The sequence below is a fragment of the Puma concolor genome, chromosome F2 (genome assembly GCF_028749965.1).
Source record: "Puma concolor isolate L17-30 chromosome F2, mPumCon1.1.hap2, whole genome shotgun sequence".
NCBI lineage: Eukaryota > Metazoa > Chordata > Mammalia > Carnivora > Felidae > Puma > Puma concolor.
The window spans coordinates 50,576,002-50,636,949 of record NC_141684.1 but is presented as its reverse complement, the minus strand read 5'-3'; the positions used below and the strand labels follow the sequence as shown (position 1 = coordinate 50,636,949).

Genomic DNA, 60,948 nt, shown 5'->3' with positions numbered 1-60,948 from the left:
GTGCAACCAGGCTGGGTAAGGGAGGGGTCAGGGGTCCTTTTTTAGTTAGAACTCTAGGCCACTTTTGGCTGTGTGACCTGGGAGGGTTACTCAGCTTGTCTTAAGACTCTAGGGCAATTACAGGATCTAGTGGCAAAATGTGGGTAAAAGTCTTAGTTCAGACACTGGCCCATGGTAAGCCTTTAGTAAATAGCAGCTAAATTATTTTTGTAGCTATTACCATTGTCACTATTATTTTGTACTTTAATACCACCACCACCAACGACTTGACTTCATGTCTCCACCAGCAGCCCCTCCCAGCCCGGCAGCTTCAGGCCCAGGTGACTCATTTATTCCCAGGACAGACCTTCAAGCAATACTTTCGGGGGTGACTACTTCTCAGGAGGCAGAAAATCTCCTCTGGAAACTCTTCTCTCGTTCTTCCCTCTTTCCTCCCTTCCTCCCCGCCTCTCTATCAAACCCACTCTCCTTTTCTGGAGTTCAAGCTGTTAGTGCGAGGGACTCTCGCCCCAGGACCTAGCTCAGCTCCGCCGCCCGAGGTCGCCCAGACATGTGCGGGCGCCTTCCTGCACGCCACTGCCCCCTGGCGGACGAAGCCGAGAGCGACCTGGCCCCGGGGTTGTAGCGCACCCCTGCTGCCAGGCGGCGCGGGGCGGACCCCGTCCAGGCTGGACGCCGCCTTTGCCAACTCGCGCGTCCGCCCGGCTCCGTCCCTCCTCTCGCTGTCCTGCCACATCTTCCTCTGCTTCCCACTCGGGGGACCATGTCGCGGCTCAGCTGGGGATACGGCGAACACAACGGTGAGCGAGGGAGGGCTTTGCTCCAGGGGGCGGCCGTGGGGGACAGACCACACACTGCTGATCTCGCACTTGCGAGAAACTTTTTGGTTCGTCTTTAAATTGAGCAGCTTTCCCCTGAGCCGAATGCAGGAAGTAAAGAGAGGGCTCAGTCTTGTGAAGACAGGAAAAGCGTCTTTTGGAGGGTGTTGGTAGTGAGGGTGAGAGTTGGTGTGTGTTAGCCCTGTGAAGATTCCCCCAGACCACGAAATCTTCGTGTATGTCCATTCACTTTCACTTGAAAAGCCGAGCACTTTCCCTAGTAATAACTACTTATCAATAAAGGCACGGAGATTAGAAGTCTGATGACATACTTTAATGAATCGAGGGCAAGTTCGCTTTCAGTTTTTTGAGTTCATTCGTAGGAAACAAATCATGGAAAACATTTGAAGCTATACTTAAGAAATTTTAATAATTGAATCACAATCCTGAAGATTGAAGTTGCCTTCTTGGCAAATGAAATACTGCATATATCTTAATAGCTGTTACTATAAAATATTGCCATGGTAATTTGCAGTTGGTTGACTGGTACTGTTAGCTTTAAGGAGGTCTCAGGTTCTTTCTAAAAAAATAAAGTTATGCTTTGGACCACTTCACTCTTTCTCCCTCTCCCACAATCATCCTTGCATAGATAGAGGATTAGCAAAGGATTATTCAAATTTTAACATGTTGGCAAAAATGGATTTATTGATGGGAGCAGCAGTAATAATATGTATACTTGTCTTCTTCTATATACTAAATCACCAAAATAACCATAATTTGAAATAACTGCACAGTGAACCAAGAAGCCTTACAGTGAATCAGTGTCAAAATTAGATCTGTGAATAATAATAATAATAATAATAATAATACTTTCCTTGGATTAATGTGCATATTATTGAATAGTACCATATAGTCAAATTTTAGAGTAAGTTTACTTTCACCAAGAAACTTTCACAAAGAAAGCTTTTCAGCTTCATTTCTAATTGCAGCCTTCTTGAGGTTATGATTAACTTGCCAGTTTAAAATGGCAGCAGGTGAAATTTAGAACTTTAATAATAAAACATATAATTTAGATGAATTTCTTTTTGACTGAGACTGTAATTATAATCTCACACTTTGCTAATTTCTAATTTATGTTTGGGAAAAAAACCCACAAAAAATTTCTTTTAATTTCCCTCTGTGCTGGAATAATTTTAATTTCTGTCATTTCATAGTTACTGGGTGTCAACCGTGCCCTCGCAATAGTTAGGAAGAAGAAGGGTCTTTTCAATCAATGAGTACTGATTACTCTTTAATACATTTATTTGTTAGAAAATGTTGGCCCCAGTGAAACTCATCTTCAGAAATGTAAAAAATCTATCTTTGAAAAGCCATTACTAAGGAGTGATTTTGTATTTCTGCTAAGAATTGTAGGGCCATTTCCTGGTTTTTGATGCAATAGCTTTCTGAGGACTATGCCTGTAAGTAAATCAACTGTGGCAAAATGCTACTGGAGATGTGTTGTATCCTGACTGGGCAAGTTTAGTTGCTTGTTTTCTGTTTAGGCTGGCAAAAGCAGTGAATGAGCAGATAAAAGGAAATTTAAACAAGGTGTAGTAGCAACAATAAAATGGAACACCAAGAGTTGAGCCATTGGAAGGGGGTACCACCTTCACCAAATACTTAAAAGTTCTTCCACTAACCTGTGGTAGTTTTATTGGTTTAGTTTAGGGAATGTAGCAGTTACTGAAAACTGCATATCTGTAGATATTTAAAAGTTCTTCAGTCAATGGAAGAATCACCATTTATTTCTACTTAAGAACTGTGTTCAAATGGGTTTAAAGTTGAATGTTTTGGAAACATTCATTAAAAAGGAGCTTGTTTAAGAGGCAGGAAAATGAACCGACTATAGCGGTTAATAAATAATATTGAGTAATTTATGCAAAACGTTATTATTATTATTATTTTTAAAATATTTATTTATTTTTGAGAGAGAGAGAGAGGGACAGAGCGTGAGTGGAGGAGGAACAGAGAGAGGGAGACACAGAATCTGAAGCAGGCTTCAGGCTCTGAGCTGTCAGCACAGAGCCTGATGCGGGGCTCGAACTCACAAACGGTGAGATCATGACCTGATGCTGAAGTCAGATGCTTAACCAACTGAGCCACCCAGGCACCCCAAAGCGTTATTATTTTTGTTTTATTTTGGTTTGCCTCTGCTTTTCAAAATTATTCTTGTTATAAAGGACTGGAAATAGGAGAGAAGGAATTAGGAGGAGACAGAAACTCTTTCCTAGTTGGAAAAAAGTCAACAACAACATTTCATGATACATGCATTACATATTTGAAATTTAATTCTGGTTAGGTTGACTCATACTTGATGGCAGTGAAATAGAAAACTTTTTTTCACTTAAAGAAAGGACTAGATTGTACACAGAAAGAGTACTAGAAAGGTAAATGAGAGTACTCAATAAACCAGGAAATGTAATGCCTTCTCTGTAATAAGTAGGCAAAGACTTTTGATGTTCAAGTTGTTTTGAAGTCCAAAATGTCAGATTCCCTAGAGAAGAGCTTTTAAGTTATGTGAATGGTTGTATATTCATGCTTTGAGTTTTTGTAACTGATGCATATGTGAAGGAAAGAGCGTAAGCTTTCTCCTTTGCAAAATTTAAGAGTACTAAGGAGCGTTAGATTTAGAGATTGAAGCTGTTGATAATTGCGATGTGTTTGTATTTCTTGAAGTTTCATTCTAAATCTTTAAAAATATTTGTTGTCAGTAACAAATGTTTAATTGTCATGCTGTCTCAGTAACATTTGTTTTAATGTTTATTTATTTATTTTGAGAGAGTGAGAGCGTGCATGCAAGGGGTGGGCCACAGAGAGAGAGAGACAGAGAGAGAATCCCAAGCAGACTCCACCTTGTCAGAGCATGAAGCTCCATCTCGCAAACTGTGAGATCATGGCCCGAGCAGAAATCGAGAGTTGGATGCTCAACCAGTTGAGCCACCCAGGCACCCCCAGGCTGTGCCATTTTAATAAGTACTTGAATATTAGAGAAATCAAGTTAGTGAAGTAGGGAAAAGCTTAGTCAGTAGCCCTGTGCTCTGCTGACTTGGTGGTAGCTGTATAAATTGCAGGCATAGTAGACAATAAGAACCTCTAACCTGTAAAGTGACTACGCACACCTGTAAATGACTTAGAGATTTACCTGAAGCTGCAGTCTTGCTGTTGATTTGGGGAGGCAGAACTTGAATCAAGTCTCCCAGAGAAATGAACAGTCTAGACAAGGGAATTGCCTGCTTATTGGTTCATATCAGTTTACCAGACGTGTGTCTGACTTGGGGACTTGTTGCAATTTTGACTTTTTTGAATAGAGGATCAGGATGACCATTTTCCCTTGTGTTGGAATTCAAATATAACATTGGCAAAATAGCCACAGAAAGAACTTCAGAAATGTTCAGAGAAAGAAAGAAATTGTTACCTGACTCCGCTGAAGATAATCAACAATATTACATTTCCTGACATGGTGCCGCCATTTTATTTGGATTATACTATGTGAAAAATTTACATATTTCCTTAGTATGCCTGTTGGACATTGGAGGTAGCTGAGTTGAGGCCTGGGTGACACCTGAACATACCAGTGAGTGATAGAAGAAAGAAGTAGGGATAGCATTTTTTTTTTTTAAGTTTATTTATTTATTTTGAGACAGCAGGGGAGGGGCAGAGAGAGAGAATCCCAAGCAGGCTTCACATTGCCAACATGGAGCCCGATGCAGGGCTCGAACCTATGAACCGTGGAATCATGACCTGAGCTAAAATCAAGAGTCAGATGCTTAATCAACTGAGCCACCCAGACACCTCAGGGATAGCATTTTTAAGAACTGCACCCTTTTTTCACTACACAGCTTTCTCAGTTTCATTCGTTCTTTCATCTTAAGAACTTGGAGACCTCTGGAGCTACCACAGATCTTTCTTGGAGCTGAGACTAAATCTCATTGTTTTCAATGATCAATTATGCTATTGTTTTTAGTTTGGTGGAAAGGCACCTTTGGAAAGTACTTTTTAACCCTTAAACGGTTTTTTTTTTTTTTTTTTAAATTTTTTTTTTTCAACGTTTATTTATTTTTGGGACAGAGAGAGACAGAGCATGAACGGGGGAGGGGCAGAGAGAGAGGGAGACACAGAATCGGAAACAGGCTCCAGGCTCTGAGCCATCAGCCCAGAGCCTGACGCGGGGCTCGAACTCACGGACCGCGAGATCATGACCTGGCTGAAGTCAGACGCTTAACCGACTGCGCCACCCAGGCGCCCCATAAAACGGTTTTTGTTGCAAGGGTTAGTTTAATGCTGCAAATGAGTTAAGCAAACCAGGAGGTTTTCATCCTATAATAAAAGCACCCAGCCTTGTAAAAAAAAAAAAAAAAAAATTAGATGCAAAGATCGTGAGGATGAAGATCTTATTTTATTAATCCTTTTTATTCCTTCAGCTCAAGCACAGTGCATTGTACTCAACAAATGTTTGGGGAATGAAGTAACTTACTTAATCCTTTTCTTTTGGTCCTATATATTTAAGGTCCTATTCATTGGAATAAATTTTTCCCGATTGCTGATGGGGATCAGCAATCTCCAATTGAGATTAAAACCAAAGAAGTGAAATATGACTCTTCCCTGCGACCTCTGAGTATCAAGTATGATGCAAACTCAGCCAAAATCATCAGTAATAGTGGCCATTCCTTCAGCGTTGACTTCGATGACACAGAAGACAAATCAGGTTGGTTCTTTTTTTTTGGTTGGGGGTGTGTGTGAGGTGACTGCACTGTGATTTCTTATCTTTCATATATAAAATACCTATGTATTGTGTGTTCCTTATTAATACTTTGCTAGAACTTGTAATAAAAGCTTTGTTTGACTGTTTCATGGGATAATGTCTTTCACACTGTGAATAAGTCATGGACCAACCAAATAAAACTTTAGTTTATGTGTTAATTTGATAACCAAATGAGGTAGAAAAAGAGAATTTCCTTAAAATGGACATTGAATCCTTCTTAAAGCATATCAACTGCCCAAAAAATGGATGATATCCAATTTAAAGTTAAGATGAGAGAGAAGATTAGAGAGAATTGAATTTTGGAATAATTCTTAAGGCTTCTGACAAATTATTTTCATTTTTAGTCTAATATTAGGATGATGTTGTATTTGCTCTGTTAATAAAAATATAGTTAAATTATAATTTTTTTTACATTTATTTATTTTTGAGAGACAGAGAGAGAGAGCATGAACAGGGGAGGGACAGGGAGGGAGGGAGACACAGAATCAGAAGCAGGCTCCAGGTTCCGAGCTGTCATCATGAAGCCCAATGTAGGGCTCGAACCCACGACCCGTGAGATCATGACCTGAGCCGAAGTCAGACACCCAACTGACTGAGCCACCCAGGTGCCCCAAAAATATAGTTAAGTTATGCAAATCCTAAATTGGAAAAAGATTTTCACTTATTCATTAATCTCAGAATAGGTTCATAATAATATCCTGTATTTATGTGATACTGTATTGTTAGCAAAAATTACAAGCTCATAAAATTTCTTTCTCATATTTGTCAAATTCATAAAAGATACATTTTCATCAGAGCACTGTAAAAAATATACAGAAAAGGATTAACATGCTATTTTTAACTTTCATGGGGAGGAAGGACCTCACTTTAAAAAAAAAATTATTTATTTTGAGAGAGAAAGAAAGAGAGAGAGTGGGGGAGGGGAGAGAGAGGGAGAGAGAATCCCATACAGGCTCTGCACTGTTAGTGCAGAGTTCTAACAGTGGGCTCAAACCCACGAACTATGAGATCATGACTGAGCTGAAATCAAGAGTTGGACGCTTAACCGACTGAGCCACCCAGGAGCCCCCAGACTTCACTTTTTATATACTATATTCAATTGTCTTTCCTTTAAGCCCTCAGTTTAATGCTTCTGTATTAATAGATATGGTTGATGCAATGGGTAAATTATAAATAGTCCATGGCTTCTGAGTATAAAGGCTTTACCACCCATAATTGTAGTTTGATACTGTTTGTGTCTTAAACATAAAAATTTGAGGCTAACCACTCCTGCTGTTACAATAAGAAATGATTAAATTTACATCACCTAAAACTTTAAGTTTTTAATTTATAAATAAATGTAGGCAGCCTTAGTCATAGAAAATTCCTACTCTAATTTGCTTGATGATGATCTAGGTTTCCTGTCTCTCCCTCGCCCTTTTTTCTCCCTCTTCCTTCTGTCTTCCTCTCTCTGCCTCTTTCTCTCTTCCTCTCATTTTCCTTCTACTTTGAGTTAATCTGGGGGAATCAGTTTATGTTTCCAGATTTGACACTTTGTCTGTGATTGGTAGTGTGTCCCTTCTCCCATATGTGAAGGTCTAGTTCCTATCTAGATCACAATGAAATTACCAGAGTTAATTGGAAATGTCTGTAAAGTACTTTGTACCCCTCTGAGACAGAAACTACATAAATATGGGTCATGATTCTCATTCTTTTTTCTCAAGATAAATAAAAAGAGAATGTTTTGTGGTGATTCTGGGTATTTAATCAGTTAAAAAGTAGAAACCAGGGGCGCCTGGGTGGCGCAGTCGGTTAAGCCTCCGACTTCAGCCAGGTCACGATCTCACGGTCCGTGAGTTTGAGCCCCGCGTCGGGCTCTGGGCTGATGGCTCAGAGCCTGGAGCCTGTTTCCGATTCTGTGTCTCCCTCTCTCTCTGCCCCTCCCCCGTTCATGCTCTGTCTCTCTCTGTCCCAAAAATAAATAAACGTTGAAAAAAAAATTAAAAAAAAAAATAATAAAAAGTAGAAACCACTATAGTTAAATTGTTGTTGATTTTTCTTTTTCTTTGGTAAACTATAAGAAACACAAACTTTCTACAGCAAACCACTTTAATTTGAATAAAACAGTTTCTATTTTGTAAAGAAGCCATTCTTGGCCAAAATTAACTCTGAATCCCACCAGTAAGAGGGCAGAGGCACCTGGGTGCCTCCGTTGGTTAAGCCTCTGACTCTTGATTTCAGCTCAGGTCATGATCTCACAGTTCATGGGTTTGAGCCCTGCGTACAGCCCAGCACTGACAGTGTGGAGCTTGCTTGGGATTCTCTCTCTCCCTCTCTCTCTGCCCTCCCCTGTTCAAAATAAATAAATGAACTTAAAAAAAAAAAAGGAGAGAGAGAAACCACAGGCATGAAACTATCCTCACGGTCCTTGTAGGACTTCTTTGGCTGGGCAGTTGCATTCCCCGTGGTTAACGTCTGGTGAGCCACCCTTTAGAATTTAATAGTCCTTTACAGAGGGGGTAGGAAGTGATGATATTTTGGGGGAAGAATTCCTCTTGGCCATAGCAGAGGGTAAATAGTAATCTGGTAAAGAAAGACAAGGGCATTCTCACCCTAGCTACTGGTCTGTGTACTCAGACAGGATCTCACCTCTCTGGGAATCTCACCTGACTGGCCCCACAACTCCTCCTGTAACATCCCCGCTTGTCCCATCCAGAGCTCCCCACACTGCATTGTAACTGCTAGCTGGTTCTTTTCCCATTCAGCTGAATGCTCCCTGTGGACAACAGCTCTGTCTGACTCCTGTGTCTAGCATAGTGCCTTGCACACAGTAGGTACTCAATAAATGTGTGTTTAAGTTAAAAACATTTTTTTGGTGTAATGTTTCTTGGAGGATAGAAAATTGATATGGCGGAGTGTGTAGGTGGCCCTGTAGGTAAGTGAAATCAAGAGATTCAGCTCAGGTCATGATCTCACAGTCCTGGTATCGAACCTCGCGTCAGGCTCCGCACTGAACGTGGAGCCTGCTTGAGATTCTCTCTCTCTGCCCCTTCCCAGTGCTTGTACTCTCTCAATAAAAAATAAGTAAATAAAATAAAATAAAATAAAAAAGAAAATTGATACAACATTCCATTTGACACCTAAGTAGTTTAAATTATAATTATTTTTAAGTTTATTTATTTATTTTGAGAGAGACAGAGACAGCGCGAGTCAAAGAGGGACAGAGAGAGAGGGAGGCAGAGAGAGAATCCCAAGCAGGCACCACGCTGCTGGCACAGAGCCTGATGCGGGGCTCAAACCCACAAACCGTGAGATCATGACCTGAACCAAAAGCAAAAGCCTGACCCTTAACCAACTGAGCCACCCCGGTGCCCCTGACATCTAACTAGTTTAAACATTAGTGGATTATTCATTGCTTGAATGTTTAATTATTATTATTATTATTAAAGTTTTTTTATTTTTGAGAGAGAGAGAGAGACAGACAGAACGTGAGCAGGAGAGGGGCAGAGAGAGAGGGAAACACAGAATCTGAAGCAGATTCCAGCCTCCAAGCTGTTAGCTCAGATCCTGACCAGGCTCGAACTCATGAACCGTGGGGTCATGACCTGAGCTGGTCAGAGACTTCACTGACTGAGCCATGCCATTCAGGCGCCCCTGAATGTTTAATCATTAAAGGCTGTTGTAGTGATTGTTACATGTTAATAAATGAAAATTCTTGGAATATAGTAAGTACTTAATAACTATTAATAACAAACTGATAATAATAAGACATAGTAAATAACAGGCCTGTATCCTTTCCATGTGTAAGATATGTTGTGCTGAAATCTTTTAAAGATGTCAAAAGGAAGGAAGCTAGTTTCTTACTGAGAAAGGCCTTGTAGGAAAACCAGTGACATGATGGACTCAATGCTTATTCTTTAATTTTCACCTCTAGAAATTGTCAATTTCTTAGTTACGCTCTAGTTATTTAGTTCTAGTTATCTGGTTGTAGGTAACTGCCTGAAATCAACCAAATTCACAAGATCTGAAATTATACATTAGAAAAGAGAAAAAACATAAAAAGATATGGGAGAAGGATGCCTTAGTTTTGTGATTCCTCCAAGAACCAAGATCTCCAGGAAACTGAATTGGTAATTTGTGACAATGTATACATTACAAAACTATCATAATGATGTTTCCTTCATTAGGCCTAAGTCCCTTGAGGATAAGGATGACCTTACTCATCATCCCATACTTAGTATTGAGCATAGTTGCTAGCCCATAGCAAGGTATTCAGAATTGTTGAATGAATAAGCAGAGAGTAACCTGGTGTGCATATGCTCAGAGCAAAAGAGGCCAGACTTAATGAAGACTTTCCTGGCTCCATAAAGAATTCAGGCCCCACTGACTGGAAGCATTTATGGCTTTGGTCTCTCTCTCTCTCTCTCACAGTATAATCCTGGCAGATTTGTGCCCTTTGGTTCCTCTTTTCCTAGGGTCCAAGCAAAATACATGTGCTATTCATTTAGCTTTGTTTCGGAGAACTGTTTACCACACAGTGATTAGTCTATGACTTTCATTAGATTCATAAGAACATGTTCTCTAGTGGTTCCCAGGTCACTTACTCAGTAGCCATCTTATAAGCTGAAGTTTACAGAGACGTGCTTCTACAGGTGAGGTCTCTTGTTTTATGTTCTTAATATTTGTTGGTGCAGACACTGTCTTAAGCACTAGAGATACAAGAGAACAAGACAGATTCTGCCTTAGAAGAGTTTGTATCCTGGTGGGATAGACAGTAAATGCATGCATAGACAAGTGTGTTAATTTTTAAATTATTTTCTTTCTGATTTTGTTGCAAGCCTTGGTTACCATTTAAGGCCATTGGCTACAGTGTGGTTTCAGAAAAGAAGCAGTTACCAACAATTTAAAAAAGTCAAACTCAATGGAGTAACATATACATTCTAGTTTCACAACATTGTTGGTCTTTGCAGCATATAACAAATGACAAGGATTCTTTTATTAAGATAATAAAAAGTTCCCAAATTTTAATGGCACTTAACTCTGATTGCTTACTCTCTGTGGACCTCTTATATGAGTGTTTTATTTGGAATAGATTTTTAAAAAATTCTGAATGAAAGGATAAGTGGACTATATATGTATACCAAGTATGATTTGGGAGAAACAATTACTGTTTTCGGATATAAGATGGAGACAATAATATTTAGTTACTCATCTGGATTACAGAGGAAGGTGAATGATTTGATGCTTGAAAACACTAACTCATTCCCCCTAAAAATAATTTTTGTTGCCATTGTTCATTTTATACTATAGTTATGTTATTTTATTATAGAGTATCTTAAAGCCAGTGATAAATTAACCTTGATATTTTGACTTACTTTTCCCCATCCTGTGGGAAGCTTTCTTCAGAAGAGCTCTGTTCTAAGAGAATGTTTTCTTCACACGTAGACAGTTGCTGATCATGGTCCCAGTTTGGATATTTTATTTTATTATTTTATTTTATTTTATTTTATTTTATTTTATTTTATTTTATTTTATTTTTAACATTTATTCATTATTTATTGAGAGATAAAGGGAGAGAGAGAATCCCAAGCAGGCTCCATGCTGTCAGCTCAGAGTTGAACATGGAGCTCAAACTCATGAACCATGAGATCATGACCTGAGCCGAAATTAAGAGTTGGACACATAACCAGCTGAGTCACCCAGGAGCCCCCAGTTTGGATACTTTAATTGAAACACTCACGTGTGGAGTCCAAATATGTAGAGTGTAAGGCAATCTTTGTTGCTTAACTAGCAGAGCTATGCTAATCTGGCTTTAAACCCTGGATTCTGAGCAGGCTTTCCAGAGATCAGCCATTATTCTTGGATGTTTCCCTAACAATGTGTGTTTTTTGGTATCATTTTCTTTCTCCTGAGCCAGCTTATTTGCATCTTCTCCCAAAGTTAATTCCACATTGATTACTCAAGCTCTGTAATGTGCCTTTTATCTGTGAAGGAATGACTTTATGTTTCAGCTCAGGTTTTATGCTACTGCTGCAAAAAAAGAAAGGACAATAGAATTGTTGATTTCTTTTCATTTGGAATGCCACTGTATCCATGCTGTATGGAGTCACTTAGGGAAATTTGCCTTTTAAATTAATTTATCTGTGAATGATCTTTGAAAATGTTTGTTTAAAGACAAATCAAATGTTTTATTCATTCATTCATCGAATATTTATCATACATCTCCTCTGTGATAGGTTCCATGCTAGATGATGGGTACAGCAGTGATCCAGTTGGACAGAGCCTCTGCCCTCATGAACACTGTCCAGTGGGAGACTCAAAACCCTAACATTACTCTGCTTATAATGGTGTAACAGAAGAGCAAGACTTAGAGTCTGATGTAAATGGTTCTTCTCTTTAACTTTTCAGAGGATTTTGGAAATAGCCATCTTTGGTTATTTAAAAAAAAAAAAAACTGGATCCAAATAAATCTAAGGGAAGTTCCTACCATTCAATCTTCCAAAAAAAAAAAAAAAAAAACCCACAAAATGAATTGCATATGCTCAATTTTTTCCCTTGGCAATTTTGATAATTGTATAAGTCAAAAAGCATCCAGTCCTATCTCCTAATTAAAAATAGACAGACAGATGGACAGATGAACACAAGTATGCATGAGAAAACTAAAGCCCACAGAGACTTAAGTGAATCTTGAAAGATCACATAATTCAGTTGCTGAGCTGGGACCATTCCCAGGTTTGCTGATTCCAACCACGGTAACTCTTAATCATTGATGTTCAACTTCACTGAGTCAAATTGAGTAAGGAAGAAATGAGTTCAATTGTACTGGTTAATAGAGGCAGCCATCTGGATCATTTTTCTCCCACAAAAGAGCTCAAAGAGGCGTGTGCCTTAGGCATCCTTACTGCATGTGAAACCTCTTAACATCTTTTGCTTCTTTTTTTTTTTTAATTTTTTAACGTTTATTCATTTTTGAGAGACAGAGAGCAAGCAGGAGTGGGGCAGAGAGAGAGGGAGACACAGGATCTGAAGCAGGCTCCAGGCTCTGACCTGTCAGCACAGAGCCCAATGCAGGGCTTGAACTCACAGAATATGAGATTAGACCTGAGCCGAAGTCAGATGCTCAACCAAATGAGCCATCCAGGCGCCCCTTGCTTCTTTTTTAAGTAGACTCCATGTCCAATGTGGAACTTAAACTCATGACCCTGAGATCAAGAGTCACATGCTCTGCTGACTGAGCCAGCCAGGAACCCCATTAACATCTTTTGATTCATATATAAGATGGATCATTCCTGACAAATTTTGAGATTTCTCTCTCTCTCTTTATCTGTCTACCCATCTGAAATCTCTGAAGAGGAAGGTCATTTAAATCAAACTGTTATTAAGACTGAACCTCATAATCTAACACTTAAGTCTGCTGGATGTTGGTGGGAGATTAGTAATGTGTATGGTATATTCAATATCCAATGCTGTCTTATCCCCCCATAAACATGCCCAATAAAGATTAATTAGGAGGAGACAGGTTAGAGCTATGTTTTATATTAAGAAGATTTTCTATATACTTAAGATATGATTCTGTTGTCAGAAAAGAGTTAATTTTGCACTGTATTCCAGGTTTCCCTGGGAAGATAGAATTTAAGTACAGAAAATATGCTTACTTGGCCAGTTTTTGTAGTAATCCTAACACAATAAAATAGTAATAATAGCTAACATGTCCAGCATGCTCACTGTGTGCCAGGCAGTGTTAAGTCCTTTGTATTCAACTTTTCTTCTAGTTTCAAAACAGCATTAGGAGGAGGGAGCATTACTCTCTTGAGGTTACAGACATGAAAGCTGGTGCTTTGAAGTTAGAGTTCATGCAAGATCACCAGCAAGAGCATGAGCCCAGGTCTTCTCAGTGCAGGGCACTATTCTTTAATCATAATGCTGGACTGCTCTACCAAGTTCAAGGTGGCCCTTTTTACATAATCACATCCTTATTCAGAGAGGCTGACATTCTCCAATAAACAGACCAATTCCTTACCTTTAAGAACTCCTAATTTCTTCTACTTTCCAACCACTGTCTGCTTTGATTTCCCAGATATTCCATAAAAATCTGTTTTGTAGGCTCTCCAACCTTTTAAAATGTTTGTACGCACTCCTCATATACCTAAAAGTTGTGTTCCTGTCCACAAACTGAATGACACATTTGTAAACACTTCCTTGGAGGACCTGCGTGTGTTCAGGGAGATGATGTGGGTTGTAGCAGCATGTGTAAAGATTGTTTTCTTGCTCACAATTGAAAATGCATCGCCATTTTAGTTCTGCGTGGGGGTCCTCTCACTGGAAACTACAGGCTGCGGCAGTTTCACCTGCATTGGGGGTCTGCTGATGATCACGGCTCTGAACACGTGGTGGATGGAGTGAGATACGCTGCAGAGGTAATCCAACAGACATAGATGCATGATTTGGTGTTTTCCTAGGTGATGGGATTTAAGGAACGCAGAGGGCAACTCTCTTGACTCCAAATTGATCCTGAGTCAGGTTTCTCGGTGTCTGAAATTGCTTTATTCAATCAACATGAGAGTTTATCAATATGAGAGCGATCAGTGTGGCTCTTCTGAGTCTTATACCAATTCTGAGAGCTTAGGGTTATTGTGCTCATTCTAGAAATGAGTAAACTGCAGATTTGGAGAGATTAAGTAACTTATCCAATTAGGGGGTGGGTAAGATGGGTTTAAATTCAAGTTTGTCTGATACCAAATTACAAATCTTTCTATACTATCTATTGTGCTTCCCAAAAGTCCACTGAGAAGGCAGAGAAAGAGACATTTGATTTGGACCCAAATGTGTACGTATTTGGTCCAGAGAGAGATACATACTAATATCATATTTTGTAGAGGTAATAGTGAATGGCGGAGTTTCTTGTAGGGAAGAAAAAACAAAGACACAGATTCTCCTAAACTCTACATTACCTCTATAATTACAGGTATAGAATGGAATCTGTTAATTATTAAGGTCATTGGTAAAGCATAACACAATAAAGCATTCATTGACTCTTTAAAAAATTTTTAATGTTTATTCACTTTTTGAGAGATAGAGACAGAGCGTGAGTGGGGGACAGGCAGAAAGAGAGGGAGACACAGAATCTGAAGCAGGCTCCAGCCTCTGAGCTGTTAGCACAGAACCTGACGCAGGGCTTGAACTCACGGACCGCGAGATCATGACCTGAGCCGAAGTTGGCCACTTAACTGACTGAGCTGCCCAGGCACCCATCATTGATTTTTTTTTTAAATTGGAAAGTCACTTCTTTATAATTATATTTGTTAATAATACTCTACTTTTTCTAATCCTCTGTTCAATGACAAAGCATAATATACTTCAAGTTTTCATACTGTTAAATATTGCTAACACCCAACTTTTTCATGAAGCGAAAGTGAATTATTGTATGACTCAACCAAAGCTGTTTATGTGAAAATAATTTGGCTTGTGAGCCATCTAGGTGAGACAGAGCAGTGTTACCAGGCCAGTAAAGTTCTTCTTCATTTTCTCATGGTTACTGAGCTGTGGAGTATGGATACTCCTTTATAATTCTGCTGTTCAGAGAAATCCAGCCAACAGAACTTTTTTCCAGTTTTGCTCTTCCATTCACAGGTACATCTATTCTTTGAGTCTATCAACCAAAGTATCCATTTTGTCAACTTAAAACACTTTTGTCTGAGGCCAAGTGCTTAAGGTGTGGGACCTGCTCTGTTTTTAGGATGGAGAAATAAAATGTATATCCAAAGTGTTCCGTGCCAGTGGAGAAAAGAAGCCAAGAATGTAGGAAGTGGGACTTCTGAATCTGTGTGGTGCCTCAGTTTATATCATCTGCTGAACAGTTTTTATGTTGCTTTCTCACATTTTGTGTTCTAAATCACACATTTTGTTCTGAATCTTAAAGGCTTTGTGGGGATTGAGCTGGTTTTGGATTACTGCTTTGTAATATTCCTAAACAACTAAGAAAAATTAGTCACATTGCTTTATGGTTTTACTTTCTAGTTTCATAAACTTGAATGCATACTCTCAGAGAGATCTTATCTGAGCTGGCAAGTTGTTTCTTGAAAAGGGCACCCATATCCTGAAATTTTCCAGAAGCTCGGAGTCCTGACTTGCAGAGCAAGAAACATCTTTGTAGACTTTCCTTCTTGAAGGAGATAAAGCTTTGACTGGAATTTCATATATTCTTTAATATATGTTTAAGACTATTTCTTATTTTGTTCATTTGTTCATGAATTCATTCACTCTTTAAGAATTCATTGTGACCCTACTATGTCCCCCATGTTTGCCTAGCTGACTTGTGCTCATCCTGAAGGGAATGCTGGAAGGAAGTAGGGATAGAACAGGGAACACTTCCCTGCAAACAGCCCTTCAGCCCCAACCAAAGGATGAGCAGCAGTGAGCCGGGCAAAGGAGAGAGACAGCAGTGGTCCTGCACGGGATCTTGTATGAGGACTTGGGGTGGGAAGTGCATCCCGTATTTGAAGAACAAAGTGGCTAGTTGGATTGGTGCATGAACAAGGAGGAGAGCTGCCCCAGGTAGGGTTGGAAGGGCTGGAGGGCCTGCACTTAGTAAGGTAAGTCATGGTAAGGATTGTGAACTTCATTCTCTGTGCAGTGGGAAGCCACTGACTAGCTTTGAACTGGAAAGTGATCATATTTGCATTTAAAAAACATTCTAGGTACCACTTGAAAATAAATTGGGTTGAAGCAGGGATGGATAAGAGGAGTCAGTGAGAAGATTTTTTGGGGGAGTTCCAGGTAAATCGATGATAGTATAGTTAATTGGAGTGCTGGCTAGAAGTATAGACTGGAAGTATCCCCCTTCAGTGGGATTTGTTGATTAACTTGGTTTGAAGGGGAGAGGAGGAGGGGGTCATGTTTTCTGGTTTGAGACAGGAATGCTGATGGAGAATGAGGAAGTCTGGGTCAGACCTCAGAGTTGGGGGGATGTTAGAGGTAGATGATAAACATTAATAAATGGTACATGATAAGTTCTTTGATAGGAACATACCATGGGAGCTGGTAGTGTTACTGAATAGTTAGGAAACGTTTCTTTGTGATTTATGTGAATTGAAACTGAATGTCTAAGAGTCACTATGAGAAAATCTAAAGAGCTTCTCAGCAAGTGGGCACAGCAAAGACAGATGACCCCAGGCAGGAGTAAGGTTGGCATGTTTAAGAAGCAAAAGCCTTTGGCTTCTGGGATTGGAATTAGGGAGAAGTTATAGGCCATGTCCTGGAGAAGCAGGCAAGGACCATGCCTTGTCAGGCTTTGTGGGGCATGGTAAGAAATTTGGGATTTATCCTTAATGTATCGAGACAAAGATGATGGAAGGTCTTGAGCAGGGGAATGTCATGTTCTACTTTATATTTTATAAAATAGAACCAGCTGCTATGTGGAGAAGAGGTTGGGCTAAGGTTGAAACAGGGAGACAAATTTGAAGCTTATGGATGTAGTGCAAATGAGCAATGATGGTTTGGGGTATGGGTGTGGTGGAGATGAAGAGAGCTAGATGAGTCCATGATGTGTTTGCGAAGTGAAGTCAGTGGGACTTGGCAATGAAAAGGATGACAAGATTGAAGGGAGAAAAAAAGAGGGGTCTAGAAACACTCCTAAGATTTTGGCTTGAACAAGCAGGATGGTTCTGCCATTTACTAAGATGGGCAAGTCCAGGGAGAAGCAGATTGCAGAGAGAAGTTAACTTTCTGTTTTGCACATGTTAAGTTTGAGGTGTCTATTAGATAGATATCCTTGGTTCACATTCAAGAGGGCTGTTGGGTGCAAGTGTGGACTTTAGGGAAGAGGTCCAGGCTGGTGCTGGAGGCATTTGGGAGTCACTTACTTTTAGTTTCAGGTTCAAAAGAGTCCCTTTGTGCTGAGCTGTAGATAGGAGTCTAAAGTGTTAATTAGTTTTTCCAGCTACATTTGTACCTAATTTCATGATTGCCATTGAGTTGTACTCTTACAAAATAAAAAGAAGAAAAGAAAGGAAAGGAAAACCATTTAAAATGTACCATATAAAAACTTAACTTGAGGTCTACTCTGATGATTTGTAACTGTTATAGAGAGATTAAAGTGATCTAAATCATGAAAAACCATATCCCAAGGGTTAGGCATCTATACAAAGTAGACTAATAATCCACTCCATATTTAAAAATTTTTAAATATTTATTTATTTTTGATACACACAGAGAGAGACAGAGCATGAGTGGGGGGATGGGCAGAGAGAGAGGGAGACACAGAATCTGAAACAGGCTCTGGACTCTGAGCTGTCAACACAGAGCCTGATGCGGGGCTCGAACCCACAGACTGTGAGATCATGACCTGAGCCGAAGTCGGACGCTCAACCGACTGAGCCACCCAAGCGCCCCTAATCCACTCCATATTTAGAACTTCATCTGATTCCAGTTTGTGCAGATTATATAGTAAGCATATTAAATATGTAGATGATAGTAAAACTATGATTTTAACATTAATGGCAATCTTGGGCATGCTAAGCGTAATTGACATATCAGTAGTATGCAGTTAAAAATGCTAAAGTTGAATAATACTATTATTTAGGAATTATCTTCCAACAGGGAAGAATCTTCTCATTTCCATTTTTGTCATGGCTATGACTTCAATCACGGTGGCTGTTGTTGTTAGTCAGGAAATGTGAGTTTGCTATTTGTTTGAGTTTTAATTCAAATACAAATGCTAATACAAGTGATAACAGTTTCTCTGAAGGTATTGCTGCCAGTTAGGCAAGGTGTGTGGGAGAAAGACTTGTTTAAAAAGAGTTTTGTTGCTCTAGTTTCCCAGAATATTCTAAACATTTGCTGTTTTTTAACCAGCAGCAGGATATATAGATTCATTTCTCTTTAGTTACATGTTCATTTTTTAGTCAATTGTGGTTGTGAACCTAAAGAAGTCATTTCACATCTTTCTATCTCTTTGTTGTCATCTCTTACTAAGTGAGCTGATGGATTGGCACAGAGCCATTTTAAACAACCTTAATGTTCTTTTCAGCCCCTCCCTTCCAGTGGAATGTCATCTATCTCATGTGAGCCAAATGAATTTTGTTTCATCATTTAGTGTTTTCAGGTTTTGTTCCTCCTCCAGCTATCTCACACCAACTTGGAACATGGCGCCACTGGAATCCACTTTTTTTTTTTAATGTTTATTTATTTTGAGAGAGAGAGAGAGACAGAGACAGAGACAGAGAGAGAGCAAGGGCGGGGCAGACAGAGGATTCAAAGCGGGCTCTGCGCTGACAGCAGGGAGCCCAATGTGAGGCTCAAACTCATGAACCGTGAGATCATGACCTGAGCTGAAGTCGGATGCTTAACTGATTGAGCCAACCAGGCGCCCCTCCACTTTTTTTTTCATTTAAATTTTATTTAGTTAACATACAGTGCAATACCGGTTTCAGGAGTAATATTCAGTGATTCATCACTTACATACGATACCCAGTGCTCATCACAAGTGTCCTCCTTAATGCCCATCACCCATCTAGCCCATCCCCCACCCACCTCCCTCTCTGAACCCTCAGTTTGTTCTGTCTTTAAGAGTCTCTTGTGGTTTGTTTCTCTCTTCTATTCCCTGACCACCCCCCACCTTTCCATATGTTCATCTGTTTTGTTTCTTAGACTCCACATATGAGTGAAATCATATGGTATTTGTCTTTTTCTGTTTGACTTATCCTGTTTAGTGTAATACATTTTGGCTCCATCCATGTCCTTGCAAATGGCAAGATCTCATTCTTTTTTGATGGCTGAGTAATATTCCATTGTATATGTGTACCACATCTTCTTTATCTATTCATCAGTCGATGGACATTTGGGGTCTCTCCATAGTTTGGCTATTGTTGATAATGCTGCTCTAAACATTGGGGTGCACGTACCCCCTTTGAATCTGTATTTCTTTTTATCCTTTGTGCAATTACTGGGTCATAGGGTGGGACCCACTTTTGTATTTTCTATCTGGATATCCCACAATCATCCTTAATTATTTGTGGATGGTGTACTATTTTATAGTTTTGTGGCTCACTATTTATGATAATTCTTATTTATTCAGAAATCCCCCATATTAGTTGCCTATAAGATGTGAAGTTATAGTTAAAGCATGGGATTAAAAACATGTCTTTGAACATACTAAATCCTCTCTGTAAGAGTTAGCTAGAAAGGTTATTTGTGCATGAAACCCTTTATATGTGTTTCCTTCCTGAGTTGCCAAAAGGATTTATTTAAAGGAGATTTTATCTGAAGTCAGTCCCTCATATAGGGGTTCTTGGACCACATGGTCTACTCATGATCTTGGCTGAATCATGTGAGTGTGGCACATTGCCCTTTAGCATCTATCTTAGTTTAGATTGTTCTTCCCCTTAATCAGGAATGAAGATCTTCCCAGAGTGGTTTTCTGCCGTATTGTTATTCTACAGTCTTCCACAGTTGTTTGTGTGATAGGGATACTGCACTGTTTACAATGGCTGAACATTTAGAACACCTTTGGATTTTGCATGAGGTCCGAGTTGTGAAGTAGGTGTAACCTATTTTCTAGAGTTCCAAGTCTTCCAACTCCTTCCCTCTCCCCATCTTTCCTTTCCCCCACCTCAGTAGCACCACCTGCCTCTCATTTTCATCCTCAGACACCTCTGGTTCCTAGTTCCTGTTCCTAGACAAAGCCTCTTTGTCCCCATTAAAAGTTGCTGTCAGCAAAGGATCTGAACATATTTATAGATGGTAATAAATGTGTGAATATTGCTTAAAATAGTTGTGTTAAGGAGAGTTTGCACTTTCAAGCCATAAAAAGTCTTAGAGTACAGTGATGAACAGCTGACTGGGCAGTTTCAGGAACAATTGGCACTGTCCTTAGCAGCAGGACTCAGTCACTGCAGACCTCAGTGGACTTCTCTGCCATCCTGTGAGCCTAAGCTCATTTAGTGGACTCTGCCACCAGCTGGGACCTGACCTAAGGTGGCTCTGTTGCAATCCCACCCTTGGAAGGCTGTGGGGGAGCCTTAAGTCACTCAGGAGCAATGGCTGGAGATTGTTCCTTAGCAGGATAGTCCAGAGCATTCTAAATAATGATGTAGAACTTGTGATAGTGCACCACAGACTAAGTGGCCATGGTTTTTGTCTCTGGTTTTTGGATGAAAACAAATAAGATGCTGTCCAAGATTCTTGTGAAGAATATGTTATATACATGAGTGCACAGCACCAGAACATCTATATAAATATTCTATTTTCATTTATGTTTTTAAGGACGTTTTACAATAAAACATTTGAATTATTTTGCATACCTCCCTTTCAGCTCCATGTTGTTCATTGGAATTCAGACAAATATCCCAGCTTTGTTGAGGCAGCTCATGAGCCAGATGGACTAGCTGTTTTGGGAGTATTTTTACAGGTGAGAATACACTGATTTCATTTTAAATAATTGATCAGTCATGTTGGATAAAAAGTTTCAGTCATGGAGAAGATAAGTCTACCACTTTAAAAATTTTTTTTTTCAACATTTATTTATTTTTGGGACAGAGACAGACAGAGCATGAACGGGGGAGGGACAGAGAGAGAGGGAGACACAGAATCGGAAACAGGCTCCAGGCTCTGAGCCATCAGCCCAGAGCCCGACGCGGGGCTCGAACTCACGGACCGCGAGATCGTGACCTGGCTGAAGTCGGACGCTTAACCGACTGCGCCACCCAGGCGCCCCTAGTCTACCACTTTTAATAGTAAACTCATTCTAACCTTAATGTTTTCCTTTTGCAATTAATATTAAAAATTTATGTATTAATTTATGATTCATCTAATAGCCCACAACTACCTTAGGAGATTTGTCTTCTGTTTCCTCTTATTGTCCATTGATCATTTTATGTGGGTAGAAACAGCAGCAGCAACAACAACAATAATAGTAGCAGGAATAACACTAACATTCTGAGAAGAAGATCTTTATTGTAGGCTCTTATTGTAGGTTTTATTGTAGGCTCTTCCTGATTGCACAGTCTTTAGAGATAACAGTCAAGTTCAAGTTCCTGATTTCTTGAAGCACTAGTTTTACCACAATGGTTTGTTGTCTCAAACACACTGACCAGTTTTTTAAAAATTTTGTTGTAGTTTCATTTGTCTAATATTCACATGGGATTAGGCAAGTATCATTGTTATAATACCCGTGGGTGGGTTGGGCTCCCACTGCACCGCATTCTTGCAGGGCGTGCACTTCTGCTTTGCCACCGACTCTGTGTGTGATGTAACTCGTTGGGGCTGGGACTGGGGGAAGCCCAGGGCAGAAGGGAGGGAGGCATGAATGGCAGCGGCTCCCTCCCTTTGGCCACCAAGTCTGCTGGTGGCAGTGGAGTCCAAGTGAAGCAAGAGATTATACTTTCATCCTGAAGGACTTAAAACCTTCAGGTCTATTCAGGACATCCCTAACAATGAAAAGAGTTACATCTATCTTTCTGATGATTCCTACTCATGACAATATATCGTTTTGGTTCAGGACCTCAAATCATTTTAGGTTGAGAATGGGAGATGTTTTCTTTTAATACTTTGATGTCACAAGAGTCTGTTTAGATGTAGGGTCTGAAGGTCACATCTGGTTGAATTGTGCAAGTATTATGTTAGAGTTTCCTAAGCAAGTTTTCTCCTAAGTTAACCTGTACATTAAACCTTCATAAAGCTAAAGAATATGTAGCTGTTACTACTCGTTTTAGAATCAAACTTATAATTCAGCCAAGGAGCCCTGTAACATTATCTTGTTATTCACATTCTCTGGCATGCTAAAGCCAGCAGGTAAAAGACAGATTCATTATAGAACAATAACTGTTTGTTCTGGGTTGGCAAAGGTTTTTCAAAAAAAGGGTTAAAAAAAAAGTGACTGGCATGGAGTGAATCAGATCTGTTCTGTTAACAACCATTTCTTTTGAAATTTCATGCTTTCAGATTGGTGAACACAATTCTCAACTGCAAAAGATTACTGACATTTTGGATTCCATTAAAGAAAAGGTACAATAAAATACTATGTGCTAATGACTTGTTCTCTCCTGAATTCTCTTACCTTCTTTTAATAACTTAGACTTTGGACATTGGATATGTTATCTGCTTTGAAGCAGGTTTGGAACACACTTGACCAATAGAGCAGAATTAACCTATTGCCAAGTGTGTTTTGAAAATTATGAAGGGGTCTTAAATTATCTAAAACCATTACTAATAAATCTATGCATACTTAGTTTCTCATATTGGAGTTTTGCACAATAAGCATTTAGTTGCAGCACATTTCAAACAAATCTTGTGCTTCTTAAATAAATTTAGGTAATGTGCTGCTTCATGTAAAATTTTTAGATTAAGGCAGATACTTTTTTTAAAGATACAAAGGCAGATACTAAATAATTCCATGAGTTAAAGAATTCCAGTAAAATCGTATTTCATGGGATGTATGTTTTTTTGAGGTCTGTGTAAAGCTATCCCATTGTAATTTGTAGGAATTCTTTTTTTTCCACTAGGGTAAACAAACTCGATTCACGAATTTTGACCCATTATCTCTGCTTCCTCCGTCCTGGGACTACTGGACATACCCTGGTTCCCTTACGGTCCCACCTCTTCTTGAGAGTGTCACATGGATCGTTTTAAAACAACCTATAAATATCAGCTCTCAACAGGTATGTCACTGCTTCAAGGTTGATTCTGATTTACTAGAGGAAACGGGACTGAAACTTTTTTAAAAAATAAAAACCCTGCCCTTAATTTCTGCTGCATTATGAAGCCTATGTTTTCCCTTCATTAATCAGATGGGTGGTTGGACCAGGTAAAACTTGTGTCCCTTTCTTATTTGACCTCCTATGATTAGATGATTTCTCTCCCAGTTGTTAGAAATGCCATGTGCATACAGACACTGAGGAAAGTGAAGTGGCTTTAAAGGCTATAATTGTTTTCTTTTTTGGTCTGAGATATAAACAGGCTGGGATATAAATGAGCAAATCAGGAGAGAGGCTACTCTTTTTTTTTTTTTTTAATATGAAACTTATTGTCAAATTGGTTTCCATACAACACCCAGTGCTCATCAAGGGGACTTTCTCCTTTTTGACCTCAGTCCCTAGACCTGCTCCTCCTACAAATTTGACATTCAGAAAGTAAGCAGTGAGAACAACAATGGATCTTTAGGCTTTTGTTGACAGAACTTTTGTGGGGCTGCTTGAGGGACTTAGAGGATTTGCTAAGGCGCTATTTGAGCATTTGCACCCGTGCTGTTTTAGTGAAGACATTTTCTCACTTGTTTTTCTGAAAAACATATTGAGCCCCCACGATAAGCCAAGCAGTCTGCAGGCTCAAGATGTCTTTGGGCCTAGAAACTCTGCTCATATCTACAATCTGTGTGACTAACCAATCTGACAGGTGGATGCTATATCTTCTGGGATGCTGTGCTTAGTGGGTTTTATTTTCTTTTTGTTTTCCTACTTGAATTACTTGCTGCAAAATCTGAATAAGAACATAGTCTAATAATTTTTGCAGCTGATAAAGCACTTCTATTTTGGGCTAGCCCACCTTCCTAGCTGTTTATTTTTTTCCCCCAATCAAAGACTAGAGCTGGTTCACCTTTTCCAAGGTCATGTCAGATAACATTTCTCCTTGGCATGTTGAACACATCCAACTTCTGTTGGCCTTGTCTTTAGGATTAAAGCCAAATAATACTCTGGAACATACTAATTAAAACGTTTTGTAAAAGTTGGGATTGAAGTCCAGAGTTTGACTGACATGGAAATTCCTGTGACTTTTTCCAATCATGAATAAGGTGCATTGTGTCATAAGAAAAATGACCTGTCACTGATTCGGTGGCCTTAGTAATGGAGTACATTTTTCTTTCCTTCATGTGTTAAACTGTTTACTTTTACATTCCTTTGTTAAATTTGAACATAAGATAGTAATAATAGGAGCTCATGTTCTTCCTCATGTTTTAAGGATATTTTTATTTCTTAAAGCCACTTGGAAAATAACTTTTTAAAATCCACCTGCCATTTGGAAGAGAGTATGTTAAAATATATAATTTAGTTCCTTAAAATGCATAAGACTAACCTAAACAAAATGACTTGCTGTAGGGGCACTTGGGTGCCTCACTTGGTTGAGTGTCTGACTCTTGATTTCTGCTCAGGTCATGATCTCACATGCGATCGAGTCCTGCCCTGGGTTCCACACTGAATGTGGAGCCTTGTTGAGATTCTCTATCTCTCTGTCTGTTCCTCCCCTGCTCTCGTGCTTGTGCTCTCTCTCTCTCAAAATAAATAAATAAACATTAAAAAAAATGACTCACTGTAAAGTTAGGAATTGTGACTAGCTGTGGATACACTGCTGTGTCTTATTTAGGTCTCAATTAATTAATATTAAGTATTAATGGGGTATTTATATGGTAGAATATATAAAATAATAGCTATATTTTAGAGCTTTAGTATGAATGATAATTCACTGTGATCTACTTACATTCACTTAAATCTATAGTAGGAGTACTTTCAGACATTTTCTAACCAGATGGACATGATTATCTGGGTAATAATCTAAATTTTTATAATATGACATTATGGTGATTTTAAGAATTAAAGAATGAAGCAAAAGATATTTTAAAAGTCCAATCCCAGTGTAACCATGAGAAAAACATCAGACAAAGCCCAAATGAGGGACATTCTACAAAACAGCAGGTCAGTGCTCCTCAAAACTGTCAAGGTAATCAAAAGCAAGGTAAATCTGAGAAATTGTCATCAAGAATGCTGAAGGAAATATGACTACCAAGTGTAATGCTGTTTCCTGGTGAGATCCTAGAACAGAAAAAGGTATTAGGTAAAAACAAAGGAAATCTTAATAAAGGATGGACCGCAGTTAATGGTAACATATTAATATTGGTTCACCAATTGTGAAAAATGTACCATGTAATGTAAAATATTAATAATGGGGGAAATTGAGTATGAGGTATATGAGAACTACTCATACAATCTTTTTAATAATTCTGTAAATTCAGAACTGTTCTAAAATAAAGAGGTTATTTAAAAAAAATCCAGGGGCGCCTGGGTGGCTTGGTCGGTTAAGCGTCTGACTTCGGCTCAGGTCATGATCTCACGGTCCGTGGGTTCAAGCCCCGTGTCGGGCTCTGTGCTGACACCTCAGAGCCTGGAGCCTGTTTCAGATTCTGTGTCTCCCTCTCTCTCTGCCCCTCCCCTGTTCATGCTCTGTCTCTCTCTGTCTCAAAAATAAACGTTAAAAAAAAAATTTTTTTTTAAAAATCCAAAGCCTGAGAGAGTCGAGATGATTATTCAGTTATCTGTTTCCTGTAAAGTAAAATGAATATGTCTTTTGTGTATACCACTTGAGAGTTACTTTCCAAACGATAATTTTTAATCTCAACTTTGGCAGCTGTTTATTTTTGAAGTCCCTGAGGCACATTGTTTTATTTATTTTCCAATTCTACCATATAATGTCACTAGCCATGAAGATTAAATTCTTTTTTTAGTGAGTTAGTGCCAAATTTTTTTTCTAGGTCTTTCTACTGCTATTTCTTGCCAAGTCACTGTTTGACCAAAAAGGCAAATCAGACAGTTTTCATTTTCTTTTATTTGATTCAAGCCCATTTTTGTCCCCAGAGTCACTTATTGAAATGCTTGATTTAATTGCCAGGCCAGTAAACAGATATGCTGTTTTCAGATAGTTTTGATAACAGATCCATCATTCTCTTTGGAAGGCTAAGCTAACTTTTCTGCCAAGTTTCTTAGGGTTATCCTAAATTATCTAAATTGGCTTACTCATCTGCTGAATTCAGTGTGCAGAATACTTGGTTTTAATTCTTTGCTCTATTTTTTAAAAAAAATCTGTCTTATTTGTTATGATCTTTGCATACAATAAAATTCATGAATTTTAGTGTGCAGTTGATTTTGTTATTGTATATTACTGTGCAGCAACCACTAGATCAAGATATGAAACAGATCACTTGGCCCGAAAATTCTCTTGCGCTCTACCTCCTTCCTCAACCATGGCTCTGGGCAGTCTTTGAGATGCTGTTCCTAGGATTCTGCTTTTTCTAGAATTTTATTTAAATGGAATCAGACAGTACATAGATTTTTGCATTTCTACTTAGCATAATGTTTTTAAGATTCACTGACTCTTACTAATATTCTATGATATGGATATACCACATTATTTTATTTTATTTTTTTATCAGTTTATTTTTTTATTATATGATATTTATTGTCAAATTAGTTTCCATACAACACCCAGTGCTCATCCCAAAAGATGCCCTCTTCAATGCCCATCACCTCCCACCCCTCCCCTCCCTCCCACCCCCCATCAACCCTCAGTTTGTTCTCAGTTTTTAAGAGTCTCTTATGCTTTGGCTCTCTCCCACTCTAACCTCTTTTTTTTCTTTTTTTTTTTCCTTCCCCTCCCCCATGGGTTTCTGTTAAGTTTCTCAGGATCCACATAAGAGTATACCACATTATTTTAAATCTATTTACCAATTGATGGACATTTGGGTTGCTTCCAGTTTGGAATAATAGCTATCCATATTTGGGTGTTAGGAATAATTGTCATATATTTTTTTGTGGACACATGTTTTCACGATTTGTGGCAGTACCTAACACTAGATTTACTAGATCATGTGGTAAATTCATGTTTAATTCTCTAAGGTACTGCCATATTGTTTTAAAAAAAATTTTTAATGTTTTTATTTTACTTTTGAGAGAGAGAGAGAGAGAGGGAGACACAGAATTTGAAGCAGGCTCCAGGCTCTAAGCTGTCAGCACACAGCCCTATGTGGGGCTTGAACTCACAGACTGTGAGATCATGACCTGAGCCGAATCAGACACCTAACTAGCTGAGCCACCCAGGCACACCTGCCATCTTGTTTTTTAATGTGGCTGTTCCATCTTCCATTCTCACCAGCAATATATGAGATTTCTAGCTCTTCCACATCCTTGTCAGCAGTTAGTGTTGTCAGTCTTTTTTAACTTTAGCCATTCTAGAGGTTATATATGATTTCTAATTTGCATTCATCTGATGACTAGTAATGTTGAGCATTTTTCTTATGTTTATTGACTACGTATATCTTTTTTTGATGAAATACCTGTTCAAATCATCTTTTCCTTTTTGAATTGGGTTTTGTCTTTTCATTATTGAATTGCAAAAGTTCTTTATACAATCAGGATAAAGCCCTTTTTAAAATACATGTTCTGCAAAGTTTTCTCCTAGTTTGTTGCTTGCCCCCCCATTTTTAAAACTATGTCTTTTGAAGAGCAAAAGTTCTTAATCTTGATGTAATTCATTATTATCAACTTATTCCTTATAATTTGTGCTTTTGATGACCTGTTTAAGATTTCTTAAATCTAACTATATGCCTCCAAATATTTTTTTCATACTTTAATAGTTGTAGCTCTTACGTTTAAGTTTTTGATGACTTATGACTTGAACTTTTATGTATCCTGCACCCCATTTTCTCATTCCTTTCCTTCTGATATTTCAATTATGCATACTTTAACCTTTTAATATCATCTAACACATCCCCGAGGTTCTGTTTCTTTAAAATAATTTTTTAATCTCTGTTCTTCACCAGAGATAATTTCTACTTATCTATATTCAAGTTCATTTGCTCTTTCCTCTGTCATGTCAATTTGACTATTAAGTCTATCTAGTTAATTTTTTTGTTTTAGCAATTCTATATTTTAGTTCTAAAATTTTATTTGGTTCTCTTTTATTATATCTATTTTTCTTCTGAGACTTACCACTACTCTGCTAAGATTTCTCAAGCATTAAAATGATGCTTTGTTTAACATATGACCCTCAGGTAGTTAAAATACTCATTTAAAAATCCTTGTAAATTCAGGGGCCCCTGGGTGGCTCAAGTTGGTTAAGCATCCAACTTTAGCTCAGCTCATGATCTCGTGGTTTGTGAGTTCGATCCCCACATTGGGCTCTGTGCTGACAGCTCAAAGCCTGCTTCAGATTCTGTGTCTCCCTCTCTCTCTGCCCCTCGCCTGCTCACACACACACACTCTCTCTCTCAAAAAGAAATAAACATTAACAAAAAACTTAAAAGTTAAAAAAAATCCTTGTAAATTCCTAATTTGGTTCATCTTGGGTGTGACTGTTGATGTTGTAAATAACTTTGCTTATGTCACTTCATAAGCAATGGAGTTGCTTATTTGGAGAAGGTGTTCCATTTTCTTGCCTCTTGGCATGTTAAGTAATTTTTTATTGTATTCTAGATGTGACGAACATTAAGTTGTGGACATTCTGGATTCGGTTATCTTTCTCTGATGAGCACTTTTTCCTCTGTGCTAGCAGGTAATTTTTTTGGTAGGGCTTGAACTTCAGGTTTTCGTTCTCACACAGCAGCTCTGGTCTCAGTACAGCCATGTGTGGTTCTTGGGTGTAGAGTTGATGACCCCCTCTGCCTCTATCCTTGTAACACCAGTGTGCTCCATTGCACTGTGTGCACCTTGCAGACTCTTCTCAGCTCCGGGTGAAAAACTGGAAATCAGAACTCACTTATAGAGCTCCCATCTCTCCTTCAAGTGAGCATAAACTCCCCACCTGAGTCCCTCTGCTTCTGTTCACTCTCCAGTACCTGTGACTAGTTGCTTTTTGTATTACATCTGGGTTTTAGTGTTGTTTTCCACAGGGAGGTTGTCTGCAGTCCAGCATATCTGGAAGCAAAGTTCTAACATCCTTTTTAAATAGTAAAATGTTACATTTTGTAATTAATGATAATGATCTAGGAATAGTTTTCTTAGCTTCTGCATCTTTAGGCTAAATGTGAAATGGGGAAAGAATCCATTTGCTTGAACATTGATTTTGACTTGATATAAAACTGTGTATAGTTAGCTTTGAAATTAAAGTTCTAAATTATAGGAGACAGTACAAGTCAATTCTAGAATCGTTTAATAATTGCTAATTCTTATAGGGCATAATACACAAAATTACAAAGAAGTGTTAAAAATGTCCCTTATCCTCAAGTAGTTTGTAATCTGATAGACAAGATAAAATAAATGCATAAGAAAGGATATCACAATGGCTGTGCTTGGTACATAAGAGATATAAAGTGTAAGGATGTTTAAAAAAGGAGAGACTTGGCACAAAAACAGACACATAGACCAATGGAATAGAATAGAAACCCCAGAACTAGACCCACAAACGTATGGCCAACTAATCTTTGACAAAGCAGGAAAGAACATGCAATGGAAAAAAGACAGTCTCTTTAACAAATGGGGCTGGGAGAACTGGACAGCAACATGCAGAAGGTTGAAACTAGACCACTTTCTCACACCATTCACCAAAATAAACTCAAAATGGATAAAGGACCTGAATGTGAGACAGGAAACCATCAAAACCTTAGAGGAGAAAGCAGGAAAAGACCTCTCTGACCTCAGCCGTAGCAATCTCTTACTCGACACATCCCCAAAGGCAAGGGAATTAAAAGCAAAAGTGAATTACTGGGACCTTATGAAGATCAAAAGCTTCTGCACAGCAAAGGAAACAACCAACAAAACTAAAAGGCAACCAACGGAATGGGAAAAGATATTTGCAAATGACATATCGGACAAAGGGCTAGTATCCAAAATCTATAAAGAGCTCACCAAACTCCACACCCGAAAAGCAAATAACCCAGTGAAGAAATGGGCAGAAAACATGAATAGACACTTCTCTAAAGAAGACATCCGGATGGCCAACAGGCACATGAAAAGATGTTCAGCGTCGCTCCTTATCAGGGAAATACAAATCAAAACCACACTCAGGTATCACCTCACGCCAGTCAGAGTGGCCAAAATGAACCAATCAGGAGACTATAGATGCTGGAGAGGATGTGGAGAAACGGGAACCCTCTTGCACTGTTGGTGGGAATGCAAATTGGTGCAGCCGCTCTGGAAAGCAGTGTGGAGGTTCCTCAGAAAATTAAAAATAGACCTACCCTATGACCCAGCAATAGCACTGCTAGGAATTTACCCAAGGGATACAAGAGTGCTGATGCATAGGGGCACTTGTACCCCAATGTTCATAGCAGCACTCTCAACAATAGCCAAATTATGGAAAGAGCCTAAATGTCCATCAACTGATGAATGGATAAAGAAATTGTGGTTTATATACACTATGGAATACTACGTGGCAATGAGAAAAAATGAAATATGGCCTTTTGTAGCAACGTGGATGGAACTGGAGAGTGTGATGCTAAGTGAAATAAGCCATACAGAGAAAGACAGATACCATATGGTTTCACTCTTATGTGGATCCTGAGAAACTTAAGAGAAACCCATGGGGGAGGGGAACAAAAAAAAAAAAAAAGAGGTCAGAGTGGGAGAGAGCCAAAGCATAAGAGACTGTTGAGAACTGAGAACAAACTAAGGGTTGATGGGGGGTGGGAGGGAGGAGAGGGTGGGTGATGGGTATTGAGGAGGGCACCTTTTGGGATGAGCACTGGGTGTTGTATGGAAACCAATTTGACAATAAGTTTCATATATAAATAAAAAATAAAATAAAATAAAAAAAAATAAAAATAAATAAAAAAAAAATAAAAAAGGAGAGACTATTTTATTGGAAAAATCAGGAAGAGACTTCATGAAAGAGCTGACATCTGGTCTAGGGAAAACGTGGTGACTGGTTCGAAGTAGTAAAGGAAAGGGAGCAATTTCAAGATGGAACACCATAAATAAGGCAAGTAAAGGAAGTACAGAAGATATGTGGGCAAGTTTGTACCTGAAGTTCTCAAGCTTTAGAGTACACAACAGTTACCCGGGGAAGCTTACCAAAATGTTGACCCTTGGGCCTTATCAGAATTTCTGATCCAGAAGGTCTGGGGTAGAGTTCAGCAACCTGAAGTTTTACGAATCACCCCAAAGTCTTTTCATTCAGATGCTCTGGAGCCACCCTTCATAAAACTGGCTTAGAGCAGAACCTGTGTGTGGTCATAATCGGAGATAATCTACTTAGTTAGAACCCGGTGATTCAGAAGCCAGGCTAATAAGTTTGTTTTGGGGGTCTTATTAGAGGTAGAAATATTACACATTTTAGAATTATATTTTGAAATATTTACACCTGAAACGATATGATGTTCAGAATCTGCTTCAATCTTACCCAGTTTGGGCAGGATGGGAGGTGGAAAGAGAATGAATGAGAATATGGGTGAAATGAAATTGGCTGTGTTAATGGTTGTTGAAGCTGGGTGATGGGTTTGTGGTGGTTTATTATGCTGCCCTTTCTACTTTTGTGTATGTTGGAAAGTTTCCATAATAAAAACTTAATGAAAAGACATTAGGGGAAAATAGGGGGGAAAAGAGATGCAGTAGTGGTTAGTTAGTATATGACTTATCTGCCAGACGGCTTATTTATTGAAACTTCCTAGCTGTCCCTCAAGTTCCTCATCTTTAAAGTGGGGATAATAGTATATCATTGATTAAATGAGATATGTATGTAAAGCACTTAGCACATTACCTGGCCTACCATGTTCTGTAAGAGATTTTATTTTCATTATTATCCAGCTTTGGCAGGCAGTGGAGTGCCATTAGACATTTGAGCACTGGAGTGACATAAGCAAAGTTATTTACAAAACATTAGAAGGGAGTATTTCTGCTTGCTGGGCTTGCTATATAAGGACATTAAAATTTGAGTATTAGAGCCAGGAAAAATAGCAAAACAGGTCATACCCACCTCAGACATCAGGCTGATCTGTGCAGACTGCTGCCAGGACCCCCGCAGATGCTATGAGCCTTAGTGACAGAGTGGCCGATTCTCTGTCTGCAAGAAGCCTGGGGTCCGGAAAGCAAGGAGACTGGTAGGGGCCAGCCAAGGATGTGCATTTTCTTGTGCAGAGCCAAGAAAAGCAAATCTGAGCAGACACTGGCAGATGTAGGTCTACCTAGCTGGGCAAAGCGATTGGGAGGGAGATCCAGAGCCAAAAAGGTCAGGGGTTTGGTGAGACATCAGGATAGGTTCAGAGAAAGATCTAGAGTAAATTCCAGTTTTACACCATGAGGTCAAGGTGTTGCAGAGGTAGGGAGCCATGATCAACTTGCAGAGGAGTTATAAGAAGGATGGGCGAGATAAATAAAGCCCAGGTTTTCAGAGGAATCAGCAGTTTCACTGGGAGGCAAGTCATGTTGTCCTAGGCCAGCAAGTGGGTGCCCTGATTCCAGATTCCGGATTCCTGCACAGCCACCTGGAGAGGTCACTCCAGACAAACCTGATCCGCATAGTCTGGGGAAAAACCTGGGTGTCTTCCCTATGGCTCCAGAGTTTAGATTTTATTTTCCTCTGCTGCTTGACTTCACCAGACAATTATTCAAGTCTCATCTGGCTTTAGCTATAATTTGGTCTAATGAAATATGAGTAACAGTTAAGTTGTAAATATTTGTCTTGCCCATATCTATACCTCTTAAAATATACCTTGGGGCGCCTGGCTGGCTTGGTCAGTGGAGCATGTGACTCGTGATCTCAGGGTGGTGGGTTTGAGCCCCACGTTGGTTGTAGAGATTACTTAAAAAATAAAATCTTAAAAAAAATAAATAATAAAAGATACCTCGAAGTATCATTTGTGGAGAGACCTGGCTGCTTGTATATGATGCATGAACTTATCTCCGTGGACTGTGGTTACAAACTGTTACCTGCTTATTGTGGAGCACCTCTGTCACCTCTGCCTCCCATCCTGGCCAGGGTTGTGCAAGAAATATTTTAGGCTTCAGTTAGAGATGAGGGAAGTATGGATCCCACTACTTCTCTGCCATGTAGGCCCACATCCTTTTAGGCTTCAGTTAAACGATGATGACAAACTTAATAGATGTATCCTAGTCTGAATCTACTTGCCTCTGCGATTAGGTGACTAACTCGGCTTAGACAATGGAGGCTTTCATTCTCAATAATGTAATAATTAGTCTTTGCTGAAGCAGAGCAGCAAAACAAACACCCAAAACTTACTTGTGTTAATTGACAATGTATCTTAGATGAACATTTTTGTGACAGTAGAATTATTCAGTTAGCAATCTTCATTTTACTACTGTAGACCAGTGCTAAATCTTGATAAAAAATATTAAATCACCAAGGAATTGGTGAATAATTTATAAATCCTGCTTATAATAGAAAACTTTTCAGCAATTAAAAGTAGTGACATAGGGGTGCCTGGGTGGCTCAGTTGGTTAAATGTCTGACTCTTGGTTTCTGCTCAGGTCATGATCTCATTGTCTCATGAGTTCAAGCCCCACATTAGGCTCTGTGCTGACAGTGCAGAGCCTGCTTGGGATTTTCTCTCTCTCCCTCTCTGTCTGCCCCACCCCTACTCACACTGTCTCTGTGTCTCTCAAAATAAATAAACTTAAAAAAAATAGTGACATAGATTTATGTTTATTGACAGGCAAGATATCTAAGATATATATTAATTAAAAAAATAAAGTTTCAAAAGAGCATGGTAGTTGAGCCTATTTTTGTAATAAAACACGTTGTGTGTACATGCATGTGTGCTCATGTGTTTATATAAAGAAAAACATCTGGAAGGATATACTCCATAATGTTAACTGTGATTATGTCTTGTGATTACTAGTAACTTCTGTCTTCCTCTTGATGCTTGTATATTGTATGAAGTTTGTAAGATAAGTAAACATTTTTTGTAGTAAGAAAAATTAAGCTCTTTTGATGAGAAATATGCCTATCCCAGTTAAATTGTATTTAAACATTATCAGAGGTTGAAGGGTACTAGATGTTTACCATGGTTGTTGTTTCCAAGGCTCAAGTATGGTGAGGGCAAAATAATTGTTTCAGCAAAACAGTACTTAAAATATCAAAATTCCATAGGATGAGGACCACAAGGTTCCTGTGCGAATTGAGGCCATGTTGTGCCGGAATACTGATAAGCGTCCATTGTAGTTCCAAGAGTTGGAAGACAGCTATTGAAGGAATGTAATCCAATGCATTACTTTATAGATGAAGTAAATGAAGGCTAGAGCTCAAGGTCACACAACTGGTCTGTACCAGGCCCAGAACTGGGACCTAGCCTTGAAAGCCAGTGCAGTGACCTTTCCACTGTCCTCTTCTGACTTGGTAGGTGACATTCTCTGATTCCTAGATATGGACTCTTTCAACCACATTCTAGATGTTGTTTCCTCATATTACTTTCATCTCCAGATAAAGAATGCTTATGTACTTAAGTTTTTGAACCCATAGGTATTTGTATAGTGGTGAGAACTTAGTAGAAGTATTGTTTTATTATATACATGACTCATAATTTAGAACACTTTTACTGCAGTATTTTAGTTCCTGGTAAGGGAAAGGTTATATATGACTTTTTTTTTAATGTTTATTTATTATTAATTTTGAGAGAGAGAGAGAGAGAGAGAGAGAGAGAGAACACCAGCAGACGGGAGGCAGAGAGAGGGGAGAGAGAATTCCAAGCTGGCCTGACATGGGGCTCTATCTTACAACTGTGAGATCATGACCTGAGCCGAAATCCAGAGTCAGACACTTAACTGACCAAGCCACCTAGGTGTCCCCGCAGGTGTGACTTTCTATGCTGAAACGAACTCTTCTCTTGTTTTCAACAGCTGGCCACATTCCGCACTCTCCTCTGTACCGCGGAGGGCGAAGCAGCAGCTTTTCTGTTGAGCAATCACCGTCCGCCACAGCCTCTGAAGGGCCGAAAAGTGAGAGCCTCTTTCCATTAAAAGTTGTCACCAGTCGACCACCCCAAACAAGTCGGTGGAGAAAAAAACAAAACACAAAAATCCCCAGTAACAGTTCTTTCCCAGGATTCTGGTTTACAGGTACCATATGGCTGCTGTCAGCTTCAGTACCACAAAGATCAGATCTCTTTAATCAAACTAATAACTTAACTCATCTGTCTCAGATTTTCCCTCATGGGTATCCAAACAGGAAACATTGTTTGATGTGTGTTAAAGCCCATGAAGTGCATCTACTTCAACCTGTGTGAAAACATGGCAGGCATCACAAATCTCAGAATGTATTAAGATTTTCCCCTTGCCCTAGAGATTGAATCAGTCATCTCTCTCAGTGATGTTTGGTGAAAAATTTAAATTCTTTTCCAGAATGATAAGACTGTGATATCTTTTTCTACACAAATGAGTCAGCTTGCTGTCTTGTTATCATTCCAATTCATAAAAAGTCGATAATACTTCCTTTTAAAGTGAATTTTTGTTTTGATTATGTTGTCGATTCTCATCGCATGGTACCTTTAATAGAATGAACAATATGAGTACTCGGGGGTGGGGGTGGGGGTGGGGATATAACTCCTTACTCTGTCTATTTCACAGCTCAAAATGAACCGATACCATTTTGGCAAGGAATTCCTCTGGATATAAATGACTGTTTAAACTTTAATGAGTTTTGCCCTATATCACAGTCATGCAGTAATGTTAATGATAAACTGGTTAATAATTGATTAGATACAGTGCTTGCCCAATGTATAGACATGGTTTGAGACTAACAGATTGCAGGGTACCACACAGGTGGAGCGCCCCAAGGGTATGATGGATGGGTCGCCTGCTTTCCTCCTATGTTTTGGCAACAGAGCAGCAAACAGTCCCGTGAAGGTTAGTGTTGTGTCAACTGGTGAAAAACATTTACCCGGGCCTCGTATGAATGTACAATGAGTCTACAAACCCTGCAACCCATTTCCTTGGCAAAGCCCGTCTCCCCTTTGATACATGTCCCTCAACCTCATAAGTAATTTTTTAAATTGGCTTCTGATATTCATTTTAATCTATCGTCTCTCATATATTTTTGTTTGTTTTTGGTGAAGGAGGATGGTGGAAGTCCTTTTACTCTCTCTGGTACAAATGGAGCGACACTAAGCATTAATCACATTAAGACTTGAACACATGGTACACTTCTGTCCGCGAGAGAAGTTTAGCTGAGTTTCCTTGATTTTATTAATTTGTGTTGCACGCCGCTTCTCCTCCAGATGTAGATTTTAATAATTCAAATTATTCTGCAGTAGTCTTCTTGATAGGGTCACTGAGAATCAGTAAGATGTGTAATAATGCTGTCCTTGGTTGCAGAAGATAATCTCCTGAAGACTAATGTGGATATTGGTCATTTTTGTTTTCCCCCATCTAGCTTACGCTTCACAGGAGCTTGCCATCTAGTAAATATTTAACGAACTGAATGTTTTAAAACGTTTTATTTGATATCTTTGGTAATTATTTTGCTGCTTGGGATTAAATACATTATAAGTTAATGTAACAAGTAAAATGTAAGTTATCTCTTAAAAATGGTTTCCTTTTAAAGGCATGATTATTAAATCTACCTGTGTCACCAGATGTTTTAATGGCTTTAAAAATACCAGTGTTGAATGGTAAAGTGTTTCTTTAGTTTGGAAGGACATGTTGTAAAGTATCCTAGTCAGAGAAAGAAGTCTGTTTCCTCAGAAAAAGTAATGTTCTGTTTGAAGGGGTGTATCATGGGGAGTGTAACTACTTTGCATGAGAGTTATTACTTTGTAATTTATGGTTTCTGCTACAGTATTGCATCGGTTCTGTGTTACAAATTGGACTTCAGTAGACTAAAAAAGTCTACACAGCACTGATTATCTTGAAGATTGTCTGCGAATTTATTTATCTCTTAGGGGGAAAAGGTCTAAGTGTGTGTTGAAGTTGTTGATCTCTCAACAAGATTAAAGAGTTGTAAATACTAATATAGATCTCTTTTGTTTCCCATACGTGTATTGGATTTATGTTTATTAAACACTTTGCATTTTAATTTAAGTTGAATCCAACCACAATAAAGAAAATGAGACAAACTTTGAACTGTATTAGGGACTTGTATATGCAAGACAGAATGAGATCCGATTTTTACACTTCTTATTTAGAAGACAATCTCAAACTCACAGAAAAAATGCAAACACAGTACATTGTTTTCTGAATTATTTGAGAGTAAGCTGCCAACCTGCTTCTCCATCTTGCTACAGATTTTAATTTATATTTTCTACAAGTGAGGACATTGTCCTACATGGTTGCAACATGGCTAAAACAGCCATGAAATTAATATTGCTTTGTTATTACCCCCTAATCTATTTGAGAAAAACTTGTTCATTTAGCTGTCCAGTTTCCTTCAGTTGGAAACGATCCTCCAGTCTTTTCTTGGTTTTATGACCTTGACACTTTTGACGATTATAAGCCAGTTATTTTATAGAATGTCCCCCAATTTGGGTTTGTTCAAGGTTTCCTACGATTAGATACAGGTTATGCATCGTTGGCAGGAATATCAGAAAAGCAGTGTTGCATGCTGTGCTCTTCTCGTTTTATCCTATCAGGCAACCAATTGTGATTTTTTTTCTCTTATGGAGAATATTCACTTTCATCACTTAAGACAGTGTCTGGTAGGTTTCTCCACTGCAAAGTTGTTTACCCTTTGTAATTAACATATTTGTGTGAGGATGTGTTTTGAGACCACATAAATATTAATTAATTTACTTTATTAAGGACTTAGCAATTCCTAATTTATTCAGTTACTTATTATCATTATTACTATTATATTATCACTAATACCTTATCTATTTATTCTCATTCACAAATTTTTCTTTTTAAAAACTTTTTTAATGTGTATTTATTTATTTATTTTTATTAACTTGTTTTATTTTTTATTTTTTAAAATTTACATCCAAATTAGTTAGCATATAGTGCAACAATGATTTTAGGAGTAGATTCCTTAGTGCCCCTTACCCATTTAGCCCATCCCCTCTCCCACAACCCCTCCAGTAACCCTCAGTTTGTTCTCCATATTTATGAGTCTCTTCTCTTTTGTCCCCCTCCCTGTTTTTATATTATTTTTCTTTCCCTTCCCTTATGTGCATCTGTTTTGTCTCTTAAAGTCCTCATATGAGTGAAGTCATAGGATTTTCGTCTTTCTCTGACTGACTAATTTCACTTAGCATAATACCCTCCAGTTCCATCCACATAGTTGTTAATGGAAAGATTTCATTCTTTTTGATTGCCGAGTAATACTCCATTGTATATGTGTACCTCATTTTCTTTATCCATTCATCCATCGATGGACATTTGGGCTCTTTCCATACTTTGGCTATTGTTGATAGTGCTGCTATAAACCCAGGGTGCATGTGTCCCTTCGAAACAGCACACCTGTATCCCGCAGACAAGTGCCTAGTAGTGCAACTGCTGGGTCATAGGGTAGTCCTATTTTTAGTTTTTTGAGGAGCTTCCATACTGTTTTCCAGAGTGGCTGCACCAGCTTGCATTCCCAATTTCCTATTTATTTTTGAGAGAGAGAGGGAGACAGAACATGAGCAAGGGAGGGGCAGAGAGAAAGGGAGACACAGAATCTGAAGCAGGCTCCAGGCTCTGAGCTGTCCGCACAGAGCCTGACGTGGGGCTCCAATTCACAGACCGTGAGATCGTGACCTGAGCCGAAGTCAGATGCCCGACTGACTGAGCCACCCAGGTGCTCCCAAATTTTTCTTGATTTGCCCAGTGGGAGCACCTTCAAGATGACTTCTGTGTCCTTTTGACATGTCCCTGTTTGCTTACTTTCTGACAGCAGTTTGACATGCCTGGCTCATCTCATTCTTTCCCTTTCCTAGTCCTAGGATCTACCATTTCTCCAAAGGGACCCTGCTAGTATTGAGAAAACCAGTCTGGGTACTAGATGATCTCACTGCTATCGGAATGTCACTACTTCTAGGTCCTCTCCATGGACAGAAGTTGGGAATGTGTACACACACATGTTCATACATGCACACATACATCATGTGTATATACAGCTTCGACACTGGTATTTCTATATTTATCTGTGTTAGGAAACATGATTTCACACTCATATGTCCAATTTCTGTCCAACTGCAAGTTTCATTCTAGTTCTCCATTTCTGTATGTGTAATTCTCTTTTCCAAAAGTAAGAAACCAGGCTTCCATTATCCTCAACACATGTATTTATTTGACCAATTCTTCTGTATGTAACCGTATTCCATCACCACCTGCAGCCTCTCACCCCCACATTGCATGGATGCCCTTCTTACTCAGCTTGGGCTGTGATGTCCTGTGCTGGGCTGCCTGGACCCCTAAAGGGAAGGGAAAGGAAGGGAAGGGAGAAGATCAAGACCACATTTTGAAATACTATGGGTATTTCATAATACTCCGTGGGTATTTCAAATGGGCTGTTCATAGGGAAGTCCTTTATTTCTAACACAAGGTTTTTGAAAATGTAGCTTTACCTATACACATTTCATCATAAGTGACAATGGAGTAGAATATTTTGTAAAAGCCTTTTAATACCTTTGGAGTGGGACTGCAGAAAATGTAGGCCAAGGAATAGTGGTCTCATTACGGAGGGTGGGAAGCCATCCCGGCCCATGAATAACTACCCCAACTTGCTCCTGTTTCAAATTCTGAAGAAGATTAATTTTTTTATATTAAGATTTCAATACCCATTGAAATGCAAACTCCTCTCAGTGGATAATTGTTTAAGTTGCCACCAGTCATTTCTACTTCAAGGTAACTGATCTTTGCATGGTGGGTTTTGGTGAGAATAATGTCTTTGATGGAAGGAATGTGAACATGGTACCAGAGAGCCAATGATCTGAGTGTTCACATAATCAAGGTGAATTTGAACCACGTCACAATGTTGCCTACATGTCTCATTCTTACCTGTACCCTGACACCTCACACCAAGGACCGATGTATAGCAATGAACAGAATGCATTAGTTCGTGCTTTATTGCATTAGTTCACGTAGATGGGCATATCTACGAAATAGATGAACAGAAACAATGTCCAATTAACTGTGGAGGAACTAGTGATGAGGCTTTGTTAGAAGATGCCTCAGAAGTTTACAAGAAGTTTATGCACCATGACCCTGTTGAATTAAGATTCGATGTGTTTGATTTTTTTGCAGCATAGCTTAATAGTGGAAACATCAAATGTTGAATTTTTGTAACAAAAATTACATTTATGCTGCCATACACTAACTCAGAAATTTGGGTATTTTATTAACTTGACTGAGTAAATTTTGTGTGAGTTAAACTTTGACTTAAAAATGTTTATCAAATTGAATTACTTGGAGATTTTTCTTTTGTGGCTAGAAACTCACCTGTACCTTCCTAAAGAGGAATTAATAACGAGCAGAGATCCCCTACCTCCTGTTATGGGCTAAGGAAAGTCTTCTTGCCTGAAGGTCTTCAACATTCCTACCAGCGTAAATCATCTGGTGAAAGAAAGTGGGTACTTTCACTTCCTTAATTAGGGGTGCCTTGGAGACTCAGTAGTTGAGCATCTGACCCTTGATTTTGGCTCAGGTCAATGATCTCAGGGTTCATAGGATAAAGCCCCATGTTGGGCTCTGTGCTGGGTGTGGAGCCTTCTTGGGATTCTCTCCTTCTCTCTCTGTCTCTTCCCTGCTCATGCTCTCTGTCTCTCTCACTCTCAAAATAAATAAGTAAACATTAAAAAATTTTAAACTTTCCTAATGAATCTGTTTTCAATACAAGCTCCTCTAAGTAGAGGGACTGGTCAGTTGATCTTAGCTATGCTCAAGTTAGAGTTGCAAAAACTCTGGGTTTGTGTCTCAGTGAGATCAGAGGAACCAATGCTTGGATTTGATTATACAAGTGAGAAAAGATGTTGAAAAACTAAACAGAACAGTGAGACAACCTAGAGATCACCTTCCTTAAAGGAGGCAATATTCCTGGAGCCCAGGCACCATGGCCACCCAGATGAAGTTGAAACTAGAGTAGACTTGATGAGCAGGATCTGGTTAGTTTTTGGAGTCAGCCACTATGTGAAACCTGGTTTGAGATAGAGAGAGGGGGAGACATACTCTGGGTTCTCCTTTTATTCTGTCCTAACCTAGTCAGATGCCAGATAATGTGGAAATATGAGCAATCATCCCTTCTGTCATACAGAGCAGATCAGTGGAAAGATCCAGAAATGGATCCGAGGAGAAACAGACTTAAAACCAGCCAGGGACCAAGGACCGGGATCTCTATTAAGCTCATCAAATGACTGTGATATTGGGCTGGAAGTCTCCAAAGATGGAAGAACTTTGCTAAACACTCCCATTCTGGAAATTTAATTTGAGCACAGTTTGTCAGACATCTCATATGTGCTACATGTTATGTTAGGTACTAGAGATATAAAGATGATTAAGATATGGTTGCTTTTCTTAGCTCAAAATCTAAGACAAGTATAAAAATAAATTGCAACATATGAAATGTTATTAAGTAGTTTAATTTCAACTATCTATAGAGTGCTAAGGAAACATGAAAAAGAGGCAGAAATTAATTCCAGATAAATTAATAGAGGCACAAAGATTTTCAAGTGTGATATTTTGAAAATTGGATTTTCTGGTTCTCTAATGTAGAATTGTGTTTGGTGCTAGGGGGTAGGGAAATGGATCAGTGAGGACTCTTTTGCTTGAGAACAATAGGAATTCCAACACAATGCGGATAAAGCAATAATGTGAAGCCACAGGCTACAATCAGTCCTCAATGTTCCTACCTCTTGGCTGTCTCCACCTCTGTGGGTTTTGTTATCAGTCAGACTCTCCCTTCATAATGGAAGGGTAGAAGCCTGCACCTCTATACCTAAACCACCTCCTGTAAGCCATACCAATGGTAAAGGAGAGCTGCTTTCTTCAAAAACTTCAAAAAATGTCTGTCTTTCACTCATTTGCCTCAGTTGAGTCACATGTCCATCCTTATCATCATGGCCAGCAGATAGAACATCCGCTTGGAGAAGCAGGTGGAAGCAGCCTTCCCAAGCTGCACAGACTAAGAACAGAGGAGGGCTGGCTACCGCAAAAGGAAACTGGGGGCTAGTACCTGAGGAAGGGAGAAAGGTTCCTGGGTGACAAAAGCAATAAATGTCTACTCTGTAACTGAAAGAGTGGCTGAAGAGTGGTCTGAAGAGAATAAAACTCATGAGCTAATTGATACCTTCCAGAACTCACCATCAGCCACCTAAAAGAGAATGAAGTTTCTCAAGCCAAAAGCAAGGTCAGCATTTCAGTAAGGGCACAAGATTTTTTTTTTTTAATGTTTATTTTTTTGAGATAGAGAACAGCATGAGCAGAGGAGGGACAGAGAGAGAGGGAGACACAGAATCTGAATCAGGTTCCAGGCTCTGAACTGTCAGCACAGAGCCAGATGTGGAGCTCAAACCCACAAACCATGAGATAATGACCCGAGACAAAGTTGAATGTTCAACCGACTGAACCACCCAGGAGCCCCTGGGGCACAAGATTTTTAAAAGGTGTGGTTTTTTTTGTTTGTTTTTCTGCCAGTGCTTTGATACAATGTTAAGTCAATACTTTTTCACAGGGATGAGGAAGGATGGGTACCTAAACTGGAATCGGCAAACCTGGTAATGTCAGCAGAAAAGGGCTATTTGTTGATGCAATTCAGTTGGTGTTCCATGCAGGGCTCATATGTTGATGTTGGTTTCTGATCGCTGTGGTCTGTCTCTCTCTGGCTTCTCTCTTGTTCCAAGGAGGCAGAGAGGTCTCTGTTAGCTTTCATCCGCATCTCTCTTAGTCTTCTATGGATTGGTCTAGTGATTGATCATGCCTACTATTCTCAGTGCCTTTGTCTTTACAGGTGGCTTTAGGAAGTATTTTTGGAAAGCATTAACAAATGAACACATGAATGAGTAATAAATGCTCTGATTACGTGTAAAATTAGCACGTTTTGAAATCCACTCTTCTTCAATGAAATAACAAGTGTCCACAGGTTACTGACCTAAAATCTCAAGCAATTTCTACCCTTAGGGAAATGTTAATCAATTGTGAAATTAATTCAAGATAAATGAGGGTGGAGGTTTAGATTGTAGTTGTTTCTTTGTGATTAAATGCACACACCCTTTCCCTAGGATGGTCTCCAACCACTGGAAGCCCTTCCTTGTTAGGGCCAAGGTCCTCCTAAAACCGCTGACTAAAACCTTCTGCTGCCATCATCTGGACAACTATGAAATTTTCTTCCACAACCTATGCCATGGACCAGCTTTGCTCAAAGTGGTTTGCAGATATCTGGGGCCCCAGAGATACTTGTAGGGGGTCAGTGAAGTCAAAGGTATTATTTGCCTTTTTCAACTGCTTTGGTATTTGCACTGATGGTGTAAAGTGATGATGGATAAAATTGCTGATTTCTTAGCATAAATCAAGGCTGTGGCAATAAATGGTGTTAATAGTCATTTTTTTCTTGCATGCATCATTTAAAAATACCAATTTCTCTTAAGAAAGTCCTTGTTGTTAAGGTTAATTGGATTCATATTATTGAAAATTAGTTTGAGCTTAACTATTAATCTCAACTCCCAAGTACACATTTGTTTAACTTGGTGTGACATAATGGGAAATTTGCCAGAACTTCACCTGCATATAGAAGTATGGTAGTTTTCTTTAGGGAAAGCATTATGCAATGATTTGAGTTGCAAACTGAACTACACACTTTTTCTTTTTCTTTTTTTTTTAAGTAAACCCTACACTCCATGTGGGGCTTGAACTCACAACCCTGAGATCAAGAATCACACATGCTACCAAGCGAGCCAGCCAAGTGTCCTGCACTTTTTTCATTGAGCATCATTTTTACATAAAAGAGCAACCGACAAACTGGAGAGTCAGACTTGGGTAATCGGCAAATATTTTCCTGGAAATGAGCAAAGTGAGCTTTTCACTTCAAGAAAAACAACTAAAAGCGTTTGTTGGCAAAGATAAAATTAGAACTCTAAAGGGAAAATTAGGATTTTGGAAAACTTACATCTGCCTAGGCGAGCATGCCAGCTTCTCAATGCTTAAAGACATTTTTGATTAGACCAGTGGTAATTTTTTTAAATGTGATTTTTGTGATATCATCTAATGAATTGTGCCAACATTTTGAAGATATGCATAAAGGTGCTTGATGTTACAAATGCATGCACAGATAAAATACCTATTCACAATGCAAGATAGACCAATAAATTTTAGTGCAAAAAGTATGAAAAGTTTATTCATAGAGTTTATTTATATGTAACTTTTAAGAAAACGCCAATTGTTAAGTTTTGGTGTATTACTAACGAAGAATATCCACAATTATCCAAAAAGGCTACTAATGTTCTCCTCTATTTTCTAGCTATGTGTCTGTGTGAAGCTGGATTTCCTACAAGCAGTTCAAATAAAAGAGCCTAACATGACAGATTAAATGTAGAAACAGACATAAGAATCAACTTGTCTTCTAGTTAGCCAGATATTAGAGATTTACAAAAATGTAAGTGCCACTTACTACATTTTTTGTTTTATAAAATATTATTTTCATAAAATTTGTCATGTTCACTTATTTACTATATAAGTCCATTATCTTTAGATGAACTGATACATAAATACTTAATATTTTCTCAGTTGTAATTTCTAGTATGGTGAATAACAGTAGATATAACCCACATTAACAAAAGCTCTTTGGGGTCTTCAGTAACTTTTCTTGTTTGTTTCTATTTTTTTTTTAATTTTTTAAAATTTACATCCAAATTAGCATATAGTGCAACAATGATTTCAGGAGTAGATTCCTTAGTGCCCCTTACCCATTTAGCCCATCCCCTCTCCCACAACCCCTCCAGTAACCCTCAGTTTGTTCTCCATATTTATGAGTCTCTTCTCTTTTGTCCCCCTCCCTGTTTTTATATTATTTTTCTTTCCCTTCCCTTATGTGCATCTGTTTTGTCTCTTAAAGTCCTCATATGAGTGAAGTCATAGGATTTTTGTCTTTCTCTGACTGACTAATTTCACTTAGCTTAATACCCTCCAGTTCCATCCACGTCGTTGCAAATGGCAAGATTTCATTCTTTTTGATTGCCGAGTAATACTCCATTGTTTATGTGTACCTCATTTTCTTTATCCATTCATCCATCGATGGACATTTGGGCTCTTTCCATACTTTGGCTATTGTTGATAGTGCTGCTATAAACATGGGGGTGCATGTGTCCCTTTGAAACAGCACACCTGTATCCTGTGGATAAATGCCTAGTAGTGCAACTGCTGGGTCATAGGGTAGTCCTATTTTTAGTTTTTTGAGGAACCTCCATACTGTTTTCCAGAGTGGCTGCACCAGCTTGCATTGCCACCAACAACGCAAAGAGATCCTCTTTCTCTGCATCCTCACCAACATCTGTTGTTGCCTCAGTTGTTTATGTTAGCCATTCTGACAGGTGTAAGGTGGTATCTCATTGTGGTTTTGATTTGTATTTTCCTGATGATGAGTGATGTTGAGCATTTTTTCATGTGTCGGTTGGCCATCTGGATGTCTTCTTTAGAGAAGTGTCTATTCATGTCTTTTGCCCATTTCTTCCCTGGATTATTTATTTTTTGGGTGTTGAGTTTGATAAATTCTTTATAGATTTTGGATACTAACCCTTTATCTGATATGTCATTTGCAAATATCTTCTCCCAATCAGTTGGTTGCCTTTTAGTTTTGCTAATTGTTTCCTTCACTGTGCAGAAGCTTTTTATTTTGATGAGGTCCCAGTAGTTCATTCTTGCTTTTGTTTCCCTTGCCTCCAGAGATGTGTTGAGTAAGAAGTTGCTGTGGCGAAGGTCAAAGAGGTTTTTGCCTGCTTTCTCCTCGAGGATTTTTATGGCTTCCTGTCTTACATTGAGGTCTTTCATCCATTTTGAGTTTATTTTTGTGTATGGTGTAAGAAAGTGGTCCAGGTTCATTCTTCTGCATGTCACTGTCCATTTTTTCCCAGCACCACTTGCTGAAGAGACTGTCTTTATTCCATTGGATATTCTTTCCTGCTTTGTCAAAGATTAGTTGGCTGTATGTTTGTGGGTCCATTTCTGGGTCCTCTACTCTGTTCCATTGATCTGATGTCTGTTCTTATGCCAGAACCATACTGTCTTGATGATTACAGCTTTGTAGTATAGCTTGAAGTCTGGGATTGTGATGCCTTCTGCTTTGGTTTTCTTTTTCAAGATTGATTTGGCTATTTGGGGTCTTTTCTGGTTCCATACAAATTTTAGGATTATTTGTTCTAGCTCTGTGAAGAATGATGGTGTTACTTTGATAGGGATTGCATTGAATATGTAGATTGCTTTGGGTAGTATTGACATTTTTAACAGTATTTCTTCTTCCTATCCAGGAGCATGGAATCTTTTTCCATTTATTTGTGTCTTCTTCAATTTCTTTCATAAGCCTTCTATAGTTTTCAGCGTATAGAATTTTCACCTCTTTGGTTAGATTTATTCCTAGGTATTTTGCGGTTTTTGGTGCAACTGTAACTGGGATCAATTCCTTGATTTCTCTTTCTGTTGCTTCATTGTTGGTGTATAGGAATGCAACCAATTTCTGTGCATTGATTTTATATCCTGCAACTTTGCTGAATTCATGAATCAACTCTAGTAGTGTTTTGGTGGAATCTTTTGGGTTTTCCATGTAAAGTATCATGTCATCTCCGAAGAGTGAAAGTTTGACCTCCTCCTGGCCAATTTGGATGCCTTTTATTTCTTTGTGTTGTCTGATTGTAGGGGCTAAGACTTCCAATACTATGTTGAATAACAGTGGTGAGAGTAGACATCCCTGTCTTGTTCCTGACCTTAGGGGGAAAGCTCTCAGTGTTTCCCCATTGAGGATGATATTAGCATTGGGTCATTCATATATGACTTTTATGATCTCGAGGTATGCTCCTTCTATCCCTACTTTCTTGAGGGTTTTTGTCAAGAAAGGATGCTGTATTTTGTCAAATGCTTTCTCTGCATCTATTGAGAGGATCATATGGTTCTTGTCCTTTCTTTTATTGATGTGATGAATCATGTTAATTGTTTTGCAGATATTGAACCAGCCCTGCATCCCAGGTATAAATCCCGCTTGGTTGTGGTGAATAATTTTTTTAATGTATTGTTGGATCTGGTTGGCTAATATCTTGTTGAGGATTTTTGCATCCATGTTCATCAGGGAAATTGGTCTATAATTCTTTTTAGTGGGGTCTCTGTCTGCTTTTGGAATCAAGGTAATGCTGGCTTCATAGAAAGAATTTGGAAGTTTTCCTTCCATTTCTATTTTTTGGAACAGAGAAGAGGTGTTTCAAGAGAAACAAGAGAATAGGTTTCAAGAGAATAGGTGTTAACTCTTCCTTAAATGTTTGGTAGAATTCCCCTGGAAAGCCATCTGGGTCTGGACTCTTGTTTTTTTGGCAGATTTTTGATTACTAATTCGATTTCCTTACTGGTTATGGGTCTGTTCAAATTTTCTATTTCTTCCTGTTTCAGTTTTGGTAGTGTATATGTTTCTAAGAATATGTCCATTTCTTCCAGAGTACCCATTTTATTGGCATATAATTGCTCATAATATTCTCTTCTTATTGTTTTTATTTCTGTTGTGTTGGTTGTGATCTCTCCTCTTTCATTCTTGATTTTATTTATTTGGGTCCTTTCCTTTTTCTTTTTGATCAAACTGGCTAGTGGTTTATAAATTTTGTTAATTCTTTCAAAGAACCAGCTTCTGGTTTCATCGATCTGTTCTACTGGGTTTTTTGTTTGTTTGTTTTGATAGCATTGATTTCTGCTCTAATCTTTATTATTTCCTGTCTTCTAGGTTTTGGGTTTTATTTGCTGTTCTTTTTCCAGCTCCTTTTTCCAGCATAAGGTTAGGTTGTGTATCTGAGATCTTTCTTCCTTCTTTAGGAAGGCCTGGATTGTTATATCCTTTCCTCTTATGACCACCTTTTCTGCATCCCAGAGGTTTTGGGTTGTGGTGTTATCATTTTCATTGACTTCCATATACTTTTTAATTTCCTCTTTAACTGCTTGGTTGGCCCATTCATTCTTTAGTAGGATGTTCTTCAGTCTCCAAGTATTTGTTTCCTTTCCAAATTTTTTCTTGTGGTTGATTTCAAGTTTCATAGAGTTATGGTCTGAAAATATGCACGGTATGATCTCGATCTTTTTGTACTTACTTAGGGCTGATTTGTGTCCCAGTATATGGTCTATTCTGGAGAACGTTCCATGTGCACTGGAGAAGAATGTATATTGTGCTGCTTTAGGATGAAATGTTCTGAATATATCTGTTAAGTCCATCTGGTCCAGTGTGTCATTCAAAGCCATTGTTTCCTTGATGGTTTTTTGATTAGATGATCTGTCCATTGCTGTGAGTGGGGTGTTGAAGTCTTCTACTATTATGGTATTACTACCGATGAATTTCTTTATGTTTGTGATTAATTGATGTATATATTTGGGTGCTCTCACGTTTGGTGTATAAATGTTTATAATTGTTAGGTCTTCTTGGTGGATAGACCCCTTGATTATGATATAATGCCCTTCTGCATCTCTTGACACAGTCTTTATTTTAAAGTGTAGATTGTCTGATATAAGTATGGCTACTCCGCTTTCTTTTGTTGACCATTAGCATGATAGATGGTTCTCCATCTCCTTATTTTCAATCTGAAGGTGTCTTTAGGTCTAAAGTGGGTCTCTTGTAAACAGCATATAGATGGATCTTGTTTTTTTATCCATTCCATTACCCTATGTATTTTGATTGGAGCATTGAGTCCATTGACGTTTAGAGTGAGTGGTGAAAGGTATGAATTTATTGCCATTATGATGCTTGTAGAGTTGGAGTTTCTGGTGGTGTTCTCTGGTCCTTTCTAATCTTTGTTGCTTTTGATATATATATATATATATATATATATATATATATATATATATATATATATATATTATCTTTTCTCCCCTCAGAGAGTCCCCCTTAAAATTTCTTGCAGGGCTGGTTTAGTGGTCACAAACTCCTTTAATTTTAGTTTGGGAAACTTTTTATCTCTCCTTCTATTTTGAATGACAGCCTTGCTGGACAAATAATTCTTGGCTGCATATTTTTCTGATTCAGCACACTGAATATATCCTGCCACTCCCTTCTGGCCTGCCAAGTTTCTGTGGATAGGTCTGTTGCAAACCTGATCTGTCTTCCCTTGTATGTTAGGGACTTTTTTTCCCTTGCTGCTTTCATGATTGTCTCCTTGCCTGAGTATTTTGTGAATTTGACTATGAAATGCCTTGTTGATGGTCGGTTTTTGTTGAATTTAATGGGGGTCCTCTGTGCTTCCTGGATTTTGATGTCTGTGTCTTTCCCCAGGTTAAGAAAGTTTTCCACTATGATTTGCTCACATAACCCTTCTACCTCTATTTCTCTCTTTTCCTCTTTTGGGACCCCTATGATTCTGATGTTGTTCCTTTTTAATGAGTCACTGATTTCTCTAATTCTTAAATTGTGCTCTTTTGCCTTAATCTCCCTCTTTTTTTCTGCTTCATTATTCTCTGTAAGTTTGTCCTCTATATTGCTGATTCTCTATTCTGCCTCGTCCATCCTTGCCGCCGCTGCATCCATCCATGATTGTAGCTCAATTATAGCATTTTTAATTTCATTCTGGCTATTTTTTACTTCTTTTATCTCTGCAGAAAGGGATTCTAATCTATTTTTGACTCCAGCTAGTATTCTTATTATCGTGATTCTAAATTCTGGTTCAGACATATTGCTTGTATCTGTGTTGGTTAAATCCCTGGCTGTCGTTTCTTCGTGCTCCTTCTTTTGGGGTGAATTCCTTCATTTTGTCATTTTGAAGGGAGAACAGGAATTAATGTGGTAGAAAAATTGAAATTAAAAAAAATTACAATTAAAAAAATATTAAAATTAAAAGTTAAACACACACACACACGTAAACACAAATCAAATAGATGATGCTAGATCCTAGGTGTGTTTTGGTCTGGGTGTTGAAAGTGGTTTGACAGATTAGAGAAAAAAAAAGGGGGGGGGGGAAGGGGGAAGAAAAAAAAAGGAAATCGCTTGAGAATTTGAAAAAATGAATACACTGAAGTAGACTTAAATGAGATGATGGAGGTAAAATAGAATTTGAAAAAATATTCACAGAAGTAAAGAATATAGTAGAAAAAATTAAAGAAAAATATTTTTATTAAAAATTAAAAATAAAAATGAATTTTTTCTTTTTCTGTGTTCAAGAAAAAGAAAAGAAATGAAAAAGAGAAAAAAGAGAAAAAAGAAAAGGAATAAAGGAAATCGTTTGAAAATTTGAAAAAGTGAACACACTGTAGTAGACTAAAATAAAATGATGGAAGTAAAATAGAATTTGAAAAAATTTACATAAAAGCAAAACATATAGTGAAAAAATTAAATAAAAATATTTTTAAGGGAAATTGAAGGTAAAAATGAAGTTTTTCTCTTTCTGCATTCAAGAAAAAGAAAAGAAATGAAAAAGAAAAAAGACGATTGTTTGAAAATTTGAAAAGGTGAATACACTTACGTAGACTAAAATAAAATGATGGAAGTGAAATAGGATTTGAAAAAATTTACACAAATTAAAAAATATATTAATAAAAATTAAAGAAAAATATTTTTAATAAAAATGGAAAATAAAAATGAATTTTTTCTCTTTCTGTATTCAAGAAAAAGAAAAGAATTATAAAAAAGAAAAAAGAACAAAAAAGAAAGAAAATTGAATTAATGAACCTGCTAACAGATTGAAGTAGGACTGAAATTGCTTCGTTTTCCCCTAGAAGTCAGTCTATGTAGCTCTTTATAGTCCATAAATTAAGCTGGCGGTGAGCCTTGTGTTCTTGAAGAGGGAAGTTGGCCCAGTTGGGCGGGGCTCAGTGTAACACCTCCGCTCTCCACTAGATGGCGCTGCTAGCCTATTGGGGCGGATTGTTGCGGGGCTCCTAGGTGTGTATGCGCATGTGCGGGATTGGTGTGCATGGCGCCAGCCAGCTACCCAGTCTGTTCTCCCACATCAGCAATTGCGCACCTGTCCACCTTCAGCTTTTGTCCACTCCCTGCTTTTTCATCTCTGTGACCAGGCCCCAGGCAGTAGCCCTCTCCCGAGTTTTGTCTGAGATGTGGCTGTTTTCCCTGGCCCCTTACTTCTGAAGGACTGCGGCTTTGACCGGCTCCTCGCCTCTGCGAGTGGGTCTCACGGAGCAATGACCGAATGAGCAATGGCTGAATGTCGACTGCACCCAGGAACGCTTGCTGGACCGCACTGCTGCCGGTGCCCCAAGACTGCGGCCAGGTGCTAGCCCACCCCAGAGACAGTGTCATAGCAGCGTTTCAGGGATTATTGAAATCACAACACACATCTGACACCAGGCTTCACCCTTAAAGGACCTTGTTCCAGGACCAGCGAATGTGGCCGCCTTTTGGGCTGGGACCAGGTGGCTTCAACAGTCTCTACCAAATGTCTTTCCAGCAGTGGAACCGCTTTTCCCCGTGTGGCCCAAGAACCTCCCAGACCCCACTCAGCTCCTGGGGATTCGCCCTTCCCACCAGAGCACCACCAGGTATCGAGCTGTGGAGTTGCAGCCTTTGTGCTCCCCTTGTTTAGTCTTAATGGAATTTAAACCCTTTCCTTTCTCCTTTCTCCCTTTTTAGTTTAGTCCCTGCGGCTGTTTCCAATTTTTCACTTTCTCTCCAGCTGCTTTTGGGGAGGGGTGTTTTTCCCGTATTCTCCCCCCCTCCCCAGTCTCCGTCCTCTCTCCACCCGCAAAAGTGTTTCCCTACCTTTTGCGGCTTCTGGCTGCCCAAATTCACCTCTCCGCGCCGCATACCTGCTGAATTCTGTGGTTCAGGTTGTGCAGATTGTTGTGTTAATCCTCCAATCAGTTTTCTAGGTGTGTAGGATGGTTTAGTGTTGGTCTGGCTGTATTTCATGGACGCGAGACACAGAAAACTTCCATGCTGTTCTGCCATCTTGGCTCCTCCCTCCTTGAAATAATCATTTCTTTCCTCTGTTTCCCCTTTCTCTGCCTGCTTCCCAGGGCAGCTCACTGGCTCTACGCTGCCCCGTCTCAGCAGAGGTCTGTGACTCGGAAGGAGAGCAGGTGCTGCCTGTGACGCTTCCCTTCCTAGCTTTTGTTTCCAAATCCTTCAGTAACTTTCAAGAGTAAAGGGTCCTGAGACCAAAAGGACTAAGAGTGTTTCCCGCGGACCCTGTCATGATTCAGTGTCCCACCCTTCATTCTTCTCAGCAGAGATCTGCTATCAAAGAGTTGTGATAGAAAAAACATTTTTTTTAAATAAATAAAGAAATAAGTAAATAAGTTGTGATCAGGTCTAGTGAACAGTAATTAAGTTCTAATAATACTGTAATAGAACTAGATACGGACATGCATCCATATTACCCAGATGTAAGAAGGTAAATTCTGGTCACATAGTCTCACATTATTTGCATAGGATTAACCACTCTAGTTCAGGTCCTTCTAGATTTACTATTCACTTTGCAACATCAAATCTAAGGTTAAGCAATTTGCACTAATTCCTATTTAGGTGCCGAAGGAACAATATAATTTCCTCTAAGTTTGGGGTAACTCCTTGAATTCAAGTCCAAACTACTTGTTGTAGATGCTTTGAAGTCCTGGCCTGTAGTTCCCTGGTTTGTGCCAACAGAAATTTCTCACCCCCTTTTGCTCTTAGCAGATTGCCACTTCTCCTGATCTAAGCACTCAGTTTTAAAAAATTTCCTCCCAGTCTTTTGTCTTCTTATTGTGTATTACAGAATGGTTCTGACCATGAACTCCAGGTTTCTTTGCCATATCCTTTCCCAGTCTCATCTTTTACTTTTATCGACCTTCCCTGTCCCTTGATCCCTCCTCTCCTACCTTAGAGAGTTACTGGCCTTCCAGTTCTTGCTTCTTCTCTGGGAAAAAGAGCAATAATCTATCTTGGCAGATTAGTTACAATTCGGCTTTCTTGCTAGGTCAGTGCAGAAGGGTGTGGCCAGATGGCTCCTTCCTAAGGAGTGTCCTAAGTTGATATACCTTAGTAAGTTCTCCAGGTATAGAGCCAAGCCCTCATCTCTGCAAGGTTAGAAGCTTACTTTGTCACTGCAATGAATTCCTTTTTAAAACGCAGACTCATAAGTGAGGCCACAAGTTTGATACAGAAAACACAAAAGTCAAGTTATTAATTTATAAACAGTAGCATGCATCTGATATCATCTGGAATGCTCAGATCAGCATGACCATGCATTCAAAGAATATTTACTGAGTTCCACTAGGAAGGTAACCGTGCATAGGAAACCAAATCAGAAGTTTTCTCAGTGAGTATGGAATTCAGGACAAAGAAGACAAATAGAAGAAGTAAATGTTTTACATCAGTAGACCTGGAATAATTTAAAATATCCAGCTCACTAAAAGGGGTGATTTTCAAAGTGAGACCATAATAATAGAATTTTGTTGGCTGTATCTCCCAGCATTATTTCCAAAATATGGATAATTTTGCCAGAAGAACTAAAATACTTGATCTGTTGGTTAATGTTTTCTCAACATTGGATCATATTTGGATAAATTCTATTATTATGTACCTCTATGGTTTTCATTTTCCATTGTTTTGTGACAAATCAACCTCTTCCCTAGTTAGCACATCCTTTCTTTTAACATGTCAACATTCACTAAGTAAGAGTTTCGGATCTGAGGGCCATTTACCGTTTAAGGACAGTCTTTAAATGTCTGTTCTTATCCAATAATGTACAGATTATAAAGCCCAATTCTTAGAGCTATTTAGCTGATGTATAGAATTTTAAACTTACTTTTCTTATTCTCAAGTTTTTATTGGGAAAGTCTCTAAATCTCCCCAAGGACTGAAAATGGAATTATTTAAATTACTTGCAGAATGGATAAAAGAGAATACAAAGAAAATGAGACAGCATACCTAAAATAATGCCTTTTCTGCTGAGTGTATAAACTCTTCACACCAGTTGGCTTGGAGATCCCACCTTTGTAGAGGAAACCTTGAAGAGGAAAGGAAGGATGGGTACAGTCAACAGTGTTGACTTCACTTCCAGCCAAATGCCGGTGCAGAGGTGAATGGCTCAGCCAGCTTTACATTACACGACCTAGAGGGAGGCCACAGGCTCATGGAAAATGGGATGCTGTGGATTCATGAGATACTGTGGATTCAGTGTGCACACTGAAGGCAGTAGGTACAATGTATGCGTATGAGGAGAGGGGAATACAGAAGGATGTCAGTAATACATGTGATGTTTGCTGTGTTCCTTTTACCCGTAGAGTTGTTAAAGGATAGAGTTAAAAATAAAAAGGGGTCACCTTGGGTAATCTTAAAAAATAATAATAGCATAGTCTATTTCTTTGTTTCATCTTGTTTATTTCCATGGGAATTTTCTTTTAGGGAAACTTATCTTTTGATAAAGGAGATACAGTGTTTTTTCAGCCAGCTGGGATGAAAAGCAAAAGAATAAAGTCAGGGATACAGATGGCAGGCATTGGCTGTGATAAAGATGAGTCAGACTGATCACAAATCCATGACCAAGTAGAGGTCTTGCAGTTATAAAAACTTTTGAAGACAATTTTCAGGGTTGTTATATAATGAAAATCTTGGAGACCCATGAAACTCCTGGAGCCCTGATCCCAAGGGGTCTCTCGAATATCATTAACCTAACAGTGTCCTTTTCTCTGGGCATAGGGACTATTCTGTGTTGGGTTTCTTCACGTGTCACTCAGACATCCTGAGATCAAGTAATGAAACAACAATTCCTAAACCCACATCTGTTTGCTCCTATTATTTGCTGTGTAGTTGATATACTTTCTGTGTTTTTCCCTTTAGAAATCGGAGCCTAGACAAACACAAGCTTGAAGTGCTCCTTCCTTGAACAATGGAAGGTACTGTTGTGCTTTGCAGCTACACAGAGGCATACTTGAAGCTGAGTTTGCTCACTCATCACAGGAGTTTGAAATCTGAGCTCCAATTATTCCTTTACTTAAAGGAGTCTATTAAGAAAACACAAAGCCAGATCTGGCTTTCTAACCAATATTAAGGAAGAAAGGAAACAGAGAGCTCTATTTTTTTTTCTTTATTATGAGGATACACTTCATTCCTATCCAAGCAAAAACTCCTTGTCATATATAATGAAAATGCATCTTTGTTAAAAAGCAGTAAGATTGAGAATGTTATGAGGGCATATTCCATTCAAATATTTTTAATAAAGGAACTATCTCAAATACATCTATTAATGGTGGATGTTCAACAACAGATTGATTCTCTAATTAGTCTCTATAGTTGATTAATGTTTATTGTAAATGTGTCAACTTATAACCAGGTCAGATACTATCTTTTAAATGGCTTGGCAAAATTTAATCACATGCTATTGCTCTGTAATAACTTCATTTAGGTTAGCCTACATGTGAATATTCAACAAGTCATAAGTTCTTCTCTGTCACCTTCCTTTACTCTTCTTTAATCTTGGCATGGAATCAGACAGAAATACTAAGTACTCAATTATGAGTTTAGTTATTTACTAGACATAAATACACTGGATACACCCACCTACACATAGGTACATACACATACAGATATATACACACACTCACACCTATAATACACACCCACAACTATACATACATGTATGTGTATGTACATTTCTATCTCTTCACTTTTCTTTTTTTTTAACTCTTCACTTTTTTTTTTTTTTTTAGCCTTTTTATTCATTTTTTGAGAGACAGAGAGAGACAGATCGTGAGCAGGGGAGGGACACAGAAAGAGGGAAACAGAATCCGAAGCAGGCTCTAGGTTCTGAGCTGTCAGCATAGGGTCTCACGTGGGACTTGAACCCACGAACCATGAGATCATGACATGAGCTCAAGTTGGCCACTTAACCGACTGAGCCACCCAGGTGCCCCCTCTTCACTTCTGAGACAAATCTCCTGGTTTCTTTTGTCCTCCCCAGGTGTTTTTTTTTTTTTTTTTTTCTAGTTTGTTCTCTCTTTATTTCACTCTTTTCTGGGTGATTTTTTTCTAGTTCCATGATTTTAACCAACATTTAGGTATACTGATAATACCTGTATTTGCATCTCCAACCACAACCTTCCCCCTGAAATTCTAACTCATATATCCAACTGCCTAGAAGACAGCTCCATGGGATTCCTGATAGACCTCTCACAACTAACATGTCCAAACAGGTCCCTTGATTCCACTCACCATCCCAGTTTCTTCCCTGCGACACCTCCTCCTCCCAGTTCTCTCATCTCAGTAAATGGCACCACCAGCTACTTAAAACACATTCATCTCTCACCCCTCTCTTTATCTTAAACCACGTGAATCTGTCAGCAAGTCCTATGGACTCTGTGCTTAAACTATGGCTCCCAACTAGTCTCCTGGCTCCAGTCTTGCTTCCTACAGTCTTCACACAGCAGCCAGAGTGCATCTTTGAAAAAGGAGGTCAAAGTGCTTCATTCGCTTGAGCTCCATGCTTCAGGAACTTCCTCTCACTCAGGATAAAAGCCACGTGGCTTACAGGACTTTGTGTAATCTGTGCTGGCTGCCTTTGTCCCATTCTCTCCTACCATCCCACCCACTGCCCTCTGGTGCAGACACACTCACTTTTCCAACAGGCCTTTTCAAGCCTTTACATCTGACCTTCTCTTCACCTGGAATGCCCTTCCCTGGATCTTCCCACAGATCCTCCCTCATTCATTCAAATGTCACCTCCTGAAAGAGACTTTCCCTGACCGCACTCTCTTTCTCCTTACTTTGCTTGACTATTTTTTTTTCGTAGCACTTAACCTAACATAATATTATTTATTTCTAATGTTATCTGTCTGTCTTTCCTCCTAGAATGTAATTTTCCTAAGAGCAGGGTTTTTATTTTGTTAGCTAGTGTTTCTGGCATCCAAATAGTGATTGGCACATGCTAGACATCAATAAATATTTATTCAATGAACAAATGAATGTATTTTCATGCATATTTAAAATAACAGAGCTGATACAAACTTGCAACTAGAAGATGAATAAATTCTGGAAATCTAATACAGTTTAGTGATTATAGTCAACAATACTGTATTATATACTTCAAAGTTGCTAAAAAAAATTAGACCTTAACTGTTCTTACCACAGTAAAAAGGAATGATAATTATGTAATGTGAGGAAGGTGCTAGCAAACCTGAGGTGGGAATCATATTGCAATATATAAATGTATCAAATCAACGCTTGCACACCTTAAATTTACACAATGTTATGTCAATTATACCTCACTAAGAAAAAGAAATAAGATAACATAAAGATTCACACTATAATCTTTAATTTTCTGGATTAGTTTTGTGCTTCCATAGAAGATTGGGTCTAGAATTCTATGTCAGCTTTGGTGCTAGATACAATGTGCACTGTTTCTTAAGAAAACTTCTTTCGATAGTGCTTTAGTACTTTGAAAGTCTTCTAAAAGTTTTCATGCAGTGTTCGAAGGTTTAGATTTACTGTCTAGGGGTGCCTGGGTGGCTCAGTCGGTTGGGCATCCGACTTCAGCTCAAGTCATGATCTCACGGTCCGTGGGTTCGAGCCCCGCATCGGGTTCTGTGCTGAGAGCTCAGAGCCTGGAGTCTGCTTCAGATTCTGTGTCTCCCTCTCTCTCTGACTCTCCCCCATTCATGCTCTGTCTCTTTCTGTCTCAAAAATAAATAAACATTAAAAAAATTTTAATTTACTGTCTAGTAGTTGATTGACTCAAAGACGCTTACTCACAATTTAATAGATGCCATATTTCCCAGCTCAGGCGTCACTTTGCCCTGGACACTGTTATCTTCCAAAACACTGCTGAGTGAGACGCACACTAAGAGAAAAGCAGCACAGGAGAGGATGATGAGGAGAACGATGTTCTCCCAGTGAACGGTGTTTGAAAGGGAGAAAATGCAGAGGAAGAAAGACTATTTTAATAGGCATTAAAGAAACTTTAGGAAGAAAAATTTATGTGAACATAATCTCCCTAAAGGGCGAAAAAGGAAGGGGTTAAAAGCAGAGGGTTATTCCTTCTGTTAACCACCAGGTGGTGTTGTTGGAAAAGAAAAGCTGATTTGCCTTCTGGGGAGTGGACTTGCCAGTGCCAGACCAGACACCATCGGCCTCTAGCACATTATCATTCTTTACTTCCTCCGCTGGTGCCAGATTCCAGTCCCTTCCAAAGGCTCCCACTTATCCTTTACTTCTAAGCTCTTCCAGGGAGTGTCTCATTGGTGTTCATGGATAAGTCAGGTTAGCTTATAGTGTCCTTTCTTCTATTGTGTTCTGTCCTCTCTTTTCTCTCCTCCCCCCAGGTGCATCTCCTAGCCACCATGCCCTCTGGGAGCATCTCTGACACCTGCTCAGGGTATTGCTTAATCCTCTGGGCACCATACAGATTCCACTGGGCTCTGTTTGTGCCCCTGCCAGGGGAGAGAAGGCTCAGGAAGTATTCATTAATAGTAAACATTTTTGTGCCTACTCTGTGTTTCCTACCTCTTTTTTTTTGAAGTTTATTTATTTTTCAGAAAGAGACAGAGACAGTGAGCAGGGGAGGTGCAGAGAGAGAGGAAGAGAGAGAGAATGTCAAGCAGGCTCTGCACGGTCAGCACGGAGCCCGATGTGGGGCTTGAACTCACAAACCATGAGATCGTGACCTCAGCCAAAACCAAGAGTTGGACTCTTAACTAAGTCTCCCAGGCGCCCCGTCTACCTCTATTAAGCACAAAATCAGGGGAAGTGGCCCGAGGTGGAAGCAAGTTTGCATGTAAATTTCCTGAAGTCAAGGCTGCTTTGATACTGGGTTGCTCTTCACTTCTATAAATACGTCATCCTTTCCTATGTTTTCAAATGCCATTGAGGCTCATCTGTGACTGTTGTCTTTCTTTGCAAAAGGGATGAACTTGATTGAGGTCTTCAAGCAATGCTTAAGATCTATCAGCAGATATCGAGGACTTATTTATTAAAAGCTTTGTTATCAGAGACTTACTTACAAACATCTCTGTGTCATTTTTACCATCCTGTCCTCTTCAGCATGCCTCATTCTTGTTGAGACTCGTGGTGGGGTTAGGAGACCCACTGGTATTCTTTCTTCAATCTTCATTTTCTGTTGGGTGAAGACTGCGCTTCTGGCTTCGGGCAGTCTACTGACTTGCTCAGTCTGGCTTTCGTCCCTTAGATCCCCTATACGACCATCTGCCACCCCCACACCTCCCCTCCTCAGAGGCCATTCCTACAATGAGGGGAATTCAAAAACATATTTTATTCAAAAAGAAGTTATGAGAGCATGAATGGGATTTTTCTAGCTTTAGGATTCTAGAAAAATCAGGTTACTGCTTTCTCATATAAGAAAAAAGTAATTTTTTTCTTTATCTTTTCTCAAAGGTATATCTTTCTCTTTTTGAGAAGCCTTTGGGATTTCTGGTCCTATCCTCTCACAACTGAATCATCAAGGCCAAATCTGAGCCCTCTTTTCTGGCATATTTTTAGAGGTTAAGGGCAGTGTCCCTGAAGGAAGTACTGATTCTGGGTTTTTTTTTTTTTAATGTTTTTAACATTTATTTATTTTTGAGAGAAAGGGAGAGACAGAATGTGAGTGGAAGAGGGGCAGAGAGAGAGGACTCCAGTCCAGAGAGAGGACTCTGAAGCAGGCTCCGGGCTCTGAGCTGTCAGCACAGAGCCTGACGCTGGGCTTGAACCCACAAACTGTGAGATCAAGACCTGAGCTGAAGTCAGATGCTTAACCAACTGAGCCACCCAGGCACCTCCGGAAGTCCTGATACTGATCAGGAAAAAGGAGGATGAAGTGCAATGGCTTGTGAGTAAGGGGAAGTGTCTTCACTTCTCCATGTCTTACTTTTCTAATTCACACACACATACACACACACACACACACACACACACACACACACACACACACACACACATTAGTATCGACATAAAATGTTTTGTGCATCTTAGGTGAGATGAGGCACTTGAAGGAATTACAACAGGTCTTGGCATACTCAATAAATTTATTATTTGAATGAGCATGGTCTGTCAATGAAGGAGATACAATAAGAACAATCTAGTAGTTCCAAATTCCTTTTAGACTCCAGACACTAGATGTCGCTGACGAATGGTACTTTCCAAATGGAAATTTTAAAAAGTTCTAAAGGAAAAAAAAAAAAGCTTGGGGGATTGGGAGATTGCTTCTTGAAAACATCAGCCTGAAAGCATTTCTTTAAATATCGTGTTAAAAGTGAGTCAGCTTTAGAAAAATTGTAAAGCTTTAATCAACGTGTTTAGATAGCAAGGAACCCAGTAGGGTTTGCTGATTAACCGATTGAAGTTAATACAAAACTAAATGCTATTTCTGTATTTAAGAAGTTGCTACTTTGATGGAAGTCTGAAACACCTCCCTCAGAAATGGGAGGCTTGGTGGAGGAGGTGGGGAGGGGATGTTAGCAAACAGCTTCCTATGGGCCCTGTATTTAGATGACAGGTAACATCCGGGGAGATATGGATCTTTCCTTCCCATTCAAGATTTGGTCAATGAACTTAAATTTTGGGGCCTTTTTAAAAGTACCTTCTCTGATTTGTGCATGTATAGAACATCAGATTAAATTAAAATGTACAGCCTAAAGTAAAAATTTC

At 39.0% G+C, this 60,948-nt stretch overlaps 1 protein-coding gene across 1 annotated transcript; it reads left to right on the top strand.

Moving 5' to 3' along the window:
• Positions 1-594: 594 nt before the first annotated feature.
• CA13 (carbonic anhydrase 13) lies at positions 595-35,751 on the top strand. The gene is made up of 7 exons (XM_025922704.2): positions 595-800; positions 5,368-5,565; positions 13,900-14,018; positions 20,912-21,007; positions 22,540-22,602; positions 23,100-23,255; positions 35,148-35,751. The coding sequence occupies exons 1-7, from the start codon at positions 764-766 to the stop codon at positions 35,265-35,267; spliced, it is 789 nt and encodes a 262-aa protein (XP_025778489.1). The 5' UTR covers positions 595-763; the 3' UTR covers positions 35,268-35,751.
• Positions 35,752-60,948: the final 25,197 nt, after the last annotated feature.

What these genes read in the sequence shown, in the direction of transcription:
- CA13 (XM_025922704.2), top strand. Translation starts at nt 764, where the DNA reads ATGTCGCGGCTCAGCTGGGGATACGGCGAACACAACG. An exon ending in TGACACAGAAGACAAATCAG is followed by an intron (nt 5,566 to 13,899) that starts GTTGGTTCTTTT and finishes TCGCCATTTTAG; the next exon opens with TTCTGCGTGGGGGTCCTCTC. An exon ending in TAAATATCAGCTCTCAACAG is followed by an intron (nt 23,256 to 35,147) that starts GTATGTCACTGC and finishes TGTTTTCAACAG; the next exon opens with CTGGCCACATTCCGCACTCT.